The 70,459-nt window shown below is 42.6% G+C and overlaps 6 protein-coding genes across 9 annotated transcripts in view; 4 read left to right on the forward strand and 2 right to left on the reverse strand.

Moving 5' to 3' along the window:
* The first annotated feature begins 391 nt into the window (after positions 1-391).
* On the forward strand, positions 392-13,638 carry LOC118400422 (LETM1 domain-containing protein 1-like). Its single transcript, XM_035797278.1, has 9 exons — positions 392-585; positions 1,810-1,943; positions 2,285-2,400; positions 2,682-2,764; positions 2,958-3,144; positions 3,605-3,706; positions 4,100-4,252; positions 4,698-4,794; positions 12,881-13,638. The coding sequence occupies exons 1-9, from the start codon at positions 464-466 to the stop codon at positions 12,943-12,945; spliced, it is 1,059 nt and encodes a 352-aa protein (XP_035653171.1). The 5' UTR covers positions 392-463; the 3' UTR covers positions 12,946-13,638.
* A 6,837-nt stretch (positions 13,639-20,475) lies between these two features.
* LOC118400425 (uncharacterized) lies at positions 20,476-25,199 on the forward strand. Its single transcript, XM_035797283.2, has 4 exons — positions 20,476-21,029; positions 21,886-22,014; positions 22,212-22,594; positions 22,687-25,199. Exons 1-4 carry the CDS (start codon positions 20,837-20,839, stop codon positions 22,864-22,866), a joined length of 885 nt encoding a protein of 294 aa, XP_035653176.1. The 5' UTR covers positions 20,476-20,836; the 3' UTR covers positions 22,867-25,199.
* On the reverse strand, positions 24,849-31,670 carry nab2 (NGFI-A binding protein 2 (EGR1 binding protein 2)). 2 transcript variants are annotated; one of them, XM_035797281.2, is made up of 7 exons: positions 31,105-31,668; positions 29,413-30,330; positions 29,133-29,266; positions 28,374-28,425; positions 27,591-27,705; positions 26,592-26,777; positions 24,849-24,998 (listed from the first exon to the last, which is right to left on the reverse strand). In XM_035797281.2, exons 2-7 carry the CDS (start codon positions 30,319-30,321, stop codon positions 24,901-24,903), a joined length of 1,494 nt encoding a protein of 497 aa, XP_035653174.1. In that variant the 5' UTR covers positions 30,322-30,330; positions 31,105-31,668; the 3' UTR covers positions 24,849-24,900. The 2 variants fall into 2 exon arrangements, with proteins under 2 accessions (XP_035653174.1, XP_035653175.1); XM_035797282.2 differs by lacking the exon at positions 26,592-26,777 and having other exon boundaries at positions 24,850-24,998; positions 31,105-31,670.
* Positions 31,671-35,525: 3,855 nt separating this feature from the next.
* LOC118400423 (dnaJ homolog subfamily C member 14-like) lies at positions 35,526-48,711 on the forward strand. The gene is made up of 7 exons (XM_035797279.2): positions 35,526-35,826; positions 36,443-38,041; positions 39,943-40,049; positions 40,388-40,507; positions 40,746-40,906; positions 41,336-41,441; positions 44,856-48,711. The coding sequence occupies exons 2-7, from the start codon at positions 37,445-37,447 to the stop codon at positions 45,175-45,177; spliced, it is 1,413 nt and encodes a 470-aa protein (XP_035653172.2). The 5' UTR covers positions 35,526-35,826; positions 36,443-37,444; the 3' UTR covers positions 45,178-48,711.
* A 112-nt stretch (positions 48,712-48,823) lies between these two features.
* On the reverse strand, positions 48,824-59,863 carry LOC118400426 (inositol polyphosphate 1-phosphatase-like). The gene is given in 7 exon segments (XM_035797285.2): positions 48,824-50,175; positions 50,541-50,709; positions 55,931-56,086; positions 56,089-56,130; positions 56,313-56,373; positions 56,536-56,757; positions 57,013-59,863. Coding segments are annotated over 6 exon segments (1,137 nt in total). The 5' UTR covers positions 56,740-56,757; positions 57,013-59,863; the 3' UTR covers positions 48,824-49,670.
* Positions 59,864-69,084: 9,221 nt separating this feature from the next.
* Positions 69,085-70,459, forward strand: part of LOC118400427 (protein SYS1 homolog) — a 1,925-nt gene continuing 550 nt past the window's right edge. Inside the window, exons 1-4 of one of the 3 annotated variants that reach the window (XM_035797288.2) lie at positions 69,085-69,182; positions 69,722-69,922; positions 70,016-70,083; positions 70,361-70,459. The exon at positions 70,361-70,459 is cut by the window's right edge and continues 550 nt beyond it. In XM_035797288.2, coding sequence (XP_035653181.1) covers positions 69,761-69,922; positions 70,016-70,083; positions 70,361-70,459 — 329 coding nt within the window. In that variant the 5' untranslated portion in view covers positions 69,085-69,182; positions 69,722-69,760. Of the gene's footprint in view, positions 69,434-69,721; positions 69,923-70,015; positions 70,084-70,360 lie in introns of all 3 variants that reach the window. The other 2 variants (XM_035797287.2, XM_035797286.2) reach the window with 2 other exon arrangements.

The following is a 70,459-nucleotide window of genomic DNA, read 5'->3' on the forward strand; positions in this document are numbered from 1 at the left end:
ATGTGTGACCTGTTGCTTCAAGAAAAGGGCAACCAGTGAAGAACAAACACCATTGTAAATACAACCCATATTTATGTTTATTTATTTTCCCTTTTGTACTTTAACCATTTGCACATCATTACAACACTGTATTTAAACATAATATGACATTTGAAATGTCTTTATATAACTTCTGAGTGTGTAATGTTTACTGTTCATTTTTATTGGTTGTTTCACTTTTGTATATTATCTACTTCACTTGCTTTGGCAATGTTAACATGTTTCCCATGCCAATAAAGCGCCTCGAAATGAATTAAAGCCTTCCCAATGAAGACAATCACTTTTGAATGGCGAAACACTGAATCCTACTAATTACAACACGCGCGTAAATACTGTACTTTTGAGTCGACCGGAAGGCCGATGCAAAACACGCCTATTGACGCACTCACGCCTTATTGACGCACTCTGCAGTGCAAAAACCACCATGGCGCTGTGCAAGAGAGGGGTCCAATGCTGTGTTACAACGATAATACGATGCAGTTATCCATTTCAAGGGATCTCAACCGTGTCGACATACACTCCAATATTAGCCTATTCAAGATTAAGGTACTGAATAACGCGAATGTCACTGGAAGATGCAGTGTAGCTAGCCTACTCGAAATGCTTTTGACGGTAATTGTCGTTGGTTATTCTTTCTGGTCTTTCCAGCTAGAGCTAACGGTGATTATTCTAATGTTGCAAGCACGCGAAATAAACAATGTCGTTTCTGGTGGTCGGTACTAACGTTAGCTTCTATAGCCACAAAGGCATAAACTCTGGTCTTTTATATATAATTAGATGTTAAACCTAACCTTAACCACACTAACTTTATGGCTAAGCCTAACCGTATTGAGACAAAAAAATTAAGTATTTTTGATGTGCTCATTTAGTTTTTGTGTATGAAATCTGACTGCCTATAGAAGCTAACGTTAGTGGAAACCATTTTGGTAAGAGGGGGGCGCGGCGCCTTGCCATGGAGGTAGAGAACATTTTCTGCAATTCTATTCATTTTTTCCATGGGGCAGTGAACATTTTGCGGTTTTTAAAGCAAATTTCCTGTAATTTTACACATTTTGCAATGGGATGTAAAGCTAATTTCCTGCTTTCTACACGGTTTTCCATGACGTATGCCATGTTATTATGATATGTGATTTTAAAGTGACAAACAAAATCGATTGCTAGGTAAGTTAGTCTAGCCAGCTATCTATAAAACGTCAGCTGACATGGGCTAATTGACTGACTAACAAGCAGAACGGACAGTTATGCTACTTATGCCTGAGAACAGCACTGTTTAAACGGTGACAATGTCACCACATTTTGTGATTTTTTTTCTCCCAGCGGCAGGTGCACGTGAAAGAGCAAAGACCACTGTCAGTCAGCAAAGTCATCATATTTCACAACATATAACCACATCCAAAGTGTTAATCCTTTCCCTGATTTTTAGGTGACATTTGTGGGTTACATCAGTGTCTAGGGATTGAAAGTAAGCCTGCAATCCTCCTGCAGGCTAGCACATTATGCAGCATCCAGAGGTTAAGCAGACTATTGTCAACAGAAATCTATTACATTCCCACTGAAACCTTTTATAGGCGTAGGTGTCCCAAACTAAACTCTACCCTGTCCTCATACAAAACATCACATGGGATATATACAAAAACATAATCTTGAAACCCAGAACCAAATTATTTTATGAACACTGGGATAATGGGGGGAGAGACTAACAAAAACAATGTCACAAGATATTTTTAATGTAATTTGTCTCTAAATCTGATATCCCTCTCTCTTGTACAGTGTATTATCCTGCAGGCACTACTCGTTATCTCAGGGCCGACTAGGCATATTTCAGAGAGCCAGTGAGAGGTATGAGAAATTCCTTGAACATCGATTCCCCCGCCTCTACATCCTTTATACCACCTTTGTGAAAGGTAAGTACCCCCTAACCAAAATGACACCCTCTAATGCCTAACTGACAACTTCTCATGGCCAGCTCCAGGGAGGGGTTTGATGGGGCTGAAGCACCTTCAAAAACAGGCTTAGCACCCCCAATAAATAATGTATTATTACTTGCATGCATAGGTTGCAAGCAACCCTACGCAACAACCAAGCTACCTCAGTGCAACTTCTCCATAGACACGGTCTACAGCTGGAACATTTTCCATTTGGAATTGGATAGCCCCTTTCCCACTAGATTGTGCTGCCCAAAGTGTATGTGTTTTTCTTTGAGGCAATACCATGAAGCATTTTTGCAATGTGTTTATGTGTTCAGGATTTCGGCTCATGGTACACGATGTGAGGGAAACGAAGAGGATAAGGATGAAAATGCTCACTCAAGATGTTTCACTCAAAGAGCTGCCCTACCGTGAGATGGAGACCATCATTCTGGTCAGTGAGTCACACTTTCCAGTTCCACCCTGGCAGCCATACATTTTGTGCAGTAGACACATTGGCTGTGTCCCAAATGGCACTGTATCCCCTTCATAGTGCACTACTTTTGACTAGGGCCTCCAGTCACAAGTAGTTCACTATAGGAAATACAGGGCCATTTGGGATTCACATATCATAGAGGCAGTTTATGACTGTCATAAACTCTACAGCAGAGAACTGGATAAAATATTCAAATGTAATGCTCTCTTTCTGTCTGTACCTCTCTCATTTTCTTGCAGTTTCGCAAAGACATGATAAAAGCCATTCCCCTGGTGATAATATCTATCCCGCCTTTTGCCATCATTTTGGTTTTCACTCTTATGTGAGTTGTTGTGAATCAAACAACCTGATATTGACTAACAGTTTTAAGAGTGATTGAAAAGAGTGCAAATTAAGTCAATTTTAGGGGAGTCGTGCATGCTTCCAAAATGCCTTTTTTGGGGGGGGTATTAAATGAATGGTGAATGATGGGTTACCTCCAACCTCTAATCTGATATGTTTCCCCTCCTTGGTAGGTGCCTGTTCCCTAGGCAGCTCCTGATTCGTCACCTGTGGACTCCGCAGCAGCAGCAGGACTTCCAGAGGTTGTACCACGAGCAGAGATGCCGACACCATGAGAACATCCTGAAGGGTGTGGCCTGGTCAATACCTCACATCAAAGAGTGGACCCTCCGCAGCCATCTGCTTACTCTTATCAGCAAGGTTCATCATTTAACTCTTTAAACTCTGAGCATGTTTGTTAATTGAACACAGACATTTCAAACAGTTGCCATGCATTTATTTTATTCTAGGCCTATACTGTAGGTAATGATTCATCACAATTTTGAAATGCATAACCAGACTGTCAGTGTATGTAAATATTACAGATCATCTAAGGATTATCCCAGCTATACAATTCTGTGTTTACTAATTATCATTACATAGATGATCAGTGAGAAATTGTGTTATTGGCTAAAGGGAAAGGTCCACACCCATATCATGCTAATAATACAGTGTGATAACTTCCCACACCGGCAATTGGTTGAGGCCTTTTGTGTTATGAGAGTACAAGACTGTAAGTGGGTGTTTTTTGTGTGGAGAGTGCAGTTGAACCTGTCCTGCCTGGTCCAGTTGGTGTGTCTCTGCAGAATGGGAGGGGTGATTTTAAATGTTTGTTATGCAGGTGCAGAGTGGGGCTCACCCCAGTGTGAAAGACATCAGTGCAGTGAGAGGCGTGTTTTCCGGACAACCACTGGGATTAACATGCATGGACTCTGGTCACATGGTAAGGCTTTTTGGTGTTTATTTCAGTGGGCCTCTGCTTGTAAAGAACATCGCGTTTCATATTGTTATGTTCAATTGTGTTTAATAAGAAACTTGGAGAGAGCAGATTAGGAGGGTGAGGGTCATCCCTGTATAAAAATAGTTTAGTTTAATCTGTGTTTGGTCTTAGGTTTCACAATATGCTTCAGGTTATTTTAACTATTTTTGATTTGTTTGGGGATTCAATTCACATGGATGATTCATCTGACGGGTGTCTTTCTCACTCTTTCTCCCCATGTATTCCTCTCTACACTTCCCTTTCTTTCCTGGTCTTTATTTTTCCCCATGCTTTCTCTTTCCATTTCTTTCCCCCCTCCTATATTCTTATCCTCTTCTAATTCCATTGTTCCCTCAGAGGCTGCTGTGCTCCCACCTCTTGCTGAACCCCTGGCTCCCTGGGTTCCTGCTCCGGCGACGGCTAAGGGCAAAAGCCCTGGACCTGCTTTACTTGGATCAGGCTCTAGACACACTGGGACAGGGACAACTCACTGACGCAGAGATTAGAGAGGTCAGGTTCCCCACAACCCCTCCATATAATCCCATCTCAAGACTGCCATTTATAGATCTAAATAAAGTCAATACGGTACTCCCTCTATACAAATGGGTTGAAATGGAATAGCAAGTGATAATCGGAGAAGTCAGGGAGGTCTCAACACTGTCATTTTTAGATAGAAATCAGATAGCAAATGCCTTTACCCAAAGCAGAATTTGTATTCAGTAGATGTGTCCGATGCAGTAAGCAAACCTACAACTCGGGTGTAGCACTATAGTCTAAAAAAGAGAGCAGTTGGAACTGCTAGCTGATGCTCCAGTGTATGGTTTATGGCATAAAAATAAACATACATTATAATCTTTGGTAAGTCAGAAATATACATTTACAAGGGAAATGTTTTATCTTAAGTGTGATGCACTACTTCTCTTCCTCACTCCACTTCCCCACTCCACTTCCCCAGGCCTGCTATCTGCGGGGTCTCAATCCCAGTAGCCTCACCACTAGCCAGTGTCGAGAGTGGCTCCTCCAGTGGCTTCAGCTGTCTACCCAGCTCACAGGTCTGACACATTTTACTTACAGGCAGACTTGGGTTCAAATACTATTTTAAATAATTTCATATATTTTGGGTTTTCAATTGAGCTTGCCTGCCGCGATGGAACCAATAGAATTGTCGCTAAAGTGCAAACCCCTCCCGTGGCACTCAAGGCGGGCTAAAGCAATCACTCAAATATATTTGAAAGTCTTCAAAAAGTATTTGAACCCAGATCTGTTTTACACACTGGGGATTGCTTTCTGTCATATTTATGACCGCTTGGTTCACAATGCCAGTTTGCTCTATACACTCTATTTTTATCATGGCACATCCTGGCTTTCACAGTGCACCTGCTATACAGCATTATGCTATTGACCTGGGCCCGGGTTTCCCGATAGCGATGGAACCTAGGCCTATGAGGGTTTTAACGAAGCATCGTTCCTACAACGGCTGAAGATGTAACATGCGTTTCCCAAAACACTGCAGAAAGAACGTTGGTTGGAGCATGTGTCGATACTGATAGGATCGAAAGACAGTGCTTCTCTCAGACCAGCTTTCTCAATTAAAATCTAACCTTAACATGGCAATTATTCCACAATAAAGATGGCGGATCAGCTCCTAAAGCATTTATATGGTTGCAAATATTGAGGCAGCTTATTTTTATGCTTGTCCTGTAATAATGTACTATATCACAGATTTGGCACATCATTGCGCACATTTTGTTACACACTTAAATAAAAATAATTGGTGTAGCCTACAATTTGCGAAATAGAGATAGAATTGATTTCAATATGACTGAAATATATTGGCCTATGTAGCCTATACTGTATCTTTTAATGCAGTCATTTTGATTTGAAGCATCTTTTTAATCAATAATATATAAATATTTGGATGAGCAATGTCAGAGCAGCATAGACTAAGATACAGTATATACATGAGATGATTAATGCAAAATATGTGAACATTATTAAAGTGGCCAGTGAATTCAAATCTGAATATAGGGCAGCAGCCTCTAAGGTGCTACTGATGACTGTTTAACAGTCTGATGGCCTTGCGATAGAAGCTGTTTTTCAGTCTCTCTGTCCCAGCTTTGATAACCTCGCCTCCTGGATGATAGCAGGGTGAACAGGCAGTGGCTTGGGTGGTTGTTGTCCTTGATTTATTTTGGCCTTCCTGTGACATTGGGTGCTGTAGGTGTCCTGGAGGGCAGGTAGTTTGCCCCCCGGTGATGTGTTGGGCAGGAGAGCCCTGCGGTTGCAGGCGGTGCAGTACCAGGCGGCGATACAGTTCGACAGGATGCTCTCAATTGTGCATCTAAAAGTGTAAAGGTTTTAACCTCTCTAGGGTATGTGAGACGGTAGCGTCCCACCTGGCCAACATCCAGCGAAATTGCAGAGCGTGAAATTCAAAAATACTAAATTCAAATATTTAACATTCTTGAAAATATGTGTTATACATCAAAATAAAGCTTAACTTCTTGTTAATCCAGCTGCCGTGTCAGATTTTAAAAGGGCTTTACGGTGAAAGCAAACCATGCGATTATCTGAGGACAGCACCCCGCATACAAACACATGAAAATCATATTTCAACTAGGCAGGTGTGACACAAATGTCAGAAATGGCGATATAAAAAAATGCCTTTTGATATTATTCTGTTGGCACTCAAAGGTCCCAGTTACATCACAAATGGTCCTTTTGTTCGATAATGTCCTTTATATCAATAAACTCAGTTTAGCTGATGCGCTTCAGTCAATAATCCACTGTTTCCCTCCAAAAATGCATACAAAATGAATCCGAAACATTATTAAAACTTTTCCAAACAAGTCAAACAACATTTATAATCAAATCTTAGGGATCCTAATATGCAATATATCTTGTGGAAGCCCTAGGAACTGCAATTTCGGATGACTTGGGCTTATAATTATAGTACTAACCATTGAAAATATGAAAATAGTGGTGAATTTGTGGCTGAATTTGTTCTTGTTTTTTCAGGGGATGGTTTGTCCTCGGGTTTCGCCTGCCATATCAGTTCTGTTATACTCACAGACATAATTTTAACAGTTTTGGAAACTTTAGAAAACACTATCTAAATCTACCAATTATATGCATATCCTAGCTTTTGGGCCTGAGTAACAGGCAGTTTACTTTGGGCATGCTTTTCATCTGGATGTCAAAATACTGCCCCCTACCCCAGAGAGGTTAACTTCTTTGGGAACAGGGGGCAGTATTGAGTAGCTTGGATGAATAAGGTGCCCAGAGTAAACTACCTGTTACTCGGCCCAGAAGCTAGAATATGCATATAATTAGTAGATTTGGATAGAAAATACTCGAAAGTTTCCAAAACTGTTAAAATAATGTCTGTGAGTATAACAGAACTCATATGGTAGGCAAAACCTGAGAAAAATCCAACTAGGAAGTGGGAAATCTGAGGTTTGTAGTTTTTCAAGTGGTTGCCTATCCAGTGTAAATGGGGTCAGATTGCACTTCCTCCTAAGGCTTCCAGTAGATGTCAAGTCTTTAGAAAGTTGTTTCAGGCTTCTATTGTGAAAGGGGAGCAAATAAGAGCTGTTTTCAACAAGTGGTCAGGCTGAAAGCCTTTAGTTTAGTCTCGCGCGTGGCCGTGAGCACGACGGTCATTCCTTTTCCTTTCTAATGACAACTGAATTGTCCGGTTGGAATATTATTGGAGATTTATGATAAAAACATCCTAAAGCTTGATTATATACATTGTTTGACATGTTTCTACTAACTTTAACCTGTTGCGACAAGCAATCCCGTATCCGGGATCTTAAGTATAGCCTCAAGCTCATTAGCACAACGCAACGTTAACTATTCATGAAAATCGCAAATTAAATAAATATATTGGCTCTCAAGCTTCGCCTTTTGTTAACAACACTGTCATCTCAGATTTTCAAAATATGCTTTTCAACCATAGCAAAACAAGCATTTGTGTAAGAGTATTGATAGCTAGCATAGCATTAAGCCTAGCATTCAGCAGGCAACATTTTCACAAAAACAAGAAAAGCATTCAAATAAAAATAATTTACCTTTGAAGAACTTCGGATGTTTTCAATGAGGAGACTCTCAGTTAGATAGCAAATGTTCAGTTTTTCCAAAAATATTATTTGTGTAGGAGAAATCGCTCCGTTTTGTTCATCACGTTTGGCTGAGAAAACCCCCCGAAAATTCAGTCATCAAAACGCCAAACTTTTTTCCAAATTAACTCCATAATATCGACAGAAACATGGCAAAAGTTGTTTAGAATCAATCCTCAAGGTGTTTTTCACATATCTATTCAATGATAAGTCATTTGTGGCAGTGTGGTTTCTCCTCTAAACCACATGGGAAAATGCATGCAGCTGGAGATTTCACAATAATTTCGACGGGGGACACCTGGTAAATGTAGTCTCTTATGGTCAAATGATATGCCTACAAATCCGTCACAATGCTGCAGACACCTTGGGGAAATGACAGAAAGTGTAGGCCCATTCCTTGCGCATTCACAGCCATATAAGGAGATATTGGAACAAATCTGGGGCATTTCCTGTTTGAAATTTCATCTTGGTTTCGCCTGTAGCATCAGTTCTGTGGCACTCACAGATAATATCTTTGCAGATTTGGAAACGTCAGAGTGTTTTCTTTCCAAAGCTGTCAATTATATGCATAGTCAAGCATCTTTTCGTGACAAAATATCTTGTTTAAAACGGGAATGTTTTTCATCCCAAAATTTTAATAGCGCCCCCTAATGCATAACTGGTTAAACCTCTTAGAACTCCCCATCCCGGATCCGGGATCGTGACTACGGCTCAAGCTCATTACCATAACGCACAATGCAAAAAAAATATTCTTAGAAATATTTAACCTCCACACATTAACAAGTCCAATAGCTCAAATGAAAGATAAACACCGTGTTCATCTACCCAGTAAGTCAGATTTCTAAAATGTTTTACGGCGAAAACATAGCACATATTTATATTAGATCACCACCGAAACAAAAGACAAGCGGTGGCCATTTTGTCCCAGAAAAAATAAAATGTAAAAGTAGGATTAAAAAATAAATAATTCACTAACCTTTTGAAAATCTTCATCAGATGACAGTAATATTACATGTTACACAGTACATTTAATGTTTTTTCAATAATATGCCATTTATATCCATAAATCTCTGTTTACAATGACGACATTTCAAAAAATGCTACTCAAATGTCCGGAGAAATGATGATAGCTCCGACAGAAAACGTCAGATAACAAGCAATAAACATGACTAAATATACATGTTCTACATATATTTACAAAGATACACTTCTTCTTAATGCAACCGCTGTATTACATTTATTTTTAACGTTACAGACATCGTTCACTGGGCTATACTATGAGTCGGCGCTCAGATATTAGCAGTATGTCTCCTCTACGTTTGGAGTCCACAGAAACCCAAAATAACCACAAATGTTCCCTTTGATGTTCTTCCATCAGAAGACGTAGGAGTCATACTTACCCAATACATCGTTTGGTTTCACGTTGTGTGTCTCTGTATTAGCATATGTTAACAGCTTCGGCTGAAATGCATCCAAAATGACTTCTGGTCCAGCACTCTTGCGCATCAAAACTTCCAATTTACATATTATATGTCGACTAAACTGGTCAAACTATGTGAAAAGTCGAGCTTTATGATGTTTTTAGCATGTAGAACAAAGATCAGCGCGAACAGACAAACCGGCTTCAAATGCTGGATCATGGAAAAGAACGTACTCCAAATCGGCCTCGCGCAATAGAGTGCCTGTTTTTCAGAGGGACACGAGCAATTTCGCCCGCCAAATGTCGAGGGCTAGTGGGATTCTCACAATGAACGTGCCATTTGAAAGCAGGCATCGCGCTGACGAGATAGACTGTTCCTGGATCGGTAGCTGCCTGGGAAGGGTGGGAGCGATGACGTCAAAGTTGACCCAACTTTTCTCTTCACAAGAGAGAGTTTGGGAGAAAGGCTGCCCTGAGAGTTCTGCTTTACATACAGACATAATTTAAACGGTTTTAGAAACTTTAGAGTTTTCTATTCAATAATAATTTTTATATGCATATATTAGCAATTATGGGAAAAAATATTTTCAGTTTACTATGGGCACGCACTTTCTCCAACGGGGGCAGTATAGAGCCCTAGGCTTAAGTGGTTAATGGAACTTTTTTCACTTTTTTTCTGGACTTAGTGCCCGTGCTTTGTGCATTTGGATTAGTGAACTAAATGCGCAAACAAAAAGGAAGTATTTGGACATCAAGTAAAGCTGGTAAAGCATGGTAAAGCTTTTTTGAAATCTGACACAGCGGTTGTATTAAGGAGAATATCTTTAAGTGCCAAGCCAAATTTCTTCAGCCTCCTGAGGTTGAAGAGATGCTGTTGTGCCTTCACCACACTGTCTGTGTGGGTGGATCATTTCAGTTTGTCAGTGATGTATATGCCGAGGAACCTGAAGCTTTCCACCTTCTCCACTGCGGTCCCGTGGATGGGGGGTGCTCCCTCTGCTGTTTCCTGAAGTCCATGATCAGCTCCTTGGTTTTGTTGACATTGAGTGAGAGGTTATTTTTCTGGCACTACACTCCCAGGACCGTCACCACCTCCCCGTAGGCTGTGTCGTCATTGTTGGTAATCAGGCCTACTGTTGTCATTTGCAAACTTGATGATTGTTGGAGGCGTGCGTGGCCACGCAGTCATGGGTGAACACTTAGTACAAGAGGGGGCTGAGCACACACCCTTGTGGGGCACCTGTGTTGAGGATCAGTGAAGTGGAGGTGTTGTTTCCTACCTTCACCACCTGGGGATGGCCTGTCAGGAAGTCCAGGACCCAGTTGCACAGGGCAGGGTCCAGACCCAGGGCCCCAAGCTTAATGATGAGCTTGGAGGGTACAATAGTGTTGATTTATAGCTCAGCATTCTTACATGGGTATACCACATGTCCAGATGGGTTGGGCAGGGTACAGTGTGATGGCGATTGCATCGTCTGTGGATCTATTGGGGCAGTAAGCAAATTGAAGTGGGTCTGGGATGTCAGAGGTGAGTGATCCTTGACTAGTCTCAAAGCACTTCATGATGACAGAAGTGAGTGCTACGGGGTGATTTAGTTCAGTTAGCTTTGTTCCTGTACCCAAGAAATCAATGTTGGACATCTTGAAGCATGTGGGGACAGCAGATGGGGATAGATTGAATATGTCCATAAACACAATGGCCAGCAGCCTTGCGAGGGTTAACATGCTTAAATGTCTTACTCATGTCGGCCACGGAGGAGAGCCCACAGTCCTTGGTAGAGGGCCGTGTCGGTGGCACTGTGTTATCCTCAAAGCGGGCAAAGAAGGTATTTAGCTTGTCCGGAAGCAAGACGTCGGTGTCGGCGACGTGGTAATACCTTCGGCATTTGAGGTGTTCTAGGTCGGGTGAACAAAAGGACTTGAGTTCCTGTATGTTATCACAATCACACCATGAGTGGTTAATCATGAAACATACACCCCTGCCCTTCTTCCTGGAGAGATACATGAACTGAGAACCCAACTGATTGTACAGGCTCAGACAGTATATCCTGAGAGAGCCATGTTTCTGTGAAACAGAGTGTTCCAATCTGTCTCTCTGGAAGGAAATGCTCGCAACTTTATTATCCAGAGACTGAACATTAGCGAGTAATGTACTCGGGAAGCGGTGGGTTGTCTGCGCACCTCCTAGAAGTCCATTCCAAATACCTCTTCTCTGCCGGTAGTGTTTTGGATCAGCCTCTGGAATCAGTTCAATTGCCCTGGGGGGTCGAACAAAGTATCCGATTTGGGAGAGTCGTATTCCTGGTTGTAATGCTGGTGAGTTATCACCTCTCTGATATCCAAAAGTTAGTCCCGGCTGTATGTAATAAAACACAAATTGGGGATAATAATGTAAGCAATAACACAGAAAAACAGTACTGCAAAGTTGCCTAGGAACTGGAAGCACGGCTGCATGATCTGTCGGCGCCATTTTCACAATTGTTACTTGTTTGTAATAATTTCAAAGACATTGCAACTATGTATTTGTAGGCAACTTCGCTCCAAAGTTCTCGGCGGTCACAGAGAGACAAACAGCTTTATTCTATGTTTAGTGGAATCCTTCAGTTTATGAAGTGGTGGAATGGCATAAAAAGCATTTAACATTGCACTTAGCTGTTCTACAATTGGTATAAGGCAGTCTGTAAATAACAAGGGTTTAAGTGTAACTTGAGCAACGATGGTTTTGGGGAAACAGTCGGGATTTAACGGCGTTCTTCGTTTGTCGAAAGAAAGTCGGACCGAAATGCAGCGTGGTGGTTACTCGTGTCTTTAATGAATGAATCGCGGTACATGAAATAACTGATACAAATACAAAACAACAAAACGGAACGTGAAACCTAATTACAGCCTATCTGGTGAAACTACACAGAGACAGGAACAATCAGCCACGAAATACAAAGCGGAACCCAGGCGACCGAAATACGGTTCCCAATCAGAGACAACGGGAATCACCTGACTCTGATTGAGAACCGCCTCAGGCAGCCAACCTATGCTACACCCCTGCTCAGCCGCAATCCCAATACCTACAAAACCCCCAATACGAAACACAACATTAAACCCATGTCACACCCTGGCCTGACCAAATATATAACGAAAACACAAAACACTATGACCAAGGTGTGACAGATGCTCCATCAAATTCTAATGATGAACTTAAGTCTAAGATACTTTTAGGAAACTGGGCCCTGGTATTTACAAAAGAAATTACATGGTAAATATGGTTATTATATAGCAATTGCAGATATTACACTCCACAGTTCTTGGGGATTCATGAAAATATAATTATTATATAATTTCGTAGCTACAATGGTGTTGAATGCTTTGAAGTAGCCTATACCAGAAAGTAGCCATTTAATTTATTTATCACACAAACACCTGAAAGTAATTTTTAAAACAAATGTTTTAATGTAGTAATAACTTCAGCTTCATTAATATTTAGAAGTGTATACTTCCACAGATGGGGCATGAATGTTAATTCTTTATTTTCCAATTGTCACTCATGAATCTCAGATAGTATTCACTATCCTTGTCTTATGGGTCTCCTTCTGTGCTTTCTAGAATCAGAGACATCTCTTCTGCTGCACAACATGGTCCTGCTCTCAGTAAACTATCCCAGCTCCTGACCAGAGGAACAAAAGCATGCAGCGGCAACCAGACTTCATTATATTTATTCATTTGCTCTCAGGCGAGAAAGTCTAATGGAACAGTGACCATTATCTCGTTTTCTTGGGATAGAAAGGGAAAGAATGATCCAAACTGGTCAATTGTTACCATGTGGAGAATCAATGATTCAGTGCATGGATGACATTGACTTTTACTGTGCTGTATGTCTTAATTCATTCCAGTCAATTGATGTCACACATTTGGTTGCAATCTCACGTGTACACACACACACACACACACAAACAATAGACGTCACGCATGTCTTGTGGAATGAATTGGAAAGAGATGCACTGGATAATGTGACTCAAAAGAAGGAGCTCGCACACACAAACTTTTATTTGGCATGCAAACATTTCAGTCTACCAACTGATGTTCAGCATAGAAGTGGGTTCCCAAATATGCCAATGCCCAGCTGTACCTTGCTCTTCCAAAATGTATAAATGTCCTGTTGTGGGGCTGTATATTGATACTTTCAAGGAGATCGTATGGGACATTTTTATGTGTGGTGTTAATGTAAGTGTTCCTTTTAGGTAACTTCTTGACTTGGTAAGTATGTTGCATTGTGAAATGATAGTCTGTCAGGTCAGAACACCAGTCTGTAAGGCGCATACTTATATAGGCCTTCCGTAATAAATTTGAGACATAAGGAGTCATTTGTTTACATTTATCTGAATTTATTTCTAACAATCATACCACTGGAAACCATATTGCAACCAAAAGATGCGGGTGCATATTTAGTTTCACCTAATATGAGGTACATCTAATTAAAAAATAAGCACAGTGTAGTGTGACACTACAAGATCTATAAACCTTTTGTCTGTATCTATGCTCGTCAATCTGTCTACTTCAAACCCTTGATTCAAGAACCAGAGAACAACAATGTATCAAGTTCTGCTCCAAAGCTCAGCAGTGTTTCTTGGGAAAAGGCTGCTATAGAGAGCAACAGTAATGGGGGACAATATTGGGGGGACAGGTTTGAATATCTTTGAATACCCAAAAGAAGGCATGACTGACAATATTTTTATAAATTGTATTTCTTAAGAACAGTTGGAGATTGCAGTGGGCCTCAAAAGAATCCAGACAATAGAAGTTTTGAACTTTAGAGTAGGAGTCACCTCAGGGGTGACGACGAATGTTCAAGTTGAATACCTGAAGAGAATTCATGGTGTGGTTGGTTCCCAGCGTCTGACCCGCTGGCTGAATGGAGAAAAAAAAAAGTCAGTCCTGTTCTTTTTTGATAAAGAGCCAATACCTAGGCATGTGAAGCTTGGTTATGTAAGAGCTTTCGTCCCCAAACCACTGCAGTGTAAGAATTGTAAAGGATTTGACCATGTTTCAAGTATGTGCATACGAACAGAGTATACTGAAGAAAGGTGTGTAGAAAGATGACAGTGTTGCAATTGTGGTGGGTTTCATGATCCTGAGTTCCTGGAGTGCCCTATAAGGGTGAAGGAAATTGAGGTGGCAAAAGTTAGAGCGGTCAATCAAATCTATGTGAGGTGTTTTAAAATAATTGCGAAAACAAGTGATGCAGCCGGTAGTAAATGTTTGCCGCCAGACAAAAGATACCCTGTGTGTTAAAAGGGTGGATTTTGTTGCGTTTGTTGCCACAGTTGTAAACTGTACAGTGCAGGTCTCAAAGAAGTTGAAGAAACTAGACCATTATTGTGGCTGCAGCAGTAAGGTTTTTGGACTCCAGGAAGACTTGCAAGTGGTACTGGTACAGGAAGACCTGCCCTCCCAGGTTCTCATTGAGCCTAGTTATTTATTTAGTAAATTATTTTGTTTGTTTTTTGGAGGAATCCTGTTTCCATCCCTCATAGTAGGTGGTGGGATGCACATTAAATTGTGTGATCGCCAATATACCATAGAAAAATAAGTGCATATCATTGCAAAAACCAAGCCGTGAGGTCGAAGGAATGGTCCGTAGAGCTCCTAGACAGGATTGTGTCGAGGCACAGATCTGGGGAAGGGTACCAACATTTTCTTTTTGCAGCATTGAAGGTCCAAGAGCACAGTGGCCGCCTGGCCAAACTGAGCAATCGGGGGAGAAGGGCCTTGGTCAGGGAGGTGACCAAGAACCTTCCAGAAGGACAACCATCTCTGCAGCACCCCACCAATCAGACCTTTATGGAAGAGTGGCCAGATGGAAGCCACACCTCAGTAAAATGCACATGACAGCCCACTTGGAGTTTGCCAATAGGCACCTAAAGGACTAAAGAAACAAGATTCTCTGGTCTGATGAAACCAAGATTGAACTCTTTGGTCTGAATGCCAAGCGTCACGTCTGGAGGAAACCTGGCACCATCACTATGGTGAAGCATGGTGGTAGCAGCATCATGCTGTGGGGATTTTTTTCAGCGGCAGAGACTGCTCCAGAGTGCTCAGGACCTCAGACTGGGGCAAAAGTTCACCTTCCAACAGGACAACGACCCTAAGCACATAGCCAAGACAACGCAGGAGTGGCTTTGAGACAAGTCTCTGAATGTTCTTGAGTGGTCCAGCCAGAGCCTGAACATCTCTGGATAGACCTGAAAATAGCTGTGCAGCGAAGCTCCCCATCCAACCTGAAAGAGATTGCGAGGATCTGCAGAGAAGAATGAGAGAAACCCCAAATACAGTTGTGCCAAGCTTGTAGAGAACCCAAGAAGACTCTAGGCTGTAATCACTGCCAAAGGTGCTTAGACAAAGTACTGAGTAAAGGGTATGAATACTTACAGTATTTTTAATACATTAGCAAAAAATCCCAAAACTGTTTTTGCATTGTCATTATGGGGTATTGTGTGTAGATTGATGAGGGGAAAAAAGATTTGATCAATTTTAGAATAAGGCTGTAATGTAACAGTGGAAAAGGTCAAGGGGTCTGATTTTACTCTCGGAATGCACAGTAAATACAAAACATTTACATAGACAAAAATATTCTCAACTTCCAGAGGAGTATGAGGGGGGATTTTAATTATAATTCTTACAAGCTTGTTTTGCTGGTAGCTTATTCTTTAGATGTTTGGGGCTTCTGGTAAATCTTGGACATTGGACTAGTCTTTAGGGTGTCTATAGCTAGGTTTCCACACAATTGGCGACAGATTTTCATACCAATATTCTAAAATCTTCATAAAAACAATATACCATTTGAGTTTCCTTTAGAAAAATGTGGCTTCGAACAACATGACAGGGAAGATTTTAATTTACCAGACATACATATGCATTCAGATCTGACCTGGCGCAACCAGCGCCATCAATAACCGAGGGATGTTGGTCAAATAACCCACATTTACGTGTCCTTAACAGCTATAACAAATTACAAAAACACTTGTTTCGATGTGTAGTGAGTGTATGCTAAACTTCATAGCCAATTTATTTTTTATTGGCAACCATCCTAAAACAACAATTGTCCACCTCACGGGTCAGCTTTGAGATTTTAATATTAAATTGCATCAGAGCATTGCATGCATAGGCCTTTAGGCTTAGGTGTCCACTGTATAATATTAATATTTTAATTATATACATACTACCGTTCAAAAGTTTGGGGTCACTTAGAAATGTCCTTGTTTTTGAAAGAAAAGCTTTTTTTTTTTTTTTGGTCCATTAAAATAACATTGAATTGATCAGAAATACAGTGTAGACATTGTTAATGTTAATAGTTAACTACTATTGTAGCTGGAAACAGCAGATTTATTAATAGCATATCTATATAGGCGTACAGAGGCACGTTGTTCTGATTAAAGAAGCAATAAAACTGTTCGCCTTTAGACTGGAGCATCAGTATTTGTGGGTTCGATTACAGGCTCAAAATGGCCAGAAACAAAGAACTTTCTTCTGAAACTCATCAGTCTATTATTGTTCTGAGAAATTAAGGCTATAAAAGGAGAGAAATTGACAAGAAACTGAAGATCTCGTACAACGTTGTGTATTACTCGCTTCAAAGAACAGCGCAAACTGGCTCTAAACAGAATAGAAAAGAGTGGGAGGCTCCGGTGCACAACTGAGCAAGAGGACAAGTACATTTGAGATCTAGTTTAAGAAACAGATGCCTCACAAGCCCTCAGCTGGCAGCTTCATTAAATAGTACCTGCAAAACACCAGTCTCAACGTGAACAGGCGACTTCCGAATGCTGGCCTTAGTTACCAGCCTCAGAAATTGCAGACCAAATAAATACTTTACAGAGTTCAAGTAAGACACATCTCAACTGGAGGTCGACCGATTAATCGGAGTGGCCGATTAATTAGGGCCATTATTTCAAGTTTTCATAACAATTGGAAATCGGTATTTTTGGACACCGATTTGGCCGATTTAAAAAATATATATATATTTTTACACCTTTTATTTAATCTTTATTTAAATAAGTCAGTTATGAACACATTCTTATTTTCAATGACGGCCTAGGAACGGGGTGTTAACTGCCTCGTTCAGGGGCAGAACGACATATTTTCACCTTGTCAGCTCGGGGGATTCAATCTTGCAACCTTACAGTTAACTAGTCCAACGCTCTAACCACCTGCCTCTCATTGCACTCCACGAGGAGACTGACTGCCTGTTACGTCAATGCAGTAAGCCAAGGTAAATTGCTAGCTAGCATAAAACTTATCTTATAAAAAAGAATCAATCATAATCACTAGTTATAACTACACATGGTTGATGATACTACTAGTTTATCTAGCGTGTCCTGCGTTGCATATAATCGATGCGTATCGTTGCTCCAATGTGTACCTAACCATAAACATCAATGCCTTTCTTAAAATCAATACACAGAAGTATATATTTTTAAACCTGCATATTTAGCTAAAAGAAATCCAGGTTAGCAGGCAATATTAACTAGGTGAAATTGTGTCACTTCTTTTGCATTCATTGCACGCAGAGTCAGTGTATATGCAACAGTTTGGGCCACCTAGAATGCCAGAATGTTACTTAACTGGAACGAACTGCAAAAATCGCTGAAGTTGGAGACTTTTATCTCCCTCACCAACTTCAAACATCAGCTATCTGAGCAGCTAACCGATCGCTGCAGCTGTACATAGTCTATTGGTAAATAGCCCACCCATTTTCACCTACCTCATTCCCATACTGTTTTTATACTGTTTTTATTTATTTACTTTTCTGCTCTTTTGCACACCAATATCTCTACCTGTACATGACCATCTGATCATTTATCACTCCAGTGCTAATCTGCAAAATTGTAATTATTCGCCTACCTCATGCCTTTTGCACACATTGTATATAGACTCCCCCTTTTTTCTACTGTGTTATTGACTTGTTAATTGTTTACTCCATGTGTAACTCTGTGTTGTCTGTTCACACTGCTATGCTTCATCTTGGCCAGGTCGCAGTTGCAAATGAGAACTTGTTCTCAACTAGCCTACCTGATTCAATAAAGGTGAAATAAAAAAATGTTAAAAAAAATATGACATAACATTGAAGGTTGTGCAATGTAATAGGAATATTTCGACTAATGGATGCCACCCGTTAGATAACATACGGAACGGTTCCATATTTCACTGAAAGAATAAACGTTTTGTTTTCGAGATGATAGTTTCCGGATTCGATTTCTGTGTGTTATGTTATAATTAAGTCTATGATTTGATAGAGCAGTCTGACTGAGCGGTGGTCGTAAGCATTCATTCAAACAGCACCTTCGTGAGTTTTGCCAGCAGCTCTTTGTTGTGCGTCATCAACTCCCGAGATTAGGCTTGTGTAACCGATGTGAAATGGCTAGGTAGTTAGCGGGGTGCACGCTAATAGCGTTTCAAATGTCACTCGCGCTGAGACTTGGAGTAGTTGTTCCCCTTGCTCTGCATGGGTAACACTGCTTAGAGGGTGGCTGTTGTCATTATGTTCCTGGTTCGAGCCCAGATAGAGAGCGAGGACAGGGACGGAAGCTATACTGTTACACTGGCAATACTAAAGTGCCTATAAGGACATCCAATAGTCAAAGGTTAATGAAATACAAATGGTATAGAGAGAGAGAGTCCTGTAATTCCAATAACTACAACCTAAAACTTCTTACCTGGGAATATTGAAGACTCATGTTAAAAGGAACCACCAGCTTTCATATGTTTTCATGTTCTGAGCAAGGAACTTAAACGTTAGCTTTCTTACATGGCACATATTGCACTTTTACTTTCTTCTCCAACACTTTGTTTTTGTATTATTTAAACCAAATTGAACATGTTTCATTATTTATGAGGCTTAATTGATTGTATTGATGTATTATATTAAGTTAAAATAAGTGTTCATTCAGTATTGTTGTAATTGTAATTATTACAAATTTTAAAAATAGTCTGATTAATAGGTATCGGCGTTGAAAAATCATAATCGGTCGACCTCTGATCTCAACATCAACTTTTTAGAGGACAATGCATGAATCAGGCCTTCATGGTCAAATTGCTGCAAAGAAACCATTACTAAAGGACATCAATAAAAACAAGAGACTTGCTTGGGCCAAGAAACACAAGCAATTGACATTAGACCAGTGGAAATCTGTCCTTTGGTCTGATGAGTCAGTTTGAGATTTTTGGTTCCAATCGCCATGTCTAGGTGAATGGATCATCTCTGCGTGTGTAGTGATTTTATTTAGAAGTCAAGGCACACTTAACCAGCATGGCTACCACAGCATTCTGCAGCTATAAGCCATCCCATCTGGTTTGCGCTTTGTGGGACTATCAATTGTTTTTCAACAGGACAATTACCCAACACACCTCCAGGCTGTATAAGGGCTATTTGACCAAGAAGGAGAGTGATGGAGTGCTGCATCAGATGACCCGGCCTCCACAATCACCCGACCTCAACCCAATTGAGATGGTTTGAGATGATTTGGACCACAGAGTGAAGGAAAAGCAGCCAACAACTCCTTCAAGACTGTTGGAAAAGCATTCCAGGTGAAGCTGGTTGAGAGAATGCAAAGGGTGGCTACTTTGAAGAGTCAAAAATAATGTTGTCTACTCCTGCCAGTTTACTAATCACTGGGTCTGACTACCAACATTACGCACACCTGGCACCACTGTTACACACACCTGCGCCTCATCATGACACACCTGGACTCCATCACTTCTCTGATTAACTCCCCTATATGTCACTCCCTTAGTTCCATTCTCCAGGCAGTATTGGTTGTGTTTCATGTCCAGTCGCTACTCTTTTCTTGGTTGATTCCATGTGTTATTTAATTGTTTTGATGTCTTCACTATTATTCTACAATGCAGAATATAGTAAAAATAAAGGAAACCCTTTGAATGATTAGGTGTGTCTAAACTTTTGACTGGTACTGTATATCAATATATATATATAAAGGAAGAGAAGCTTAGTCCTGACACCCGAGAGATAGATGCATTTCTTTATTTCAGATGGCTGTTGTGGCTACTATACAGATATAGACGTACAGGAGGCTAATTCGTTTTGATCAGAATGTTTTTTTTATAAAGATAAGCATTATATTGTTAGATTATATGAGTAACTCTGGTAGGCCTCAAACGGACTTTCTCACCTTAAATTCAACTGACGGAGTCAGTTGGAGTGCCGCGACGCACTGCCTTCAGGAAGTTTACCTAGGACACTCCTGACCTGCAAACCAACATTTTATTTCATAATTGGTTCAAATTAGGTTACGGTAAGAGTCAGTTTTACATGCGTATCCTGATCGAGATTCCCTAAAAACACACCTCTTGGATACAACTACGACAGGAAGTGGCTTTTTTCGTAGCAGGTTTGGGGAATTTACGCAGCAGGTTAGGATAATTCGATTCCTAACCTGCAATAAAAAGTAACTATATCGAAGTTGCGTGTCCTTATTTTATATACTCTGCCTTTTTCCTGCAACAACTCAACTTCTCTGTTGTGCGCCTCTCATTGGATGTTCAACAATGATCCGGTTAATGGTATTCATAAGAACTGTTTACGAAGAACAACTTTTCCTGTTCCTGTTTCGGGGTTCATTTTGTTTCACTGGTAGGCTACAATCAATATTCGGACAAGTCCTCTGCCTCTTCTCAAGATATGAAAGCGTGTTCAACGTGATTTCCCGTTGTGTCATTGAGAAAGACCACTCATATGAACGTAAGTTATATTAAACTTCACCTTTGTCAGTTTAAGGGCGTCCACGCCTTAAATGCCTGTACCAAAATGATCCGAGTTGACCTTAGCTCATAAGAAATTCAATCAATGAAAACAAAGTATGAAGCTAGGGGAACAACATGCTTTGTTTTCAACAATTGCAGTATGTTATTTAACATTTAATGGACAGTCAACAGTATATGCAGGTTTTCAAATACAGCTCTAATAAGTTTTCACAAAAATCATATGCACTTCAACATGTGAATGAAGTAGTGATTTGTAGGCTGGCTATATCAAACACGAATGAAACTTTTACATTCCCTTATTATAAAGCCTGTACAAGATATGTAATGGAATTGCCCGTATTTTCCTGTTATGTTATGAATGCTTTCTGTTTTATGAAGTGTATGAGTTCCTGTACAGTTTACAATTCTCTTCACAAATAGAATATGCCTCTTGAAAAAGACACGTGATTTTATTATGCCTGAAAATAAAGGAGTTGGATAGGTATCAGTTGTATTTAGTACATTTTGAGCCAGGTATTTTTAGTTATACTGTAAAACGTGTTCAGTGATTTCTGTGTTTGACTTTGGACATAGACCCCACAGATGTTTTGTATGATAGGGCCCCATTCTCTCCCCTCGACTTGGTTCCCTTTTCCTTGTCACTTCCTTCTTTAGACTCAAGTTGAGGGAGGGAAACTAGACCTTGCACACAACTGACGATAGCATAACATGCTATATAGTATGTTACTCTCACAGGAGCAAAGGTCTCACCACAACATTTATTTTTTGGACTCGAAGGTGATTTTTCATGTACATTGTAATGTACGGGTCTCTTTTTCACTGGCTTTGTAAAGATCCCTATGCTGCTGAGATGGAGGAGGCGTACACAGAGCTGTACAGGGAGTTCCTCCGACTGCGCTCGCTATGTCTGAAGCAGGCTGCTCTACTCCAGCAACTCACAGAGACACTGAGGAGACAGCGAGGTCACTCCCATCTCCTTTTTATATCATAAGAAATTATATGCTTCTCATACATGCCTGTTCTGCAGGTTCTTTGTGTTACGATGAATGCCAAAATCTGGGAATTCAGTGCGTACTGTATATACAATATCAATTAATCTAGTAGGCTACAATACAGTCAAGATGTTTGACAGACTTCTAAGATCTGGTTCCTTCCTTAGGAGAAGCCCCTGTTCCTGATGGACAACCCAGCGTAATGGCACCAATCCCAGTCCAGTGCACCCAGGGTGGCCTGGGGTCTCTCCCTGCACGGCCAGAAACCCCAATGGTACCAACACACAACCCTGCTGCACACCGTGGCGGTGTAGTCCTATCTGGGGCTTTTGGCTCACTCTCTGATCTCCTAGAGGGGGATTTGGGCAGACTACGGCTGGACTTTGCTCATCCAGGGACAGAAAGGAATGCGGTCCTCAAAGCCGCTCCCCTCAGGCCTCTGGATCTACCTGGGGGTAATAATGGAGAGGTGGCACCCTCCAGTGTCTCTGGGGACTCGAAGCAAGCAGGTCGATTTTGGGTTGATGATACGACCCGACAAATGTTCCGGGTAGGTTTCTCCCCTTGAATTCATATTTAAATGTTTTATTAGACTTAATCATTTGACTAGTCACCCCCCCCCACCCCCACCCTCCCCCTTAGATGCCCTCTGCTTGTGGCTCCTTCTTGGACAGTGAGTTCCTGAGCCAGACCGGGGGAATGATGCTGATGTCAGAGGTGGCAATACAGTCTCAGGTGTGTGACTTCTGCAATGCTGTGTTCCCTGGCTACACCACCACCAGGGGGGACTTCCTGCGCCACCTCCACACACACATCAGCTAAAACTCTGGTTCCATGTTGATTCAACATCATCGCATAGATTTTTGGGGGTTGAAATGACATGGAAACAATGTTGATTCAACAAGTTTTTTCCCCAAAGGGTTATTTTGTTGCCACAGTGATCAGTAATTTGCGCCATGGGCCCTGGTCAAAAGTAGTACACTATATCATAGGGTGCTATTTGGGATGCAGCCTTGGTCTTTCACAATCAAAGCAGCGACGCAAAAGCACACAGCAGAACTCAACGAGCCACCAGATTGTCAGCGATATCTCGCTATATTTAGTCTGCTCTCATCATGGTGGTGGGGGGTGTGCACTCACATGGAGTGAAGAGGTTGACATCACAGATACAGGTGAGTCATGCAAGCATCGTTTGTACAGGATTAGCACTCAGCACAGAACTGGAAGGAACAAACAACTTGATGATGGTGGTGGTGATATTGGGGGAAGAGTGGGAATGTCTGTTTGGACTTAGTGCTTTTCTATTAGTTCCCTAATTGCTGGCAGCATCCGAATGACGAAGGCTTATTCAGCCTTATCGTACATTTGACTCTCATGCTCCGTCAAAAGGAGTGCAACAAATGGGGCCACAAAAGGAGTGCAACAAATGGGGCCACAAGATTAAAACAATAAAATAACATTTATTGAGATTTAACAAAATAAATAATCTTCTGTTCAACATAACTGAGGTTGTTTAATGCTTGTGAGGCAGGAGGTTACAGTTTAGGTACCTCATGGTAATAATATGTGCATCCCAAATTGCATTATATTTCCTCTATAGAGCACCACCTTTAACCAGAGCCATATGGGCCCTGGTCAAAAGTAGTTCATTATATAGGATATTGAAGGCCTTTTGGGATGCAGAAAATTAAATGTCCTTGATTCATCCTGATTTCCTAATCATCCAAACACCTTTTCAACATTCATACCCAGTAACATCTGATGTTTTCTTTGTAAAAAAAAAAAAAAAGTTAAATTATCCCAAACTCCATTGTCAAAGAATTTAGTGTTTAATATGACAAACATACTGTATAAAAAAAATTAAACATTGGGAGATGATCATTGGTCATTGTTATCCAAGTAATTGCCTCAAGTAAGAGTTATGCAAATGGTTGTTGCTTGTAAATTATTGTTGCTTGTTTAAGCCTCAAGTTAAATCAAAGAATGTTCACCAATAAATCTAATCTAAGGGCTCAATAATATTAACATATTAACATCCAAACCCACCTCTCCAAAAGAACAGTCTCAGTGGGTGTAAGTGACACTTGCTGCAGTATTGGGAGGAAAAGGCCTCTGAACCTGATTATCGTCTCTACACATATTTCTGTTTATCATCTAACTATCAAACGGTCAACACTCGAACGAGTGGCACTTTACAAACCAAGCTTTAACGGCAGTGTCATTACAGATACTTATCCTCATCACAAGTCCTTTCTCAGTTACAACCTTGTATCAACAGAACATAAATAGCACCAAAAGTTAGTCATGATATCAACATTTTGCATCCATTGTCCCGGGGGAGGAGGGGATTATGTTCATAGGGGACAAACTGAGACATTGTCACATTATGTGACAAACCTCCCTCAGTTGTGTAAGTGTTACAGTAGTCCTGTGGAGATGTGGCTAATGCTGTTTGGAGGGTTTGGGCACACTATATACAGAGGTAAAGTTGTAGAGCACCGGTTTCTCAATTTCAGTACTGGAGGGCTGTAGTATTTGCAGGTTTAGGATGTGTTGCCTCTGCCTGAACCACCCGATTCAGCCAATTGTGGGTTTTGCCCAAATCGCACCCTATTCCCTATATCATGCACAGCTTTTGACCAGGGTTCTGATCAAAAGTAGGGCACTATGTAGGGTGCCATTTAGGATATAGATTGGGAAGATTTATTCCCCGTCCCCTCCCCCATCCCTGTACTACTACTACTGTTAGTGGTTTAAGTACAGATGGAAAGCCTGCTGAGTTTGGCCCTTCAGGATTTAAGGTGATGAGAAGCAGGGTTGTTGATGGGTTCTCAGGATGATGAGTGGTTGGTTTCACTACTTTCCCCCTTGGTCCGAGTCATCTTTGGTGCTGCCAGGGCTGCTGCTCCTGCACACTGCTACTGAGCTCCTCCTCTCCGCCTTAGCCTCAAAGTCTGGAAGAGGAAAGATGAGGGCTGTTAGCCTATATGCCCGACTGAGACAATATAATGACAATACATTATTACTCCCCCTGAACCTTTGAGTGCTTGCTATGGTCAACTGTACACCAATTAATGCATATTAGATTGGTTAGGGTCATAACTTTTACGAGTACTTCACTTACTCAAAGTAATAAAACTGGAAATACAACAACACTATTCAACTATGGTAGCAAACTTTAATATTTGAAATGGAATATTAAATGTCAAGTGTTTTGTCTGACAGAATGAGAGCCCACCTACAGGCTAATAGGATAACACTGTAGAGGGCATAGGTGCAGTTAAAGTTTGGTCAGAGGAGACAGGTCGTGTTGAGTGAGTGAAACAGAAAAGGAGAAGGAAACCAAGGTGAGTGATAAGAACAAAGGACGACGGTGGGGAAGTGAGAGGGAGACCGACGTCATAGAGATGAAATGGTTGTTTTCCCCCCTCTGCTTACTTCTTAAGTAGAGGGAGAGGGAGAAAAAAAAGCCTGTGCCATTTCCCTGCCCACAGGTTTTTATTTTTGTTCTCTGTCGCTCGGTGAGTCAATGCAACGCCCCTCCAATTACAGCCCACTCCTTCGCCCCCTCTCTCCATCCATCCCGCCCTTCAGCCCACATGCCTAACACTGACGTCAGCCGAGGGGGGTCTGTTTCTACCACCCCACAGCACTTCCTCTGCCACTCCCGCTATCATTCTCTCTTCCTCCCACTCGATCTCCCTGTATCTTTTCCACCCTGCCTACTGTGACAGCCTAGTGCTACGGCACAGTAGTTTTTTAAAACATCTGAATGGCTGTACCTTTAACATTTTAATGATGTGTGATAAGGTGTGACAGGAAAGGGTTAAGTACAATAATTTGATGTGTCATCAGTTATTTACATACGCTACTCGACCTCATGGCAATTTGACTGTATTGACATCCATGTACATTTTCAGTATGGTTTGTAGCTGATAGGCTACCTCCTCGCCTCTCTATCCCCCAACTAATTTTCCTTCTTTCTCTCTTCTCCAGTCCCAGCTAGTTAGAACTCAGACCTGGCTAGTGGGAGGAATCACAATAGAGATTCTGACTCACTTGGGTTCAAACCGAAGATCCTTGAAACAGTCTTTAAATGACGGTAGCAAAACTCTCTGGCCTTTTAGCCCTACCTCAGTTTCTACTTGTTATCAATGTAAACGATACTGGCTACAGGGACAGTATGTTAAAGTGATAGTTCACTTCAAAATTTAAGTTAAAAAGATTCAGGCCTCGAAAGTGGTTTAATATCAGGATGAGTCAATGTCCCACGCCATCTGTTGCGTAGCTCTAGTGAGATTTGACTGTATGTCTCAATCTCAAATGAATGGTTAAGATAGGCACCGTTTAAAAACAATGAAATGAGACGGTGCATATATCCTATTCATTTGAGATTGAGACGTAGCCGAATCTACACAAAATGTTGTGAGACAGCGTCATCTCAACATCACAAAAACCTTTGTCTGAATTTTTCAGGCCTATCACTTTAAGAGTGTTAGTATGATAACTCTTGGATGATGTTTGTAAGCCATTATTCAGAAAGTCACCTGTGGTGTGTGTCCCCTCTGACCTAAGGCTGACCTTGCCAGCACGGTCATGTGACACCATCCTAGCCAATCGCAGCCCCTCATCCATGAGCGTTTGTTGCATGAGTTGGCGATTCCAGTTGGCAGGTATGGAGGTGTCGGTGGGGGGGCGGGGTGATGGAGATTGGTTGCACTGTGAGCCTACGTCTAAGACAGACAAGGTTAGGTGTGAATGCCATTTTGAACCAATCAAATATAGGTGCTTCTTGACAAGGCTGACTTTGCGTCCCAAATGGCACCCAATTCCCCATAGACCAAAACCGACACGTGTGCAACTATGGGGCAAAAAAAGATGGGGTTGGCATAGATTGTTGACAAAATGTAAATACATTTTAGTCTCCAAATGTTTATTAAAAACAAATTAATTTGCACAATGAGCACTTGTCTTTCAAATACATAGTTAGTTGTTGATTCGCTAGCTAGCGGATTTTAGCCATATTAGCATAGACATGAGTCAAAACGCCTCAAAATAATACATGGTATCAATAACAAGATACAAAGAGCTGAAACAAGCCACTTACAATTCCCCATATGGCAGCTTCTTGTCATTGTTGCTAGTTATTTGACTTTTCAGAATCATAACACCACATGGCCTTCTGCCTCATCGATGCGCACATTTTTTGTGACGATGTCAGCCAACCTATCTATTGGGCTACGGTCAAAAATAGTACACTATATAGGGAATAGGTTGCCATTTGGGACACAGCCTGACACTACAGAAAATATGAACTATTTGGGCTTGATTATAAATGGTGCTTTAAAGTCAGTGGGGCTCTGACATTTACAGAAACACATAAAGAATGTCTGGGAATGGAATGTGATTAAGTGACACTGTACAAGATCAGTGCTAAATGTGTTCAATTACTGTATATAGTGTACATGCTAGACTTACTTGACTTAAGCTGATATATAGGCTAGTGTTACTAAGAAATCATATTTGGATCTGGACACCGTACATACCTTGTGTTAGGCTGTCAAGACTCTCTCCTGATAGGCTGTCCTCGTCAGCCCTCTGGGACACGCCCTCTGACCCCTCAACACCATGGAGGGAGGACACACACTCTGACACTATCACCTGAAACACACACACTTAACCATTAAATACACAAAACATCTCAAACACACACTTCCACACTCACCCGAAACACACACCAAAACGTAATATTGTGTGTCTTACAATGCAATTACTATTGAAAAGTACCTATGGTATAAATTGATTTATGAACTGGGTGGGTGGTTCGAGCCCTGAATGTTGATTAGCTGACAGCTGTGGTATATCAGACAGTATAACATGGGTATGACAAAACATTTATTTTTACTGCTATAATTACGTTGGTAACCAGTTTATAATAGCAATAAAGCATCTCGGGGGGTTTGTGATATATGGCCATTAAACCACGGTTAAGGGCTGTGTCCAGGCACTTCGCTTTGCGTCATGCCTAAGAAAGCCCTTAGCCATGGTATATTGGCCATATACCACACCTCCTCTGGCCTTATTGCTAAAATATTGTAAAGGACTAATTGAATTGTAGCCATGGTATAAATTACAGCATATAAATTATTGCAATTTATTGCCATTACAGCTCATTCATTGTCTACCAATGCCATATCCAATACATTACCAATATTATGTTGACAAAACAGCTTGTGTACACCCACAATAACACATTTAAACAAGAGTGAGAGAGTTTGGTATAGTTTTACTCTTTTCTGTTAGGGGTTCAGAGACTTAAGCCCACTCACCTCATTTTTTATTCTCTTTTGGGATGGTAAGCTGCAGTCATCTGCACCTGATCTGTAATAAGAGAAGGTATAATAAAGTAAGAAGGCAGTAAAAGAAGAGCAAACCTCTTGTGCAAACTCCAGGATTCAGTTGGTCCTGCTTTGCTCATTAGCAAGTAGTAGCTCACTATATCCAATTACAATATAAAAACTGATGTCGAGTAACCAAACCTCGAGGCTATTTGTGACTAAAAGTAAACACATACATTATTCATTGAGTTTGAAAGATATGTTTTTGTTATTGATTATATGAGAAGCTTGAGTATTTGAATGTGCTTTCATTTTGTTGGTTACACAGTATGACTTTGTTTTTAAGCTGATGCACTGACTGCAGTGCTGTCTGACTAATAGCATGACCTTGGCTAGGCTTAGCTATGTGTGCTGTGGGAGTTCCCAGCTTTCCCTCTGTTCTATACGCCCACCTCACTTCGCCCCTATGCTGCCTGCAACCACATAGTAGTTTCTCTACGATCATATCTTGTTGAGAAAAGGAATCATTTATGCTCAAGTCAAAGCAGAGCATAACATTTGAATTTCTAATATCGTAACTATTTGGGTTTCTTTGCTGCATCCCAAATGGCACCCTATTCCCTACGTAGTGCACTACTTTTGACCAGGGCCCATAGGAGATAACTTAGTTATAGAGGAAGAGACAGAGGGTGGGATGGTCATCAGATTGGGGTAGGGAAGACCTTAAACTGCGCAGGCTCGTGCCCTTACCTGGCATGCTTGAGTGTGGAGGTGTAGGCACATTCTCTCGCCACCTGTCTAGCCAATGAGAATAGCTCTACCCGTCTAAGAAGCAGAGCGTTGTCACGCATACAGAACTGTGCAGCCGCTTCATTGATGATCAGCTGAACATGAGGAGGACATAAAATAAGGTGAAAGGGGAAAGAGAATGTTAGAATAATATGAACAGCATGATAAAAAGAAGACACGGCTCAAGCCTCACACATACTGGTACACAGAGACCTCTAATAGTAAACACTGATGCCCTTACCTCGTGATGTGTGAGCTGCTTGCCCTCCCTCCTTTTGGAGTCGAAGCGGCCGTAGATGAGGCTGTACTTACGGATCTCCTCCTCTTTGGCCACATCCTGGGGTGCCATCTTGAAGATGTGGCCCACAGTCTTGGCCATCTTCTTGTTCATCCTCAGCAGTGTCTTCACCTCTCTGGGGTCTGACCTGGGTAGGGTCCTCAGGAGCCTGTCCACGCTCTCCCCCACTGCCTGCGCCGTCTCCCCATCCAGCTGGCCCCCGGGCCAGGCCGAGAGGGCTGCCGGGGAGAGAGATGAGGAGGAGGCCGGGGGCGTGGAGGGACCTGGGGGACGAGGGGGGAGCAGAGGTGGGCTGGGCTGCTCCTCGTCCACCCCTGAGGCTGAGGCGCTGTTCCCGTCCTGTTCAGGGCTGAGCCAGTGGGGGTCCATTGGGGACAGCTTGTCCCTGTAGTGTGTGTCCTGGGGCTGCGGTGAGGCCTGGGAGCAGGGGCTTCTGGGGCTCCCACTGTGCATAGGGGTGAGGCATGCCCTGTCCTCTCTGTCACACGGTGACCCCGGCTGCCCGTTGCTCAGGGACTTCCTGAGTCCTCCGGCAGCAGTCCCGCTAGCACCCATCCCATCAACCTTGAACAGAGGGATTCCCCCCAGGGGTACGTTGGCCAGGGGCTGGTTGAAGAGGGCTGGGTTGGCCGCCCAGTCGCGGAGGGCCTTCTGCAGACGGCGCACGTGCAGTGGCTTGGTCGCCATGCCGACCAGCGCCATGATTTCCAAGAACTCATCCTCTGCAGCCTCACAAAGCTGCTGCACGTCGTCGCCACCCTGCTGGATGAAGGTGTCGTAGTAGGCCAGCAGGTTGGCCCTCTGTAGCACCCGGTACAGTTGCAGCTCGCCCAGCGTGCGTGGCAGAGACATGGCGCAGGACTGGAGGTGGGAAAGAAGGAACAGACCGGAGGAGAGTTACTCAAGAGTCTTAAGTTTTAATAAATGGCTTATCAATCAATGGAAGGAGTATTGTGTTGTGTGTACGGAATGCTTTTTTCATTTGTTTGCTATATGGTATAATCTATATGTATTGTTATTTCAGGTTGTTTTCTTTGGAATGTTAGCAATTTTCTACCAATCTTTTTGTGGTGTGGTAACTACTGCTGTGATGCTATATCTGGGAACACATGTCTCATATAAGAACACCTAAAGTCCATATCCATCACATGTCTTATATAAGAAGACAATGTCAATATCTTTACTTTTTTTTTTAAACCAAAATTACTAAATTAGAGACTTATACTCCAATAGCCTACTTTTCCTGATAGTATATTATTATTGGTGGTAATCTTTGGCAACATTTCACATGTGGGTGCCCAACCCTTTATACCTCAAATATGCAGGATGTGTACGCATGGTATTATTGGGGAAATGTAGGCCTACAGTTTAGAAATGCACAATTTTGTATCTCTTATTCAAGTTGTGATAATTAAAAATAGTTTGTCTACTCTTATGAGACCCGAATTTGATAGTTCATATAACGCACAAAGCGATGGTTACGAAAACAATAATTGAAAAAACTATGACAATAGTAGAATGCGCACATCCGTCCAAGGCCAATACCAGTCAATGCATATATCTATGGAATTACACACGCATGTAAAATGTAATATTTCAGCATAAAACATTTAAATGACTAATGTAATCTCTTACCTCGTCCACGTCGTCCGACGGCTGGATTGGCAGAGGGGACCCGCGCTCACTGAGTGACCGAGTGGTGTCTCCAGCAACAGAATCCAGTTTTCGCGCAATATGTGCCGCCTCGTAATAGGCTCGATTATTGAATGTTAAAGGTAAATGAGCAAAAGCCTTATGGTTATCTCACTTTTAACCTTGTCGAAAGTCCCATCCAATCCCGTTAAATTGTTATCAATGAAAGGGCTGAGACAAAAAAAAGAAGAAACTGTGATCAACAGAGCTATTGTACACAGCCTATTGTAAATACCTTACATTGATTTGTATAATCGCTCTCTTTCCCTGTACAATCGTGTTCTTTCTCGCTTCGGAGTGGTGTTGTCATCAGCTAAATCCCTGAGCATATCGTAACTCGTCTGGATTCGTTAGCAGATATCCTCCCCTGACGAACCGTATTGGTTGCTGGCTGCCTTTTTGCTGGTTGTGTGGGTGCGAGAAACCTGGGGGCGGACTGCAGCACGCCATCTGACCGAAAAAGAGCTTTCCTCTCCCGGTAGAGAGGCGGCTTTCAAATTGGAGATGTGGGAGGCGGGGGCTTGAAAGGCTGAGGTTTGCTTATTAACCCTTTCATTTTCCGATTTTGTCTGCCCACTTCGCAATAAGATGCACCTGTCTAAGCCTATTCAATACAAACTGAGGACCACATAGGCTACCATTCTGGTCAGTCACATAAATGTGTGAGGTGGGCTGTATGATACCCTATGCTGATAATAGCATAACATTCGATTTAATTAATCTAACCTTTATTGCACTAGATCAGTTATTTATATTGGGTGCTGTTTCACAGATACATCGTATTTATATACAGCGCAGTCGTGTAAACAAAATGGACATACAGTAATAGCCTTGTGCGGCAGAATCATCAAGTGGGTGGCAAGTGGTGAAGGACTGTTTCCGATCGGTTGGGTAGATTCTCTGCATGACGCATAAGATAGGGGATTCCCCAATGATGCAACAGGCATCACTGTGAATTTGATGTACAGTAGTCCTACAGCGTTGTAGGTTTGTTGTGATAAATAGGCTATCTTAAATTAATTGAACAAAATCCGAAGTTAATTTTGCGTAAATGAATGGCATTTAGGCTCCAACATGTCTGACCATGGTTGTTTTGATTGGTTTAATTTGGGACGAATTGGTTAAATGGTTTATGTTGAGTAGGCCTATATGTTCACCACAGCTGTGTGATTTTGCACAAAGCACCATTGTCTATGTGTCCTTCGGGTCACCACGTAGGCGTTGAAGCATGCTGACACACGTTCTATCTGCGCCCTCTCAACCAAATAAGCAATCTTTTTTTAATTTATCAAAAGCTGTGTGTGTGAAAATTAAGTCTAGATTATTAATGAAAACTAAACTATAGGCTTCACTATTTATACTAGGCTGAAGAATTTATATTAGGCCTACAGTCCATTCAGGAAAGTATTCAGACACCTTCCCCTTTTCCACATTTTGTTACCTTACATCCTTATTCTAAAATGGATTACATTTTTCCACCTCTCATCAATCTACACAAAATACTCCATAATGACAAAGCGAAAACAGTTTTTTAGATATTTTTGCTAATTTATAAAAATGGTAAAACAAATACCTTATTTACATAAGTTGAAATTGAGCTCAGGTGCATCCTGTTTCCATTGATCATCCTTGAGATGTTTCTACAACTTGATTGGAGTCCACCTGTGGTAAATTCAATTGATTGGACATGATTTGGAAAGGCACACACCTGTCTATATAAGGTCACACAGTTGACAGTGCATGCCATAGAAAAACCAAGCCATGATATTGAAGGAATTGTCTGTATAGCTCTGAGACAGGATTGTATCGAGGCCCAGATCTCGGGAAGGGAAACAAAAAAAATCTGCAACATTGAAGATCCCCAAGAACACAGTGGCCATCTCTTCCTAGAGCTGTCCGCTTGGCCAAACTGAGCAATCAGGGGAGAAGGGCCTTGGTCAGGGAGGTGACAAAGAACCCGATGGTCACTCTGACAGAGCTCTAGAGTTCCTCTGTGGAGATGGGAAAACTTTCCAGAAGGACAACCATCTCTGCAGCACCACCAATCAGGCCTTTATGGTAGAGTGGCCAGACAGAAGCCCCTCCTCAGTAAAAGGGACATGACAGCCAGCTTGGAGTTTGCCAAAAGGCACCTAAAGGAGTCAGACCATGAGAAACAAGATTCTCTGGTATGATGAAACCAAGATTGAACTCTTTGGCGGTAATGCCAAGCGTCACGTCTGGAAGAAACCTGGCACCATCCCTACAGTGAAGCATGGAGGTGGCAGCATCATGCTGTGGGGATATTTTTCAGTGGCAGGGACTGGGAGACTAGTCAGGGTCGAGGGAAAGATGAACTGAGCAAAGTCCAAAGATATCCTTGATGAAAACTTGCTCCAAATGTGCTTCAACAAGTTACTGAGTAACGGGTCTGAATACATATATAAATGGTTTATTTAAGTTTTTTTTATTTGTAATACATTTTTAAAAATGTTTTTTTTTTTAACTGTTTTTGCTTTTTCATTATGGGGTATTGTGTGTAGATTGATGAGGGGAAAATGATTTAATACATTTTAGAATAAGGCTGTAACGTAACAAAATATGGAAAAAGTCAAGGGGTCTGAATAATTTCCGGATGCACTGTTCACTTTCCTAAAATTCTTATAATAGTAGGCCTAATTGGAACAGAGAATTCTGATTTTCTTATGAATAAGAAATAATGATTGCCCTCTTAAAATATCAGATTGACTGTAGGTCAAATAAAGGTGATTCTGAGAGGTCTTCTACTTCTTGGTCTTCTGAGGCAGAGGACATCCATACTGTGTTCAGTCCATCCCACTTCCTTTATATCCATCCAAGGGTGTCATGCACCCCAAAAATCTGAGGGGGCAAAAGTTACATGAGAATGGCGGGGGGTGGTCCTGAGGGTGCTAGATCCCCCATCCTTAAATTGGATAATTTAGCATTTTTCACCCGAATCAGCTTTTTTTCTGCAATCTAGAGCCATAATCATTATGCTTAATTCTATGTAACAGAAAATGTTAATATCTCTGTATATCTAAGCATACCTCTTGAGCTATCTGTATCCTCCTGACTGGTGGTTCTTTTTTTAAAGAAACTAAATATGCTTCGATGTATCGCTGCTCAAATCTGGGTAAAATATGAAAGGAATGTGATTAATGTAAAGTACATCTAGTTATTTCTAAAGTCTCCCAACCTTGCCAGCAGGAATGCCAGCTAAGATAGTTAGACAAGCTAGATACTGTAACTGATTGATAGCCTAAAATGGCTTCTTGGTAGCTATTTTTTAAATTATTTAATGTTTTAATTTTTATTTCACCTTTATTTAAACAGGTAGGCTAGTTGAGAACAAGTTCTCATTTGCAACTGCGACCTGGCCAAAATAAAGCAAAGCAGTGTGACACAGACAACAACACAGAGTTACACATGGAGTAAACAATAAACAAGCCAATAACACAATAAACAAGTCAAGAACACAGTTGAAAAAAAGAAAGTCTATATGCAGTGTGTGCAAAAGGTATGAGGAGGTAGGTAATAAATAGGCCATAGGAGCGAATAATTACAATTTAGTGGATTTACACTGGAGTGATAAATGAGCAGATGATGATGTGCAAGTAGAGATACTGGTGTGCAAAAGAGCAGAAAAGTAAATAAAATAAAAACAGTATGGGGATGAGGTAGGTAGATTGGGTGTGCTATTTACAGATGGACTATGTACAGCTGCAGCGATCGGTTAGTTGCTCAGATAGTTGATGTTTAAAGTTGGTGAGGGAAATAAAAGTCTCCAACTTCAGCGATAGTTATGAGGTTGATAGATTGGAAACCACAGGACAAATCCGAGGGGGCACGTGCCCTCTGTATCCATCTCCAGCCTAACTAACTAGACACTTGGCCCACACAGACTACTTGCACACACAAACACACACACTCCTTGAGGAACACACAGCATCCGGAATGGGCAGAAATAGGCTAGAGAATGCAATGCATCCGGGGAGTGTGTAGGTGGGTGGAGAAGGCAGACATGAGAGAGTGGATGGTGTTTGAGAGTATGAAAAAGTGACTGCATGATATCCATGTTTATATTGTTGAATAAACAATAACTTGTTTTGTTTAAATAGGGAGTATGCCAGAGAATAGTTTGCCTTTTACAATTCTAGTTTTTAAATTATTATTTAGTTATTAGGCCTAGGCTTCTTGAAGATAATACAATTGTAGACCCATGTAATTGCTTTGATATAAAGAGAAACCTGGTGATTAACGTTACATTCATCTTCTTCTCTTTACATTCAGTGGCCAATAAAAGTTCATTCGAACATTTGTGCGCGATTTTTTTCTGGCAAGAATAGGGTTAATACAGCGGAAATGATGTTGTGGTTTGTTTCCCTCGGAAGTGAAAAATAGTAAGACAAACAACAAGGACAGCGTTAGCCAAGAACATAATAAGAAAAACGTGTATATTTGAATTAGGAGAAAGAACACACTCTACTAATACAGGATAATAATAGTTTGTATTCACAATTCAATAACTACATGTTCTTTCTACGAGAAGAATTTATCAGTTTCCCACATTTGATCATTTTATAGGAGCGACGCTAACGTTACAGGGCTCAAGCTAGCCTACATTGTATCATCTAATCTTGCCTTCCCTTTTTACGGAAGAGAAAGGTGAGTTGCGTTGGTGGTCATCTTTCCCAATGTTATTCCAGTCAGTGTTAGCAGTCAAATAGCTAAAATAACATTGTCAACAATCCACCGTTAATATTATTAAAATTACATTAGCTAGATAACTATATACGAGCAAACTAATGTTGTAAGCTAGTTAGCGTTTTAGCTACGAGACAGCTAGCTATTCGTCTCGAGACAGTTGGTCATTTTGTTCGCGACGGTGACGACATGACTTATTAGCTCGAACCTAACATTGCCCCAACTATCCTCTGATATCCCGTCCCAGTCATTTCTTGTAGAATAAATTAATAGCACTTCTAGATAGTTAGCTTGTGCAACTGCTGATAACCAGATGGCTAGCTAAAGAGTTTGGTTTATCTTTTCAAAATGTCGGCGCTGCGGATCAGCTCGTTGAGTGGATATTGTGGCCATCAAATATGACATTATTGCCAATAACATGTTAGAACTTTGACAACAACAACGATTAATGCAGAATCTCCACATCCCGTTTGATTTCACTTTTCGGTGTACTTTAGATTAGACCCCTAGTTCTGGTGCTTGGGAAAGTGAACGTGTTACAGGCAGGCTAATGTTTAAACTTGCTGTCTCTCCACAGGCAAGAACCAGATACAAGATGAGGCCAGTCGGGTCCAAGGATTGTAACGATTGATCCTTGATTCAATGTCTGCATTGGGTAGGGTACCTAGGACAATGATGCCTGCCATTGCAGTATTATTCAGCTGTCCTTGTCTGACTCTTTGGCCTTGCTGAGGTGTGGTGTCGGAGGAGGTGTGGTGTCGGAGGAGGTGTGGTGTCGGAGGAGGTGTGGTGTCGGAGGAGGTGCGGTCAGTGAGAATGGATCAAGGCCCCCACCTAACATGACATTGGATACTTTTTTGGAACTTAAATCAAGAGACTGGGAGGAAGATGGAGAAAGAGGTGGCTGAGGGGGAGGTGGAGATGAAGAGAGAGACATGGACTGTAGAGGCAACTGAGGAGAGTCCTGAAGAGCTGCTCTCAGGTGTTCCTCACCTCCCATCTTCAACCACCATGCCCGACCAGTGGGAAGTCAGAGGAGATGAGGAGGAAACTCAACAACAAGTTCCCAATAAGGAGATGACTGACTATATCAAAGTTACCCCTCAGGATATCCAATCCCCATTCAACCAGGAGGACTCGGAAGATGTAGAATCAGAGGATTGTGGGATTGCAGAGGACAATGAGGTCTCTCTAAGACAGGAGGGGGTGGTGCATGTGGAGAGAGAAGGAAATGAGGAGACAGAGGGTGGAGATGAAGAGGAGAGCGGAGGGAAGGAGCCAAGCATAAACGGGGAGTCAGGCTGGAGGAACTCAGGGGCCGGAGGGAGGAGAGGCCGGTCCCGGAACAGCGGGGGGGGCAGCCTCGGAGCAAAACACTCAGGCTACATCGTCATCCTCGTCCTCCTACCTCCCTAAAGGTTCTCTGTCGTCGGGTGGCGGTAGGCACAAGCAGACCCGGAGGCGCAACCACCACCATCAGCAGGGCCGGAGCCGGCGGCGGACGGGCACCCAGCTGGCCTTGGCCTTCAGGGAGCTGCTGTCGGAGTCGCTCAGCCCCTGGTGCATCTCCTGCATCCACATGGTGGTGGAGGTCATTGTCACCATGACCCACCGATGCGGAGTGGCCGTGGAGGTCGGAGGGGTGGCCCTCTACGACCTGGGCTCACAGATGCTCAACAGGGTCACTGACGTGCCGGGGATGAAGGCAGATGCACAACGCGTGCTTGAGAGGGCGAGGTGCGCCGGGGCGGTCCTGGTGGATAAGAGTGTTCGGTTGGTGAAATGGGTCCGGAAGGCCTCCCTAACTTGCTTCGGCCTCCTCTGTGCCGTGGTACTGCTGGGGTTCCAGTGGGCCCGGTTCACGCTGGTCCGGCTGGGCGGGGAGAGGGCCCAGCGGTGGTGGACGGCCATGCAGGACTCCAGGGTATGGAGGAGGGTGGCTTCGCTGGTGGAGAGGGTCAGCAGCTGGTTCAGGAGGAGAGCCACCCAGGTGCCCCCTTTGACCCCAGATTCTCCTGGTGGAGCAGGCAGATGCCAACCTGGAAAGGAGCTGGAGAGACTGCTGGCGCTGGCTCAAGTCCCTGAGGAGGAGCTGGACCCTTTTACAGTGCTGGGGGTGGAGGCCCACGCCACTGAAGCTGAGCTAAAGAGGGCTTACAGACAGCTGGCTGTCCAGGTGAGTTTACGGGTGCAATGAGATCTGCATTACATCTTTTGAATACATGTGTATAAAATGTGTGGAATTCATTAAAGGGAGAGTGTAGCGATTATAGTCAAACACAAGCCAAAGCAGTTTTGCACTTGGCTGTGCATGACTGCATGCATCTTTTTTTATATCCACAATAGAGGTTGACCGATTAATTGGAATGGCTGATTAATTAGGGTCGGTTTCAAGTTTTCATAACAATCTGTAATCGGCACTTCTGGACACCGATCATGGCCGATTACATTGCACTCCATGAGGAGACTGAGTGGCAGGCTGATTATGCTGATTATACCTGTTATGCGAGTGCAGCAAAGAGGTAAGGTGCTAGCTAGTGTTAAACTTATCTTATAAAAAACAATCAATCTTAACATAATCTCTAGTTAACTACACATGGTTGATGATATTACTAGTTTATCTAGCTTGTTGCATATAATCGATGCGGTGCCTGTTGATTTATCATTGAATCATAGCCTACTTCACCAAACGGTTATTTAACAAGAACATTTGCGAAAAAAGCACTGTCGTTGCACCAATTTTCAACCTGTATATTTAATATTCCCTGCTTACATGAATTTCTTTTAACTAGGGAAATTGTGTCACTTCTCTTGCGTTCTGTGCAACAGAGTCAGGCTATATGCAGCCTTTGGGCCGCCTGGCTCGTTGCGAACTAATTTGCCAGAATTTTAGGTAATTATGACATAACATTGCACAACCTTCAATGTAACAGGAATATTTAGTCTTATGGATGCCACCCGTTAGATAAAATACGGAACGGTTCCGTATTTCACTGAAAGAATAAACATTTTGTTTTCGAAATGATAGTTTCCGGATTTGACCATGTCAATGACATAAGGCTCATATTTCTGTGTGTTGTTATGTTATAATTAAATCTATGATTTGATAGAGCAGTCTGACTGAGCGGTGGTAGGCAGTAGCAGGCTCGTAAGCATTCATTCAAACAGCACTTTCGTGCGTTTGCCAGCAGCTCTTCCCTGTGCTTCAAGCATTTAGCTGTTTATGACTTCAAGCCTATCAACTCCCGAGATTAGGCTGGTGTAACCGATGTGAAATGGCTAGCTAGTTAGCGGGTTGCACACTAATAGCGTTTCAATCGGTGATGTAACTCGCTCTGAGACCTTGAAGTAGTTGTTCCCCTTGCTCTGCGAGGGCTGCGGCTTTTGTGGAGCGATGGGTAACGATGCTTCGAGAGTGGCTGTTGTCGATGTGTTCCTGGTTTGAGCCCAGGTAGGGGCGAGGAGAGGGACGGAAGCTATATTGTTACGCTGGCAATACTAAAGTGCCTATAAGAACATCCAATAGTCAAAGGTTAATGAAATACAAATGGTATAGAGAGAAATAGTCTGATAATTCCTATAATAACTACAACCTGGGAATATTGAAGACTCATGTTAAAAGGAACCACCAGCTTTCATATCTTCTCGTGTTCTGAGCAAGGAACTTACATGTTAGCTTTTTTACATGGCACATATTGCACTTTTACTTTCTTCTCCAACACTTTTGTTTTTGCATTATTTAAACCAAATTGAACATGTTTCATTATTTATTTGAGGCGAATTTGATTTTGATGTATTATACTAAGTTAAAATAAGTGTTCATTCAGTATTGTTGTAATTGTCATTATTACAAATAAATACATTTAAAAAATTGGCCGATTTTAATCGGTATTTGCTTTTTTGGTCCTCCAATAATCGATATCGGCGTTTAAAAAAATCATAATCGGTCGACCTCTAATCCACAATATAAAATGTAATCAGAAAATGACTAGAAGTAGTCTCTTCCTTAGTTTTTCTCTCTCTTCCATTATGTTTTCTGCTGTACCCTTCTGTTTGTATTTTTTTTTTCCTTTTCAGGTCCATCCAGACAAGAACAAGCACCCACGCGCTGGGGAGGCCTTTAAGGTGCTGAGGGCTGCCTGGGACATTGTCAGTAACCCAGAAACACGGAGGGAATACGAGCTGTGAGTTGAAGACACACAAGCTACTGGACCAGTACTTATATCAAATGCAAGAAACTGATCACATGACTTCACCTTTAACAAAAACATCTGAAGTTAGAACTCAGGCCTCTCACAATAGGATTACAGATTGAGAAGCATTCCTTAACTGTGGTCCTTAGCATGTTATAGTCAATTTAAAGGCCTGTGGGAAGTTTAGCTTAGTTCCTCAGTAACCCAGAAACTGGACTATTACTTAATTAAAATGCAATAAACCGTGATCAAATGACTGCACTGAAGGCCGTGGGATCTTTGGTGTAGTTGATATGGCTTTGACTTTTGTTTCCCTGCTCCTCCCTCAGGAAGCGCATGGCGAAGACGGAACTCTCCAAGTCGATGAATGAGTTCCTCACCAAACTGCAGGATGACCTGAAGGAAGCTATGAACACTATGATGTGCACCAAGTGTGAGGGCAAGCACAGGTACATCACTGACAGAAATAATATCTGTAATATTTGAATCTATTAATAATCTATGAATAATATCTGTATCATACTTTTATAACCAGACTATTGTGAAAGTGAGGGATTGGAATAGTAATATAATTTACCTATCCTGACTACTCTCAATCAGTAAAATTGTATTTGTACATTTTGCTGCTTACAAAATAATTAGTTACATACAAAAAGCTCAGGCCCTGACTCCGCCCTGTGTGTGCAGGAGGTTTGAGATGGACCGGGAGCCTGCGGAGGCTCGGTTCTGTGCAGAGTGTAACAGACGCCACAGCGCCGAGGAGGGAGACCTGTGGGCCGAGTCCAGCATGCTGGGCCTACGCATCACATACTTTGCCTGCATGGATGGCAAGGTCTACGACATCACAGGTACTGGCTTGACTATGACAGTTTTTGAGAGCATCAAAACTGTAATGCATTGTGGGTACATTTTAAGTGACTGATCTAAAAATTATATTGAGAAGTTATTTATGCTGCACGTTGATTTGTAGATCAGTCAGTCTACAATCGCCACTGTCGAACAAGCCCATTGCTTTGACAAGCTGTGTAATGACACCCACATGGATAGTTAGGCTCTCATCTATGCTAATGCAATACTTCTTTATGTATTGACTTAAAGATGTTTCTGTTTCATCTGTAAACTAAAAGCACTCTTAACAAGCCAACTGACAGGCTCAAGAGCTCTACAACTAAATTGAATTCTAAGCTGCTAAATAATGTTAAGACACCTGAAGTCAGACGGACTATTTCTCCTTGCCGCTTGCTTCAGTATTCACCTTTTCCGCTCCCACCTTTCAGAGTGGGCCGGCTGCCAGAGGATAGGAATCTCCCCAGACACACACCGCGTTCCCTACCACATCTCCTTCGGATCCAAGAACAACAGCAACTCCACGCAGCGCCACAGGTAGGTCCCAGGGCACTGAGGGTTGAGTTCCAATCTAATTTTCCTCTTGAAGTTTGCAATCGTAAACTACTCCACACTAATGTAAAATGATTGTATTGGTGTCTGCATGGGCTAGAGGGAGTTTCCATATACCAGTCATATCCTTTCAAATCCATGAAGGGAAGGGAACAAGTGCATATTTCGTGAGAAAGGAGAGATTATTGGGACACAACCAAGGTGTTATGTGACCAACCGTCTAAAAGACCACAGAGGCCTAAATTAGATTGTTCTCTGAAATACAATTGCGCTCTGGTCAGTGCAGGTGCTCCTGCATGTGAAAGAGTTACATATTTATGGACAGAGATTAGTTTTGGAGCTCCAGATTATTAAGCATCTCTGATGCTTGTGAATGATGCCTCCTCTTGGCCAAGGCAAAAGAGGCAACAATCTCAATGTGACTTGCATCAGGGTTAACTATAGGCTAGATCAGGGATGGGGGTGGGGCCACAAAAAATCTGAACTCATTATGAGAGGCCGCAGTTGCTCGCGGGTCTGCCCACATGAGACCCCGACTGAGTTACTTTTTTGGGGGGTGGGATTGATCCAAGGCCATTCGGCCCACGTGCCCCTGGTTGCCCAACCCTGGTGGGCTAGATGGAAATAGAATGAATGTAACAAATCAAATTTATTGATATATACCTAGAGAGGAACCAGGCTATGAGGGGTGGCCAGTCCTCTTCTGGCTGTGCCGGGTGGAGATTATAACACAACATGGCCAAGATTTTCAAATGTTCATAAATTACCAGCATGGTGAAATAATAATAATCACAGTAGTTGTCGAGGGTGCAGCAAGTCAGCACCTCAGGAGTAAATGTTAGTTGGCTTTTCATAGCCGATCATTAGGAGTATCTCTACCGCTCCTGCTGTCTCTAGAGAGTTGAAAACAGCAGGTCTGGGACAGGTAGCACATCCGGTGAACAGGTCAGGGTTCCATAGCCGCAGGCAGAACAGTTGAAACTGGAGCAGCAGCACGGCCAGGTGGACTGGGGACAGCAAGGAGTCCTCATGCCAGGTAGTCCTGAGGCATGGTCCTAGGGCTCAGGTCCTCCGAGAGAATTAGAGAGAGCATACATAAATTCACACAGGACACCGGATAAGACAGGAGAAGTACTCCAGTTATAACAAACTGACCCTAGCCCCCCGACACAAACTACTGCAGCATAAATACTGGAGGCTGAGACAGGAGGGGTCAGGAGACACTGTGGCCCCATTCAATGACGGGGCCAAACAGGAAGGATATAACCCCACCCACTTTGCCAAAGCACAGCCCCCACACCACTAGAGGGATATCTTCAACCACCAACTTACCATCCTGAGACAAGGCCGAGTATAGCCCACAAAGATCTCCGCCACGGCACAACCCAAGGGGGGTGCCAACCCAGACAGGAAGATCACGTCAGTGACTCAACCCACTCAGGTGACGCACCCCTCCTAGGGACGGCATGGAAGAGCACCGGCATGGAAGAGATGAGTCTTCAGTAAAGACTTAAAGGTTGAGACCGAGTCTGCGTCTCTCACATGGGTAGGCAGACCATTCCATAAAAATGGATCTCTATAGGAGAAAACCCTGCCTCCAGCTGTTTGCTTAGAAATTCTAGGGACAATTAGGAGGCCTGCTTCTTGTGACCGTAGCGTATGTGTAGGTATGTACGGCAGGACCAAATCGGAAAGATAGGTAGGAGCAAGCCCATGTAATGCTTAGTATGTTAGCAGTAAAACCTTGACATCAGCCCTTGCCTTAACAGGAAGCCAGTGTAGGGAGGCTTGCACTGGAGTAATATGATCACATTTTTTGTTTCTAGTCAGGATTCTAGCAGCCGTATTTGGCACTAACTGAAGTTTATTTGGTGCTTTATCCGGGTATCCGGAAAGTAGAGCATTGCGGTAGTCTAATCTAGAAGTAACAAACGCATGGATTAATGTATTTTTCTGCATCATTTTTGGACAGAAAGGTTCTGATTTTTGCAATGTTACGTAGATGGGGGAAAAAAGCTGTCCTTGAAACAGTCTTGATGTGTTCGTCAAAAGAGAGATCAGGGTCCAAAGTAACGCCGAGGTCCTTCACAGTTTTATTTGAGATGACTGTACAACCATCAAGATTAATTGTCAGATTCAACAGAAGATCTCTGTTTCTTGGGACCTAGAACAAGCATGTCTGTTTTGTCCGAGTTTAAAAGTGGAAAGTTTGCAGCCATCCACTTCCTTATGTCTGAAACACAGGCTTCTAGCGAGGACAATTTTGGGGCTTCACCATGTTTCATTGAAATGTACAGCTGTGTGTCATCCGCATAGCAGTGAAAGTTAACATTATGTTTTCGAATGACATCCCCAAGAGGTAAAATATATAGTGAAAACAATAGTGGTCCTAAAACGGAACCTTGAGGAACACTGAAATTTACAGCTGATTTGTCAGAGGACAAACCATTCAGAGAGAAACTGATATCTTTCCGACAGATAAGATCTAAACCAGGCCAGAACTTGTCCGTGTAGACCAATTTGGGTTTCCAATCTCTCCAAAAGAATGTGGTGATCAATGGTATCAAAAGCAGCACGAGGACAGATGCAGAAACTCGGTCTGACGCCATTAAAAGGTAATTTACCACCTTCACAAGTGCAATCTCAGTGCTATGATGGGGTCTAAAACCAGACTGAAGCATTTCGTATACATTGTTTGTCTTCAGGAAGGCAGTGAGTTGCTGCGCAACAGCTTTTTCCCCCAAAAAATGAGAGGAATGGAAGATTCGATATAGGCCGATTCGTTTTAAAAATATTTTCTGGGTCAAAGTTTGGCTTTTTCAAGAGAGGCTTTATTACTGCCACTTTTAGTGAGTTTGGTACACATCCGGTGGATAGAGAGCCGTTTATTATGTTCAACATAGGAGGGCCAAGCACAGGAAGCAGCTCTTTCAGTAGTTGGAATAGGGTTCAGTATGCAGCTTGAAGGTTTAGAGTCCATGATTATTTTCATCAATGTGTCAAGAGATATAGTACTAAAACACTTGAGTCTCTCCCTTGATTCAAGGTCTTGGCAGAGTTGTGCAGACTCAGGACAACTGAGCTTTGGAGGAATACGCAGATTTAAAGAGGAGTCCGTAATTTACTTTCTAATGATCATGATCTTTTCCTCAAAGAAGTTCATGAATTTATTTCTGCTGAAGTGAAAGCCATCCTCTCTTGGGGAATGCTGCTTTTTTAGTTAGTTAGTTGCGACAGTATCAAAAAGAAATGAATGAAAAGCTATCCAAAGCTCTGTTGGTTTTTGTTTGTCCCGTGAATAAAACTCAGACACAGAGTGCTCCTTTTTCTTGATTTTCCTGAAGTCACCTGTTGAATGTTTTTTTAAAATTAATGTAACTCTCTTTTCATGATCTCCAGGACACCTCCAGGCCCAGAGCACCATCCTCCAGGCCCGACCAACCCTGCTGACCTGCAGGACTTTTTCAACCGCATCTTCCAGGGGGGACCTCCCCCTGATATGGCTGCCAACGGGGGTTTCTTTCCCTCAGGACCGCCCCCTCATCACCCCTCTGGTGCTGGACTGGGACCTAGTGGACCTTTCTCCCCTCCTCCACCTCAGACTGGCTTCTTCATGCCTCCTGGGGGGCCCCGGCCAGAGCCCAGCGAGACGTGGGCTGAGAGCGGAGGCAAACCTCTACCCCGCAGGAAGAAGAAGGTCCGCAAGCCCTTCCAGAGGTGAGAGCGGCCATTGTTGTGATACGTCATCATAGCAACACAGGGACACTCTACACATGGCCATATCTGTCTTCTTGCTTGTCTGTCAGCGAGCCCGGACCTCCCCTTACTGTACATGAGTCGAAGGATCAATCGAGCTCAGGAAGATTCACACTGGTCGGGGCTACCACCCGAATCAATGACTGACAACACATAGGTCCCAAGCCAGAGATGAGACTGGACCATGTATAAGAAGAAGAAACTAACTCCGTTTAAGTATATTTGGGGTAAGGAGGTGGCAGTATTTCTGCTTCTCCCACTCTCATTTGTTTTCTTCTTTGATTAAACAGCTGTAGCCATGCCACTGAAATCACAAGCCTATTGCTTATGCAAACACATTTCCTTAGGTCTTACTTTCCTGCACAATTCTGCATACACGATTACATGCCATTGGACTCTTTCAGTCCTTGAGGCTTTTGTGATACATTTTTGGGGATATGGTAATGTAATATTGCTTCAGGTCTCTGTGCATTTGTGTTTGAAAGGGACATGGCTAGAAGAAGCCAATTAGAATTGATTCATTTCTGAATTTAACTGCTCAAGCTGAATCCTGGGAGAAGACTGTCCAGAGAGAGGGCTCCTCTGCCTGTTACTGCTTGTACACATCCTTCCTTCCGCCTGTTGCCTTCTTTGATAAATTGTTAGATTATCATTTGAGCAACTGCTTTTCTGCCATTTTTATTACTTTGAATGAAGTTAGAGCGAAAGTTTCACTAACTTATATTGGGAAGTAGGTTTGTGGGGAATGCTTTTGGACCTGAATTAGAGTGCAAGTATGTTCCCTGCCAAACATAGATACACTGCTCGTTGAACATCTTATTCAAAAATCATTGACATTAATATGGAGTTGGTCCCCCTTTGCTGTTATAACAGCCTCCACTCTTTCACTAGATGTTGGAACATTGCTGCGGGGACTTGCTTCCATTCAGCCACGAGCATTAGTTAGGTCGGGCACTGATGTTGGGCGATTAGGCCTGGCTCGCAGTCGCCGTTCCTATTCATCCCAAGATGTTGTATGGAGTTGAGGTCGGGGCTCTGTGCAGGCCAGTCAAGTTCTTCCACACCGATCTCGACAAACCATTTCTGTATGGGCCTTGCTTTGTGCACGGGGGTATTGTCATGCTGAAAAAGAAAAGGGCCTTCCATAAACTGTTGCCACAAAGTTGGAAGCACAGAATCGTCTAGAATGGCCTTGTATGCTATAGCGTTAGATTTCCCTTAACTGGAACTGAGGGGCCTAGCCTGAAACATGAAAAAGAGCCTCGAACCATTATTCCTTCTCCACCTTTACAGTTGGCCCTATGCATTCGGGTAGGTAGCGTTCTCCTGGCAGATGATGAAGCGTGATTGACGTTGCTTCCGGAGGTAGTTTGGAACTTGGTATTGAGTGTTGCAACCATGATGCTACGCGCTTCAACACTCAGCAGTCCCATTCTGTGAGTGTGTGTGGCCTACCACTTTGCGGCTGAACTGTTGTTGCTGCTAGATGTTTCCACTTCTCAATCACGGCATTTACAGTTGACCGGGGCAGCTCTAGCAGGGTAGAAATTTGGCAAACTGACTTGTTGGAAAGGTGGCTTCCTATGATGGTGCCTTGTTGAAAGTCACTTAGCTCTGTAGTATGGGCCATTCCACTGCCAATGGCTATGTGCTTGATTTTATACACCCCTCAGCAACGGGTGTGGCTGAAATTGCTGAATCCATTAATTTGAAAAGACATCCACATACTCTTGGCCATGTAGTGTATCAACTCTGTCTAGCTACATTGAATACACATTGAAGCCCACTTAGAATCACTTTGAGGCATCAGAGGTTAGCAGGTACATATTCAAATCCAGACGGTTATATTGTGAGTCAAGGACCTAGGCTATTTACTGCTTGCAGTCCCTAAGTATTGGTGTGAAACATCAGTGTTCAGTTGATTTTGTAGTAAAGTTGATTTCAGATGGATGGATGAATAGATTTCAGATGGATGAATGGACAATGTTTGTTTTGTGAGTTATGTGGATTAAATTCCATCTTCAAGTTCCGACTCTCACAAGACAGGTGAATGCTGGATAATTCCAATGGAGCAGAAACCAGGGGACCTGTCTAGAAGCATCGTGTTGTTCCCGTGGCTCAAGAGAATGCCAAGATGCAATCCGCCCTGAATTGCATCTTGACACCCTTTAAGATTGGAGGTGACTGAACTTCCATTGAGAACACAATGACTAGCAGTGTACAATAGTTATCAGAGATTAGTCTTTGGCGGATACTTACCAACAGTTTAAAGGTTGATGGAATGACAGAGGAGCTGAATATCAAGACTAACAGTCCTACCACCACTTTTTATTTCAAAGAAAAGCTACCACTGCCCTCTTTTGCCCCTTTCTCATTAGTCAGTATGCTCCAGATTGAAGAGGGATAGTATTCAGATCTCTAACAATCTGCCTGTACTCATTATGGCAAATCATTGTGTTTTTCCTGTGGAGATACAGTATTTGAAATAAATGTGGTGAAAGTTGATCAACTAATTCCTTTTATAAGCCACAGGTCTAGGTTCCAGTGAAGGAGATAAAACATTCAAACGTTAATAGGTCTGATTCCATATTTATCGATAACCCCAGAGTAGGAGCGCTGATCTAGGTTCTATTTATCGATAACCCCAGAGTAGGAGCGCTGATCTAGGTTCTATTTATCGATAACCCCAGAGTAGGAGCGCTGATCTAGGTTCTATTTATCGATAACCCCAGAGTAGGAGCGCTGATCTAGGTTCTATTTATCGATAACCCCAGAGTAGGAGCGCTGATCTAGGTTCTATTTATCGATAACCCCAGAGTAGGAGCGCTGATCTAGGTTCAGGCCTTTCCATGTAATCTTATTCATTAGGATCAAAAAGGCTAAATTGATCCTAGATTAGTACTCCTACTCTAAGACGCTTTATGAATATGTGCCCTGCCCAGGTATCGGTTCCATTTTACCTTTTTGATTTGTGTTATTCTGTGGATGTTGGGAGATGGGTTGTAGCTTTGATTTAAAGGGCCTAGGTCCCTTGTTGCGCATGTTTATTTGTTCTCCTTGAAGTGAAAAATGTTTTCAGTGCAATTGTCCACTTGCTTTTTATTTTTTTATGGAGGTATTAGAGGTTTAATTTAACCTGTTTTAGTCTGAATTGTCAATACTGTCAGATTGTTAGATACCCTCGTTGACTTGAGAATGTATGGCTTAAGTAGCAGTCTAAAGCGGCAAGTCAACTCAGGGCTCCCAATGTGGAAGAAGAGCCAAAATCGCAGATTATAATTTGTTCTTGAGATATTTTTAAACAGTATATGCAAAAACAAATATTGCAAAAAAATCAGACAATCATCAGGGTTAAATGTGCGGGGCACTTGCATTTTTTTTCTGTTTTTGGGGTAGGAAAGTGAGTTTGCTGGCAAGAGTTTATTACAATTGTGAAACATCAGTGTTAAGTTGATTTTCCTTTTGTCTGGATTTCATAGTAAAGTTGATTTCAGATGGATGAATGGACTTTCATTGTTTTGTAGATTGAATTCCGTCTTCAAAATCTGACTCACAAGGCAGGAGAATGCTGGATAATTCCAATGGAGTAGAAACCAGGGGACCTGCTAATGGCACTTCTGGAGCACACTCATGAAATGGCGTTTTACAATACACAAATTTTAAACATACAGTAGATCAAACCAGTCTTTATACACCTCGTGTTTTTCCATCCTCTGCTCTGATTTATCCTAAATCATACAGCTAGAGCTATGGAAACAGTGTAAAATGCACCTCTTTTCCATAAAAGGCCTTTTCTGGGCTGCTGCGGATTCCCAGAAGCCAGTTTATTTGAGTCCTCTCCGCTCTCACACACCATTAGTGCTTCTGTCAAGGGGGGACACTTGGGATATTTACTATGTCTCCCTGTCCCACTATACCACAACTTCAACTAGGCCATCAAGTAATATTCAGGTAAGTCCAACAGAGATCCTTAACCAATCAAAAGCAGGGTTATAGCCATGTGCCACATTTTGGTATGACTGAGACAAAAAGCATGTTTCAGCTACGCAGTGTGTGCTACTGTTCCCTGAACCATGCTTGTTCCCATTCATACCAGTCTCTCGATTCTGATTATCTTGCTTTGGAATAAGTTTTACTTAAACAGCACCCAGGTCTTTCCTGAAGTTAGATTTGTTTGCCACTAACACACTTCCTGTCAATGAGAAAACCAGTAACTGTAGAAGTTAGAGGCAGCTTAATCCTTTACGAAACACCTTTAACATACCAGCTACTGTAGATAGTTTAACCATTTTACATTCCTTACTATATATTTACATTTGCATATACATCTAGCTTTTACAAAATAACTGACAGCATAGATTTTTTTTAAACAAAACTCCAAAAATTGACATATTAAGCAGAATGTATAAGCAATGATACTGCTACTTGTGCCTTTCACCATAATCAATGCCTCTTCCTTTAAAACTTGCCTTTCAGTTCCCCAATAACCCTATGAAGCATTTGACAGTCTAGGTAGGCCACCAGGCCACCCTGGTTGGCCCAGCGGTCTGCCCCAGGGCTCTCTGAGTGGGATTGGTGGTAGGTCAGTTCCCCCTGGTCATGGTGCCCCCCCTCACAGTGGCCGAAGCGGAGGCACTCTTTAAGGTCCAGCATCCCCCCACCCAGTGCAAGGAGCAGGGCATGGGGGCCACAGGAGTCCCACTTGAAGGTGCTGCCCTCGGAGAGAACGTAGATGTCAGCTAGGCCCAGGATCACACACAGGATCTTGTATCCGGCCCCCGAGGCATACATCAGCCTGTCAGGCCCACACAGAGGGGCCAAGGCCTCCTTCAACGCCTGCTTCTCACTGGAGCTCAGCACCACCGATAGTCCTGGACACTCCGCAGGTCTTTCTTTAGGTCGGAGCACCGAGCAGGCTTTGACACTCCCACATGACACTCCCCAGAAATGCTTCCCCTTCCAGCTGCAACAAATATGCACATCACATCAACCAAATGTCATTAAAGGAAGCTTGGATGGTGAGGTCTGAGCATTACTGTTATTTCTATTTAAATTGTGGATTGAAAATAGTAATTCCAAATGAAAATACCTTTTCCAATACTTAACTTGAAAGAAATTGGTAATTTAATCAACAACTTAAATAGCATTGACCCTAACCCTGGTGTCAAAACGATTGCTGTTCTGGTTCTAGAGTCAAATCCAATTGTTTTTGTCACATGCTTTGTAAACAACAGGTGTAGACTAACAGTGAAATGCTTAAATACAAGCCCTTCTCAACAATTCAGAGAGAAAGAAAATATATAAATAATAGAAAAGTAAGAGTCTCACCCTGTTGGGTCTTTGTGGTTGAAGGGCTGGTTTATGACCCCTATGACGGGTTCCCCAGTGGCGCGGAGGTATACCCCGATCAGGACCAGGGCACACTGCAGACCTGAAGGACAGAGACAGCCCTCCTCCACCACCTCCTCACGACCCCCAATGTACTGGCTAGTGGCATCTGAACGAAAACCAAACACATAGAAACAACATACTTTTGTATATATAGTGTATGTGGACATCCATTCAAATGAGTGGATTCGGTGATAAGTGTACGGGGATGCAAACTAAGAGGAGTGGGGGTTGGATCCCCACTGGCTGTAAACAAACGAGTGATGCGCGTTTGGAGCAATTCTGGCTATCTAAGGCTCAGCCAATCGTCCACATAGCAAACAGAATGCAGCGCAGCAAGCAGCTGAAGGAAGAAGAGACAATGTGCTAGTTACAGCATCAGCGCGCGCTCTGGAAAGGCAGCTTGCCAGTCAGAGCAGTGTGTCCCCTGAACCGTAAGAAAGAGGTAAAGTTAGGTGAGAAGCCTGACATCGGAGACAGGGGTGAGAAGGTGATGAAGCGTACTTCATGAGCTGTAACCAAAGAACTACTAACAGTTGGAAAGTTTGAGGTACGGGAGAAAGTGGTGGAACAAGACTTAGCATTGTTAAGTATCTTGCTAGCTGGATCGAATTCTCCGTTAGCTAGCCAGAGAAATGTTGAGCAACATTAGCCAACTTATCTGATAAAATAATTTGAGTTTATGGTGTGAAAATGACCTTGCTAATAAAGTCAGCTAACGTTACAACATCAGATGAGCTAACATTAGTAACCTTGGGGCAGCGTGGTTAAGAGCGTTGGGCCTTTAACCTAAAGGATGCTAGATTGAATCCCCGAGCTGACAAGGTAGAAATATGTTGTTCTACCCCTGAACAAGGCAGTTAACCCACTGGTCCTAGGCTCATTGTAAATAACTGACTTGCCTAGTTAAATAAATAAAAATATATATAACCAAATCGCTATAGTATTAAAACCTCTAGCGACTCCCAAACCCGCATGCGGGAGCGTAATCATCGCCTGAAACTAATTAGCATAATGCAGCGGACATAAATGTCCCTAGAAAATATTATTATTCATGAAAATCACAAATGAAATATATTGGAGACACAGCTTAGCCTTTTGTTAATAACCCTGTCATCTCAGAATTTCAAAATATGCTTTACAGCCAACGCTAGACAAGCATTTGTTTAAGTTTATAATAGGCTAGCATAGCATTATGCCTTGCTAGCAGCAGGCAACCTTGTCACGGAAATCAGAAAAGCAATCAAATTAAATAATTTACCTTTAATGAACTTCGGATATTTTCACTCACGAGACTCCCAGGTAGATAGCCATAGTTCATTTTTTCCCAAAATATCATTTTTGTATGCGAAACAGCTCCGTTTGTTCTTCACATTTGGCTGAGAACTCGCCCGGAAATTGCGGTCACCACAACGCCAATTTTTTTCTCCAAATTAGCTCCATAATATCCACAGAAACATGGCAAACGTTGTTTAGAATCCATCCTCAATGTGTTTTTCTAATATCTATTCGATAATATATCCGTCGGAACAATTCCTTTTTCTCTAGGACGGATTGGAGTAATGGCTACCTCTGTACTTTACGCAAGAATCTCTCTCGGAGCCACCATGTGACCACTTACGCAATGTGCCCCCATAAGGCTATTCTTCAACAGAAATGCGTAAAACTACATCACAATGCTGTAGACACCTTGGGGAATACGTAGAAAGCCTAAGCTCACATTCACAGCCATATAGGGAGTCATTGGAACGCAGCGCTTTCAAAACCTGGGGCACTTCCGGATTGGATTTTTCTCAGGCTTTCACTTACAACATCAGTTCTGTTATACTCACAGACAATATCTTTACAGTTTTGGAAACGTTAGTGTTTTCTATCGAAAGCTGTCAATTATATGCATATTCTAGCATATTTTCCTGACAAAATATCCCGTTTAAAACGGGAACGTTTTTTTTTTTTAAATGACAATACTGCCCCTAGAGTTCCAAGAGGTTTAATTAACTGGTATACGAGTCCTTGCCATTCCTCAAGCTATAACGGGTTAGTTGCTTACTAGATCCTTTGTGAAATGTTAACTAACTAACCACTCACACTATCTGTTAACTAATGTTTTCACTCTACAGTATGTGGTTAATTTTCAGAATTAGGTGAAAATGAGGCGTTGCTTGTTAAACAAGTGGATTCAGGGATCAAGTGTAGCTGGAGCTGGGCCTGGCTTAAACTGGATGCCACTATAGAGGTGAAAGGAACACCACACACGTTCCCTCTTTCTCACTTTTTCTGGCACATTGTAGAACAGATGTCCACAGGCAGAAAGTGTACAATGTAATATATTGCAATTTATATTGCTTTTGGTGTGTTGAACTTGACAGTAATACCTGTGTGAGTGAGGGAGATTATACTTTTTTTCTCAGTGAATGTTATTTTTGCACACATGTAGCCTCTTGTGCACTTAATCGATGTCTATAGTGGTGATAGAGAAAAAAATAGAATGCCCGTTTGTTTAATTTAATTTCTACTTATAGATGTTTTTTTTTTTCTCCCAAGTACAATATTAATGTGTGTGGTCACAAGCGTTCTATTATAAAGGCTATCATGGCTAACTGCAATATTAGTGTATTGTTTTTTCTCAAGATGAGTGTCATTTGCAGTCAAGTCTAGGCAACAAATAACATTGGATTGCTTTCTTTACATTTTTTAGCTGTGAGTTAGGTTCACATTAACCACTTTATTTTACACACAGAGACTGATCATGTAGATCATATTATTTGTTGTTTAATTAGTTAACCTGCAGTTCCCCCTAGCAGGGATTGTTTTGCATGTTTCAGTGCAAAAAAAAAAAGTCACCTTTTTGGGCCCTCAGCAGTTTGCATCCCATGCACCTAGGATGCCACCTTTCCAACGAGTTCATAAAATTTCTGCCATGCTAGAGCTTCCCCGGTCAACTGTAAGTGCTGTTATTGTGAAGTGGACAAGTCTAGGAGCAACAACGGCTCAGCTGCGGAGTGGTAGACCACACAAGTTCACAGAACGGGAGAGCCGCGTGCTGAAGCGTGTACAAATCATCTGTCCTCGGTTGCAACACTCACTACACAGTTCCAAACTGCCTCTGGAAGCAACGTCAGCACAATAACTGTTCGTCGGGAGCTTCATGAAATGGATTTCCATGGCCGTGCAGCCGCACACAAGCCTAAGATCACCATGCGCAATGCCAAGCGTCGGCTGGAGGGGTGTAAAGCTCGCCGCCATTGGACTCTGGAACAATGGAAACGCGTTCTCTGGAGTGATGAATCACACTTCACCATCTGGCCATCTAGTTTGTCGAGATCGGTGTGGAAGAACTTGACTGGCATACACAGAGCCCTGACCTGAACTCCATTGAGATTAGTTGGAACGCCGACTGTCCGTCAGGCTTAATCGCACAACATCAGTGCCCGACCTCAGTAATGCTCTTGTGGATGAATGGAAGCAAGTCCCCGAAGCAATGTTCCAACTAGAGGTCGACCGATTAATCGGAATGGCCGATTTAATTAGGGCCGATTTCAAGTTTTCATAACAATCAGAAATCGGTATTTTTGGGCACTGATTTGCCTATTTTATTTTATTTTTTATATTTTTTTACACCTTTTATTTCATCTTTATTTAACTATGCAAGTCAGTTAAGGATACATTCTTATTTTTAATGACTGCCTAGGAACGGTTGGTTAATTGTCTTGTTCAGGGGCAGAACGACAGATTTTCACCTTGTCCAATCTTGCAACCTTAACTAGTCCAACGCAATTAACGACCTGCCTCTTTCTCGTTGCACTACACAAGGAGACTGCCTGTTATGCAAATGCAGTAAGCCAAGGTAAGTTGCTAGCTAGCATTAAACTTATCTCATAAAAAACAATCAATCATAATCACTAGTTATAACTACACATGGTTGATGATATTACTAGATATTATCTAGCGTGTCCTGCGTTGCATATCATTTGCCTGAGCATACAAGTATCTGACTGAGCGGTGGTAGGCAGAAGCAGGCGCGTAAACATTCATTCAAACAGCACTTTCGTGCGTTTTGCCAGCAGCTCTTCGTTGTGCGTCAAGCATTGCGCTGTTTATGACTTCAAGCCTATCAACTCCCGAGATGAGGCTCCTGTAACCGAAGTGAAATGGCTAGCTAGTTAGCGCACGCTAATTGTGTTGCGTGCGCTAATCGTTGTGTTGCTGGTTCGGGCCCAGGGAGGAGCGAGGAGAGGGACGGAAGCTATACAGTTACACTGGCAATACTAAAGTGCCTATGAGAACATTCAATAGTCAAAGGTTAATGAAATACAAATGGTATAGGGAGAAATAGTCCTATATTTCCTATAATAACTACAACCTATATTGAAGACTCATGTTAAAAGGAACCACCAGCTTTCATATGTTCTCATGTTCTGAGCAAGGAACTGAAACGTTAGCTTTCTTACATGGCACATATTTTACATGGAACATATTGCTCTTTTACTTTCTTCAACACTTTGTTTTTGCATTATTTAAACCAAATAGAACATGTTTCATTATTTACTTGAGGCTAAATTTATTTTATTTATGTATTATATTAAGCTAAAATAATTGTTCATTCAATATTGTTGTAATTGTCATTATTACAAATAAATAAAATAAAAATCAGCCGATTTAATCGGTATCTGCTTTTATGGTCCTCCAATAATCGGTATCGGCGTTGAAAAATCATAATCGGTCGACCTCTAGTTCCAACATCTAGTGGCAAGCCTTCCTAGAAGAGCGGAGGCTGTTATAGCAGCAAAGAGGGGACCAACTACATATTAATGCCCATGAATTTGGAATGAGATGTTCGACAAGCAGGTGTCCACGAGAGGTCGACCGTTTGATTTTTCAACGCCGATACCAATTATTATTATTATTATTTAGTTTAAAAAAAATGTTTTGTAATAATGACAATTACAACAACACTGAATGAACACTTATTTGAGCTTAATATAATACATCAAAATTAATTTAGCCTCAAACAATGAAACATGTTCAATGTAGTTTAAATAATGCAAAAACAAAGTGTTGGGCACATTTTGTTACTTTGTGCTGTCATTTTGGACCGGAATAAAAAGTGTGCCTGTTCACTACACTCTTCTCTCCTGCACCTGACTTCGCCTCCAATACACAAGGACAAATCTCTGCCCTGGAATTTGTGTAGTATTTACGCCACACAATAAGTGGATCTGCTCAGTGCTCACACATCCCTTCTAACATTATCCATAATATCATTCCAAGTATGTCTACAAAGACAACAAATCGGGTTTTTAAAATAGTGACTCCTGGTCAGGTATTACCGATGGGGTCAATCCAGATGCCCAGGTCAGAGGGGCTGAGGGGTATGTGGAAGTTGTCTGTGCCCGTGTCTGTGAGTGTGAGCGTAGCGTCCTGGTGGATGGCACACGCCAGGAGAGTCGCCGCCATCTGGTCCCCATCCAGAACCGTGAGAAGGCCGTCTCCTTCTCTGTCCCACACACTGTGACTATCACAATCTCACCTGGGACGCACGCATGAACAAACACAGAGCCAACAGGTAGTCGACAAGTCCAGCGTTATTAAAAAATTAGATGGCAGAGTGGAATTGTTGCTCTTATCTGTGTAGTAAGTAACACTTATTACCCAAGTAGCTGTATATGTTTCATAGTAATAATATTCATTGTGGATGCTGTTTCTACTAACCTAGTCCATTTTCAAACTTGTTAGACTCCTCTCCTTGTATATGATCAATAATTTCGGGAAACTAAGGTAAAACAGGATAAAACCAGTGGAGGGGTTAGGGTTGCCATAAACATTTTATTATACTAGAGAGGGATATGCCACAAATCCTTCAGAGGGTTGCCTGGATTTCAGACATGAAACAATCCTCATCATGATAACATGAGAAGTGTTTTGGTTCCTGTACCTGAGCTCCAACATCATGGCGGATCATCTCTTGGATTACCACATCGGCTAGCGTCTTGAAGTCCTGGACAAACTTCTTGTTCTTGTCCACCCCAGTCTTCTCCTGGACCAGCAGCTGGAAGAGAGGGGCCTCCTGCCTGCACACGCGGGCCACGTTGGCCGCCTTCTCTGCCACACGCAGCAGCAGCTTCAGCAGATCAGCCATACCTAACTGACACCTGACCTGAGAGGGTTAACACATTAAATACCTATGTGTAGGCTAGAGGGGCCTTAGATATGGGGTCGGAGTTTCTGGAAGAGGGTGTTTTCCAAAAAAAACATATGCCACGGCGTGGCTGAACTGAGGGGTTACAATTATTTTTTATTTTTTTTGCCACAGCATAGTAGTGGGCCATAACTTCTCTCAATGGAGAAAGGATCTTGAAGATGTCAAAGATTAACTATGTAGGGGTTATAATGAAGGAATTGACTGAATTACCTGAGGTTGTCTACTCTGGGTCCACACCTAATTATAGCCTCTCAAATGATGAAACCAGGACATCTCTACGTGACTGCAAAGGAAAAGAATGAGCCCATTTAATAAGAAATAACCTAACCTGTTTAATGAAGCCAGGCACTCTATCCACATGAAAACTGTATCCACATACAAAAACTTCAAAGAGGTCCAGTAGCCTAAAACTGATCTTTCTGGTTCCTCCTCACTGCTTTAAGTCAAAACAATCTATGGCATTTGGGCACGTTGAGGCAGCTGTTTGGTTGCCCGATTGGGTATCTTTGTACAGCCAGTGTTTCTCTGGTTATGGCCCTGCTAACAAATTCTTTGGAGACAAACAATTCAAGAGTTAAACTGATTACAATATTCTAGAGTGCACAGTCAAGAATAGGCTACTAACACAGAGAACACTAGTTTACTAACACAAAGAACTGCAAAAGTTTCCAGTAAGTATCAAGAATGGTCCACCACCCAAAGGAAGGAAGCATTGGAGTCAACATGGGCCAGCATCCCTGTGGAATGCTTTCAACACCTTGTAGTCCATGCCCTGACGAATTGAGCCTATTCTGGGGTTCTTCATGTTTAATACACTCACTGTAAATGCTAAATAATTTCAATTGTAATTGTGTCGCCAGTCACTCAGTAATGTCTTACCTCCATCCACAGTGCATTCAGAAAGTATTCAGACCCCATTACTTTTTTCACATGTTGTTACATTACAGCCTTATTCTAAAATGGGCTCAATAGGTTGGACGTGGGAGCATTGCTGCACAGCTATTTTCAGGTCTCCCCAGAGATGTTAGATCGGGTTCAAGTCCGGGCTCTGGCTGGGCCACTCAAGGACATTCAGAGACTTATCCCAAAGCCACTCCTACATTGTCTTGGCTGTGTACTTAGGGTCATTGTCCTGTTGGAAGGTATACGTTTGCCCCAGTCTAAGGTCCTAAGCAGGTTTTCATCAAGGATCTCTCTGTACTTTGCTCCGTTCACTTTCCCTCGATCCTGACTAGTCTCCTAGTCTCTGCCTCTGAAAAACATCCCCACAGCATGATGCTGCCACCTCCATGCTTCACCGTAGGGATGGTGACAGGTTTCCTCCAGACGTGAAGCTTGGCATTCAGGCCAAAGAGTTCAATCTTTGTTTCATCAGACCAGAGAACCTTGTTTTTCATGGTCTGAGTCTAGGTGCCTTTTGGCAAACTCCATGCTGGCTGTCATGTGCCTTTTACAGAGGAGTGGCTTCCGTCTGGTCACTCTAACATAAAGGCCTGATTGGTGGAGTGCTGCAGAGATTGTTGTCCTTCTGGAAGCTTCTCCCATCTCCACAGAGGAACTCTGGAGCTCTGTCAGAGTGACCATTGGATTCTTGGTCACCTCCCTGACCAAGGCCCTTCTCCCACGATTGCTCAGTTTGGCCAGGCAGCCAGCCAGCTAGATCTATGAAGTCTCTTGGTGGTTCCAATCTTCTTCCATTTAAGAATAACGAATGCCACTGTGTTCTTGGGGACCTTCAATGATGCATAAATGTTTTGATACTCTTCCCCAGATCTGTGCCTCGACACAATCTTGTCTTGGAGGTCTATGGCCAATTCCTTCGACCTCATGGCTTGTTTTTTTGCTCTGACATGCACTGTCAACTGTGGGACCTTATATAGACAGGCGTGTGCCTTTCCAAATCATGTCCAATCAATTGATTTTACCACAGGTGAACTCCAATCAATTTGTAGAAATCTCAAGGATGATCAATGGAAACAGGATGCACCTGAGCTCAATTTTGAGTCTCATGCAAAAGCTCTGAATACTTATGTAAATAATGTTTTTTAAAATGTTTAATACATTTGCAAACATGTTTTCATTTAGTCATTATATGGTATTGTGTTTAGATCACGGGGAAAACATTGAATGTAATCAATTTGAGTATACGGCTGTAACAAAACAAAATTTGGAAAAGGTCAAGGGGTCTGAATACTTTCCGAATATACTACTTACAGTACGTGCGCATATTTCACGCAGCTGTAGTTCTTTACGGTAGTAGCAGAAAAAAACGATCAACCCAGCAACTCCGCACTTGAGTAGATTATCTAATCTAGTAATTAAATCAAATCAAATCAAATGTATTTATATAGCCCTTCGTACATCAGCTGATATCTCAAAGTGCTGTACAGGAACCCAGCCTAAAACCCCAAACAGCAAACAATGCAGGTGTAAAAGCACGGTGGCATGGAAAAACTCCCTAGAAAGGCCAAAACCTAGGAAGAAACCTAGAGAGGAACCGGGCTATGTGGGGTGGCCAGTCCTCTTCTGGCTGTGCCAGGTAGAGATTATAACAGAACATGACCAAGATGTTCAAATGTTCATAAATGACCAGCATGGTCGAATAATAATAAGGCAGAACAGTTGAAACTGGAGCAGCAGCACAGTCAGGTGGACTGGGGACAGCAAGGAGCCATCATGTCAGGTAGTCCTGGGGCACGGTCCTAGGGCTCAGGTCCTCCGAGAGAGAGAAAGAAAGAGAGAATTAGAGAGAGCATATGTGGGGTGGCCAGTCCTCTTCTGGCTGTGCCGGGTGGGGATTATAACAGAACGTGGCCAAGATGTTCAAATGTTCATAAATGACCAGCATGGTTGAATAATAGTAAGGCAGAACAGTTGAAACTGGAGCAGCAGCATGGCCAGGTGGACTGGGGACAGCAAGGAGTCATCATGTCAGGTAGTCCTGGGACATGGTCCTAGGGCCCAGGCCAGTTGAAACTGGAGCAGCAGCATGGCCAGGTGGACTGGGGACAGCAAGGAGTCATCATGTCAGGTAGTCCTGGGGCATGGTCCTAGGGCTCAGGTCCTCCGAGAGAGAGAAAGAAAGAGAGAAGGAGAGAATTAGAGAACGCACACTTAGATTCACACAGGACACCGAATAGGACAGGAGAGGTACTCCAGATATAACAAACTGACCCTAGCCCCCCGACACATAAACTACTGCAGCATAAATACTGGAGGCTGAGACAGGAGGGGTCAGGAGACACTGTGGCCCCATCCGAAGACACCCCCGGACAGGGCCAAACAGGAAGGATATAACCCCACCCACTTTGCCAAAGCACAGCCCCCACACCACTAGAGGGATATCTTCAACCACCAACTTACCATCCTGAGACAAGGCCGAGTATAGCCCACAAAGATCTCCGCCACGGTACAACCCAAGGGGGGGGCAACCCAGACAGGCTGACCACAACAGTGAATCAACCCACCCAGGTGACGCACCCCCCCCCAGGGACGGCATGAGAGAGCCCCAGCAAGCCAGTGACTCAGCCCCCGTAACAGGGTTAGAGGCAGAGAATCCCAGTGGAAAGAGGGGAACCGGCCAGGCAGAGACAGCAAGGGCAGTTCGTTGCTCCAGAGCCTTTCCGTTCACCTTCCCACTCCTGGGCCAGACTACACTCAATCATATGACCCACTGAAGAGATGAGTCTTCAGTAAAGACTTAAAGGTTGAGACCGAGTTTGCGTCTCTGACATGGGTAGGCAGACCGTTCCATAAAAATGGAGCTCTATAGGAGAAAGCCCTGCCTCCAGCTGTTTGCTTAGAAATTCTAGGGACAATTAGGAGGCCTGCGTCTTGTGACCGTAGCGTACGTGTAGGTATGTACGGCAGGACCAAATCAGAGAGGTAGGTAGGAGCAAGCCCATGTAATGCTTTGTAGGTTAGCAGTAAAACCTTGAAATCAGCCCTTGCTTTGACAGGAAGCCAGTGTAGAGAAGCTAGCACTGGAGTAATATGATCAAATTTTTTGGTTCTAGTCAGGATTCTAGCAGCCGTATTTAGCACTAACTGAAGTATATTTAGTGCTTTATCCGGGTAGCCGGAAAATAGAGCATTGCAGTAGTCTAACCTAGAAGTGACAAAAGCATGGATTAATTTTTCTGCATCATTTTTGGACAGAAAGTTTCTGATTTTTGCAATGTTACGTAGATGGAAAAAAGCTGTCCTCGAAATGGTCTTGATATGTTCTTCAAAAGAGAGATCAGGGTCCAGAGTAACGCCGAGGTCCTTCACAGTTTTATTTGAGACGACTGTACAACCATTAAGATTAATTAAGACATGTCTTTATATAAAAATACTATCAACAGTGGATGCTACCCTAAGTGAAATATAAAATCATTGTAGTGTTTTCTACTCTTACCGGGAAAGGTTCCGGCTGATTCGTACTTTGGTCTTTTCTCGTCTATCGCCCTTCGAAGCTGGCCTGTCACGATCACTGCAGATGTTTCCTGTGTCAATGCACACAGGGTGGGGATTTCCAGAATGGGCGTGAAGCCGTGTAGGCTAGTCTACAATCGGCCACAAAAACTAATACACTATGGGCAACACTCCAATGTAGGGGATCTGAATTCCTTACTTCAGGGAAGGGGTTGCCTTTTGTTTGATTACGTCGGTGCAGATGTTGCGTTTGGGAAGGGCGGACGAGGTGATTTTCCACAGCTGGTTAAGGCTTTTCCTGCGCAGACGAGGGCGGAGTTTAGAATGTAGTGCATACTGTAGCCTACCAGTGGAGAGTTCTGTGCTGCTACAATGTAACCTAATTTAGCATGCGTAAAAGTAAGCACTGCTACAATGTAACAATTTGAACATCAACACTTCTGGACCCGTCTACGGCGTAGTAGACGTCTACGGCGTCCACTCCTGATTATTTCCTACAACATATAATTCATTATTCTACATCCCCAATATTTTTTATCTACATAGAAAGGTAAAAGGACTGGACAAAAGTTATGCAACACAACATTTAGAAGTCTGGGAGAAGAATAATCATTGCATCAATTCTAAATGCTCAATCCTAGGTTAATGCTTAATCCAAGGTAAAGGTGACCTATGCAGCAACTTGGTCAAAAGGTGGTCAAACGTTTCGGGTAGCCTTCCACAAGCTTCCCACAATAATTTGGGTGAATTTTCCCGACAGAGCAGGTGTAACGGAGTCAGGTTTGTAGGCCTCCTTGCTCACACACGCTTTTTCAGTTCTGCCTACAAATGTCCTATAGGATTGAGGTCAGGGCCTTGTGATGGCCACTCCAATACCTTGACTTTGTCATCCTTAAGCCATTTTGCCACAACTTTGGATGTATGCTTGGGGTCATTGTCCATTTGGAAGACCCATTTGCGACCAAGCTTTAACTTCTGGTCCTTCTGTAGCTCAGTTGGTAGAGCATGGCGCTTGTAACGCCAGGGTAGTGGGTTCGATTCCCGGGACCACCCATACGTAGAATGTATGCACACATGACTGTAAGTCGCTTTGGATAAAAGCGTCCGCTAAATGGCATATATTATTATTATTATATATTATTCCTGACTGTCTTGAGATGTTTCGTCAATATAGCCACGCAATTTTCCATCCTCATGATGCCCTCTATTTTGTGAAGTGCACCAGTACCTCCTGCAGCAAAGCACCCCCACAACATCATGCTGCCACCCCCATGCTTCACGGTTGGGATGGTGTTCTTCGGCTTGCAAGCATCAACCTTTTTCCTCCAAACATAACGATGGTCATTATGGCCAAACACTTCTATTCTGTTCAACGGCTAAATAGTTCTCTTTTTTGTTTCATTAGACCAGAGGCCATTTCTCCAAAAAGTACAATCTTTGTCCCCATGTGCAGTTGCAAATTGTAGTCTGTCTTTTTTATGGCGGTTTTGGAGCAGTGGCCTCTTCCTTGCTGAGCTGCCTTTCAGGTTATGTCTATATAGGACTCGTTTTACTGTGGATACAGATATTTTTGTACCCGTTTACTCCAGCATCTTCACAAGGTCCTTTGCTGTTGTTCTGGGATTGAGTTGCACTTTTCGCACCAATGTACGTTCATCTCTAAGAGACAGAACGCGTCTCCTTCCTGAGCAGTATGACGGCTGCTTGGTCCCATGGTGTTTATACTTACTTACTATTGTTTGTACAGACAAACGTGGTACATTCAGGCGTTTGGAAATTCCTTGGATTTCCCCATGATGTCAAGCAAAGAGGCACTGGGTTTGAAGGTAGACCTTGAAATATATCCACAGGTACACCTCCAATTGACTCAAATGTCAATTAACCTATCAGAACTTTCTAAACCCATGACATAATATTCAGGAAATGTTTAAACTGTTGAAAGGCACAGTCAAAGTAGTTCATGTAAACTTCTGACCCACTGCAATTGTGATACAGTGAATTAAGGGAAATAATCTGTCTGTAAACAATTGTTGGAAAAATTACTTTTGTCATGCACAAAGTAGATTCCCTAACCGACTTGGCAAAACGTTAGTTTTGATAACAAGAAATTTGTGGAGTGGTTGAAAAACGAATTTTAATGACTCCAACTTAAGTGTATGTAAACTTCCGACTTCAACTGTATATGTCAACATTCCATCTTCAAAATGACCATTCTATGGATTACATTTCAATGAAATCCCCCAAATCATGGTATTTTTTTGTTCTAGCTTTGTGAGGAATCACCCAATATATACATAGTTTTATCATGTTGTTATACTATCCATTTTAAAAATCTGTATATTGACTTCTTTGAACAATAGCAGTTTTATTCCCTGTTCCAACCTCAGACCCTCTCTCTCTCCAGGTGCAGGCTCCAAAACAATCCCATGGGCTCACAGCCCACATTGGAACTCCATACAGACACATCTGTGGTCACTGTGAGAAGAGGGTTAGGGGAAGGAGAGAGAGAGAGCATAAATAGAGAGATGGGAGAGAGTGAGATCAGACAAAACAATCTGTCATCATATAAATATTATTGCTAATAATTCTACTACTAATATAAAATAGGACAGGAGCTGTCAATTCACTAACAAAACAAACCTAGTAATAATTTCCAACATGAACAGTTTAGTTATTTTATTTATTTATTATTTTTTCCAGGAAACTGTAACACATTTTGATACTCTCTTCACTTTTATCTCTGTCTGTCAACAATCCCTAATGGGAAACCTACAGATTAAGTATTTTTGGTGGCTGGCACAGACGCCCGCAGCGTGAAAAGACAGGGGGCTTGTCTGCGAGGACTGCAGGTTCCCGCACAGGCGTGTCACCTGACTGTCTAAGGGGAGTATTAATGGGTGAGGGAGCGGCCGACCTGTGATGCCCTGGCTCTTCGCCCATTGCCTCAGGCCCCATGTGACTTGCTGGGGTTCCGTCTTTTGTCATGCGACCCCATTGACCATCAGGGTTCCGAGTAGGTGCTGGCTCAGCAATCCGAAGGTTAACCCTGTTACAACGGTACAGTGATCCATTCACGTCGACCAAGTAGGAGCGTGGTTTCACTTTCTGTACACAGGATCAGGCCCGTTCGGTCCACTGGAGGTGGCTTCATTCGCACCGTTTCACCCACCTTGAGCTCAGGTAAGTCTTTTGCTGATTTGTCGTAGATGAACTTGGAGACCTGTCTTCTGTGACGTAGCTTCACCAGCACGTCTGTCACCACACATGGCTCCAGAAGAGTGCGGGTTACTGGCAGAGCTGCTTTTAAGCGCCGTGCCATGAGGCGCTGGGCCGGGCTGCTATCCATGCCTTCTGTTGGGGTATTGCGCCACTGCAGGATTGCTTTCCAGGCATCTTTGCCCTCTCTCAGAGCTTTTTTGCAGAGGTTCTTTGCGATTTTGACTGCGGACTCCACCTTCCCATTAGCTTTTGAGTGTCGTGGTGATGAAGTGACGTGCTCAAATTCCATTCTGCAGCACATTTTCAGAACTCAACTCCTGAGAATTGGGGTCCATTGTCAGAAATTACCCTATCTGGCTGGCCATAGCGGGCAAACTGAGCCTTGCAGCATTTGATCGTTGTCTCTGCTGAGAGGTCGGGGAGGGGGTCAATCTCCCAGAAGTCTGAGAAATTATCGACTACCAGCAGAAAGTCTTTGCCACTGTGCTGGAAAAGATCTAGACTTACTATCTGCCAGGGGCACATCGGTAGCTCGTGGGACATCATCGTCTCTCTCTGTTGCTCAATGTCATATTCATTGTGATTGTGCTTTTACTGACAGTCTTTGATTTCACTCTGCATTACTGGCCAATACAGTGCGTCACGTGCTTGTCTGTAACAGGCCTCACCTCCTATGTGACTTGAATGCACGCACGCCAATACTGGCTTGAGTCACTCTGAATCGTGACAGGTTTTGACACATCGTAGTATCGCAGTATAGGTGTCTGGGTGACCAGTTGTTTTATTTCCCTCACCGCTGTGTCATGTTTTGGGAGCCAATGCCAGATGGTGTCCTTGTCCATGAGCCGACTTAGTGGCTCACACACTTCAGAGAGCAGTAGGAACTTGGCCAGGTAGGTGACGAATCCGACAAAGCGCTGCACTCCCTTCACAACAGATGGGTGGGACATTTCCAAGACAGCCTTCACTTTTTCAGGATCCACCTTCAATCCGGTGGAGGACAAGATGTGCCCATGAAAGCGGACCTCTGGCACTTTAAACTGAAGCTTTTTTATGCTTAGCCTTAGTTTGACCTGTCTGCATCTGACCATCAGGGCCAGCAGCTTGGCGTCATGGTCACATTCTGCCTCCTCATCACTGTCCCCACAGCCCACTACGAGGATGTCATCTGCTATGGGTTCCACCCCACTGAGTCCCATCAACAGCTCATGCGGTTTCCGCTGATACACCTCTGGAGCCACGGAGCCACCAAACGGAAGCTTCAACCACCTCTTCCTGCCCCAGGGTGTCCAAAAGGTTGTCATGTAGCTGCTGGGCTCGCTCGTTGAGCACTGCAGGAAGGCATCCACGAGCGTGAAGACTCTGGCCTTTGGGAGCTTGTAAAGAACATCCTCCAACGTGGGCATAGTGTAATGTGAACGTCGGAGAGCCCGGTTGAGGTGTTTAGGATCAATGCATATCCGTAGCTTGTCTTGTTTCTTGACGATAACCATATTACTTATCAAATCTGTAGGCTCGGTGACGGATATGTGGCCATCTGCTTCGTGTTTGTCAAGCTGAGCCTTCGTAGCTGCTTTCATGGCCACTGGTACATTGCAGGGTGCACACTGGACAGGCTGGATTGCTGCGTCCAACTCAAAGTGGACTTCGTCGGGAACTGACTCGACCGGTGCGTTGAAGACATCATGGTAATTGCTTAGGAGTGTCTCCTTGCTCAGGGGCCCAGCCTAGACTTTGTCTATAATGTTAATATCAGCTGGAATGGTGAAGTTAATAAGCCCAAGGCGCTTGCATGTAGAACCTGACAGTAATGGCTGTTGACTAGCCTCAACAATTTCTAACTCAAGGGTGTGTTTCTGGCCACGTAAAACACACTGTCACAAACAGGCCTAAACAGGTCATGAACTGGCCTGAATATAGTTTCAGCTTGGTGCTACTCTGTGTGAGTTTGTCTCTGGGCGCGAGCCTCCTTATATCTTTGAGGCTCATAACGTTACATGTGGCCCCTGAATGTAGCTGGCATTGCTGTGGTTTATTATTAAGTAGCAGTGACAACCACTTTTGTCCTTTTGCCCTCACTGCCCCTATGCACTCGCTAGCATATACATCCTCTGTGCTGTCGTTCCCTTCATCTGTGTTTGTTTCAATGGAGTGCACTTTTACCCTCCTTTCACTTGCTTTTCATGCAGGCCCTTGCAAAGTGATTAGCTGTACCACAGGATTTGCATATTTTTCCATAGACTGGGCAGTGTTCTTTTCCTCATCCATGAGAAATGCCACAATATCGGCATGTATTGGGGTTGTCTACAGCAGAGTTGGCTGGAGTATTAGCATTAGCTGTGGCAAAGGGGAATTTCTTTATTGACATTGTCCATATGTTGCCTTTCTAGCTCCATGGACCTTATCAGTATATCAGTAAGCTCTGCTGCACGGCATGTCTCCACTGCCAAGGCCAGCGTCAGGTCACGTTCTCTCAGCAAACGTGTGCGGGTGCCCTCATCAGTTATGCTAAGCACAATCTTATCTCTGATAAGTTCATCTCTTTAAAGCACCATAAGCACACGTAGCTGCCTTTTCCTTTAGCCTAGTGACAGAGCTGTCAATGGACTCCCCGTCCTCCAGTTTGCAACAACCGAAAACATAACGCTCGTAGATGACGTTATTTGCTGGCTTAACGTAATGTTCAAGAGCATCAAGAATAGCTGCAGCGTTACCTTGCTGTGCTGCTGTTAGGTTCCGGTTGTGTTTGTATACGTGTCGGGATTCAGTTCCCATTATAGTGCTCAAAGTGGCAGCCACTACCTCATCGTCCTATTGCTAGCGCATAGTCCTACCTATAAACGTATCCCAGTTCGTGCTCCAATCCCCGCTGAGCTTCATAACGGCGGGAGGGGGAATGTTCGCTGCCACGTCTAACCGGTGCTAACAACACTGAAGCTAACTACCAAACTCACTCTAGCCAAGGCCAATTCCGGCGAAGTTTTACTCAAATAAGGATTTTTTGTTTTTGTAAACCAGAACAGGTGGCTCTAACTTGCGGAAAGCATGGTTAGTTATCCGACTCTGACACCATGTTTGAATGTTAAATGACGACACAGAGGCAGAGTAACCAGTCTTGTTCAGTACATTGCAATCCATCCGGGTATCTCAAGCACACCGGTAAAACACTGGAATTGCAGTAATTAACATTTACCAACAGATGGCATCACTGTGCCATCTTACACCCATAACAGTACCCTGTTTGAAAAGCGAATATTGATAAGTTAAATATAGTCGATGTCTTTTTCTTTATTGCGAAGCTACACCACCCACTCTGAAAAATAAACTCCCTATTTTCATTTCCAAATGGATCTTGTCACCTTACCGTAGCAGCCTAGTATTAAAGTAATGTGAGGTCAGTCTATTCCTGACAATATTTCTTCCAGCCCTAAAAAATGGTCTCCTGATGTGATTTAAGCATTAACAATGACCCAGAACATCCAATTTCATTGTTTATCTATGAACAAATGTAATATTGACAGTGAAAAACAAACTAAATCTAAAACCAGGATTTCTTTTACTGAGAAAACATCGTTTGGGATAATATCAAACTGAAGAATTTGGGAGAAAAAAACAAACACTTTATAGGCCCCCCTTTAGAGTTTATTAACCATTATTTTACCAGGTATATTGACAGAAAACATAGTGCTCTAGTTTCTTGTACACTAAAGATCCAGAGAAGGGTTGCAGGGAAGAGAAGAATGTGCCTATTTGAAAGGTAGAAAAAAATTAGTAGCTCACTCGCTACTTATATATTTTCTTAAAGTAGCTCTCATGCTAGAAAAGGTTGTAGACCCCTGGAATAGCCTGTAATGCATATGTGTAGTGATGCATAGGATTAGTAACAGCTGTAATTCTTACCACCTAATCTTGTAATGGGATTATGCTGAGACTGATTTGTCACTTTAAAATGTATGTACAAAAAACATTGATTTCAAAGTTTAACAAACCATAAAACTCTATGCACAGTGACTACTTTGAACAATTGACACAGTAAATAAAATAAAAACATTTACTGGAAAAACTGCAGATGCAAAGTTTGATAAACATTTTATCTGCACAGTTCTTCCTGGAAATGTGTTTTTGTACAACTTTCAGTGAAAATTGTTAAAAGTGGTCCTTATGCACAGAGTTGTATGGTTTGTTAAACTTTGACATCAATGGTTTTTGTATGGTATACATTTTAAAATGAAACATCTGAATCTCAGCGTAAAGTCTTTACCATGGGATTGCCCACTTGCCTGAGAGAGAAGTGAGCAAAGCATTTAGGGACTGGTAATTGTTTAAGAACATTTATATTACATTGTATTTTATACCTACCTCTTATTTTTCATATGCACGGCTGTTGGCAAAGTCTTGACTGCTTGCAATTTTTTCTTGGTCGTCCACCTGGCCAGGCAAACTTGCAGGGCCCATTCAGTGAAGAATGGGCCCTGCAACAACAACAACAAAACGTTTCAGAAGAATGAACTACATTACTGCAACTTCGTAACACCAGACGTATTAATTTCGGCACCCAAAATCAGTGAAATAACATGTTTATTAAAGATGTTCATTCATTTTTTCAAAAAGCCGGATATTCCTTCCCATTCCAGATACATTATTTTATTTTGAAATGAATGTATTAGAGGTTAATCACTTCCGGGTCAAATTTGGTGGCGTTGTTTTCATATTTCTGTTATTCGTCATCAGCTCCACGTTATCTGGTAGATTTATCGTGGCATTTCATGTGTTGTACTTTTGGATATCTCACTACCAAACACCCCGATTCGATATTGATTATCAGTTAAAGTAGGCTACAGTTTGTAAACTCAATAACAATCACTGCTGCTAACAAGTTAATAGCTAGCTAAAGTTACCAGCTAGGTAGCTATGTCACCAAGCAGTTGTTGACATAGCTCGCTAGCTACCAAGCTAATCCAATTAGCTAATGTTGGCCAGCTATCAAACATTTAAGGTAGCTAGATTTTTTCAAACGAAGACATGTAAAACACGAGTTTGGTTGTAACGTTAGCTAATTGGCTAAATTAAATTAGCTATGTCACATAGCTAGATAACTACTGTAACAAGTAGGCCTCGCAACGTTGTTAGATATATAGCCAGCTAACTATCTTGAATAATGTGTGTAACAGAACAGCTTATAGCTAACGTTAGGTTATAATGTACTAACTCAACTATAATGGACCTTTGAAATGTCTACAATTTCATTTCAGGTTTTGATTCACTGACACTCCCTACTTTTCAGCTGTTCGGCGGTCCCTGTGTTCCCTCCTAAAGCTTTGGAATGGGCAGTCATTTCCGCAGTTACATCTGGGACCCGGTCCTCATTTTGTCTCAGATTGTGTTGATGCAATGCATCTACTACAGCTTCCTGGGTTTGTGGCTGGCTGTTGTGGACAGTCTTGTACAAACCAACAGATCACTGGACCAGATCTTCAGTTATGAGGTGAGTCTTTGTGAAATGTTTCCTACATTTTCCTAATTTTTTGTCTGTTGAGTTGACAGTAGACTGATTCACAACATGGCTCAATGCTTGCAGGTTCTTGGATTTGCAACAATGCAGGGCAGACTCTCAATGATGGCGTTCATCTTGAACTCACTTACCTGGTAAGTTAATGGGCCGACTTCGAGTGCTGCATGTTCCCTCAACACTTTGGTATGAAGAAGTCTAGTCATATACCATGGATGAAAGGCTGGTTTGTTATGAGGTCAATAATCTTTGATGCTTTATAGTAGATGACAATCTTAACGTTTGGTAAACTTAGCCTAACTACGAGCTATGAATCAAAAACTATCATAACATTTACACACACGTCAGTAGAATGACCAACCTGTTTTGTGGCATGTTGTCTTTCATCGTACATCTGTCTCGCTGTTTCGTCAGTGCCCTGGGCCTGTTGTTCTTTATCCGCCGAGGGAAGCAGTGTCTGGACTTCACTATCACCGTGCACTTCTTCCACATGATAGGCTGTTGGCTCTACAA

The sequence above is a fragment of the Oncorhynchus keta genome, chromosome 21, assembly GCF_023373465.1.
Source record: "Oncorhynchus keta strain PuntledgeMale-10-30-2019 chromosome 21, Oket_V2, whole genome shotgun sequence".
Taxonomy (NCBI): Eukaryota; Metazoa; Chordata; class Actinopteri; order Salmoniformes; family Salmonidae; genus Oncorhynchus; species Oncorhynchus keta.

What these genes read in the sequence shown, in the direction of transcription:
- LOC118400422 (XM_035797278.1), top strand. Translation starts at nt 464, where the DNA reads ATGGCGCTGTGCAAGAGAGGGGTCCAATGCTGTGTTACAACGATAATA. An exon ending in TTAGCCTATTCAAGATTAAG is followed by an intron (nt 586 to 1,809) that starts GTACTGAATAAC and finishes TCTCTTGTACAG; the next exon opens with TGTATTATCCTGCAGGCACT. An exon ending in GCATGGACTCTGGTCACATG is followed by an intron (nt 3,707 to 4,099) that starts GTAAGGCTTTTT and finishes TTGTTCCCTCAG; the next exon opens with AGGCTGCTGTGCTCCCACCT.
- LOC118400425 (XM_035797283.2), top strand. Translation starts at nt 20,837, where the DNA reads ATGATCCGGTTAATGGTATTCATAAGAACTGTTTACGAAGAACAACTT. An exon ending in GAAAGACCACTCATATGAAC is followed by an intron (nt 21,030 to 21,885) that starts GTAAGTTATATT and finishes GGCTTTGTAAAG; the next exon opens with ATCCCTATGCTGCTGAGATG. An exon ending in CGACCCGACAAATGTTCCGG is followed by an intron (nt 22,595 to 22,686) that starts GTAGGTTTCTCC and finishes CCTCCCCCTTAG; the next exon opens with ATGCCCTCTGCTTGTGGCTC.
- nab2 (XM_035797281.2), bottom strand. Translation starts at nt 30,321, where the DNA reads ATGTCTCTGCCACGCACGCTGGGCGAGCTGCAACTGTACCGGGTGCTA. An exon ending in AGCAGCTCACACATCACGAG is followed by an intron (nt 29,267 to 29,412) that starts GTAAGGGCATCA and finishes CCTCATGTTCAG; the next exon opens with CTGATCATCAATGAAGCGGC. An exon ending in TCTTGACAGCCTAACACAAG is followed by an intron (nt 26,778 to 27,590) that starts GTATGTACGGTG and finishes TGTCTGTCTTAG; the next exon opens with ACGTAGGCTCACAGTGCAAC.
- LOC118400423 (XM_035797279.2), top strand. Translation starts at nt 37,445, where the DNA reads ATGGTGGTGGAGGTCATTGTCACCATGACCCACCGATGCGGAGTGGCC. An exon ending in ACAGACAGCTGGCTGTCCAG is followed by an intron (nt 38,042 to 39,942) that starts GTGAGTTTACGG and finishes TTTCCTTTTCAG; the next exon opens with GTCCATCCAGACAAGAACAA. An exon ending in ACACGGAGGGAATACGAGCT is followed by an intron (nt 40,050 to 40,387) that starts GTGAGTTGAAGA and finishes CTCCTCCCTCAG; the next exon opens with GAAGCGCATGGCGAAGACGG.